General features: G+C 33.4%; 4 protein-coding genes and 2 non-coding genes across 15 annotated transcripts; 2 read left to right on the forward strand and 4 right to left on the reverse strand.

Moving 5' to 3' along the window:
* Window positions 1-12,725: 12,725 nt before the first annotated feature.
* TRNAC-GCA (transfer RNA cysteine (anticodon GCA)) lies at window positions 12,726-12,797 on the forward strand. Its single transcript has one exon. It is a non-coding gene; the product is annotated as a tRNA-Cys (tRNA).
* A 293-nt stretch (window positions 12,798-13,090) lies between these two features.
* Window positions 13,091-13,162, reverse strand: TRNAC-GCA (transfer RNA cysteine (anticodon GCA)). Its single transcript has one exon. It is a non-coding gene; the product is annotated as a tRNA-Cys (tRNA).
* A 1,469-nt stretch (window positions 13,163-14,631) lies between these two features.
* Window positions 14,632-19,958, reverse strand: LOC120091771 (Sucrose-6F-phosphate phosphohydrolase family protein). Of its 2 annotated transcripts, XM_039049893.2 has the most exons (10): window positions 19,684-19,958; window positions 19,475-19,530; window positions 17,827-17,919; window positions 17,442-17,741; window positions 17,220-17,321; window positions 16,863-17,057; window positions 16,494-16,778; window positions 15,570-15,756; window positions 14,973-15,019; window positions 14,632-14,893 (listed from the first exon to the last, which is right to left on the reverse strand). In XM_039049893.2, the coding sequence occupies exons 3-10, from the start codon at window positions 17,884-17,886 to the stop codon at window positions 14,798-14,800; spliced, it is 1,272 nt and encodes a 423-aa protein (XP_038905821.1). In that variant the 5' UTR covers window positions 17,887-17,919; window positions 19,475-19,530; window positions 19,684-19,958; the 3' UTR covers window positions 14,632-14,797. The 2 variants fall into 2 exon arrangements, with proteins under 2 accessions (XP_038905821.1, XP_038905822.1); XM_039049894.2 differs by lacking the exon at window positions 19,684-19,958 and having other exon boundaries at window positions 19,475-19,679.
* A 3,483-nt stretch (window positions 19,959-23,441) lies between these two features.
* Window positions 23,442-30,698, forward strand: CRTISO (carotenoid isomerase). 3 transcript variants are annotated; one of them, XR_016524647.1, is made up of 14 exons: window positions 23,503-24,689; window positions 25,595-25,801; window positions 25,890-25,989; window positions 26,132-26,214; window positions 26,349-26,405; window positions 26,479-26,631; window positions 26,805-26,883; window positions 28,276-28,424; window positions 28,529-28,663; window positions 29,027-29,140; window positions 29,242-29,346; window positions 29,786-29,896; window positions 29,979-30,087; window positions 30,376-30,698. XR_016524647.1 is itself a non-coding variant. In XM_039047826.2 (13 exons), exons 1-13 carry the CDS (start codon window positions 24,060-24,062, stop codon window positions 30,447-30,449), a joined length of 2,001 nt encoding a protein of 666 aa, XP_038903754.1. In that variant the 5' UTR covers window positions 23,442-24,059; the 3' UTR covers window positions 30,450-30,698. The 3 variants fall into 3 exon arrangements, 2 of the variants coding, with proteins under 2 accessions (XP_038903754.1, XP_038903753.1); XM_039047826.2 differs by lacking the exon at window positions 29,242-29,346 and having other exon boundaries at window positions 23,442-24,689; XM_039047825.2 differs by lacking the exon at window positions 29,242-29,346 and having other exon boundaries at window positions 30,367-30,698.
* On the reverse strand, window positions 30,584-38,437 carry ABCG22 (ABC-2 type transporter family protein). Of its 7 annotated transcripts, none has more exons than XM_090307322.1 (11): window positions 38,298-38,437; window positions 37,763-38,180; window positions 35,834-35,901; window positions 34,956-35,191; window positions 34,675-34,830; window positions 34,409-34,592; window positions 34,013-34,321; window positions 32,908-33,195; window positions 31,817-32,101; window positions 31,636-31,743; window positions 30,584-31,248 (listed from the first exon to the last, which is right to left on the reverse strand). In XM_090307322.1, the coding sequence occupies exons 2-11, from the start codon at window positions 38,151-38,153 to the stop codon at window positions 31,027-31,029; spliced, it is 2,247 nt and encodes a 748-aa protein (XP_090163448.1). In that variant the 5' UTR covers window positions 38,154-38,180; window positions 38,298-38,437; the 3' UTR covers window positions 30,584-31,026. The 7 variants fall into 7 exon arrangements, with proteins under 7 accessions (XP_090163448.1, XP_038903749.1, XP_090163447.1 ...); XM_039047821.2 differs by having other exon boundaries at window positions 35,834-35,904; XM_090307321.1 differs by having other exon boundaries at window positions 35,834-35,904; window positions 37,763-38,373.
* Window positions 38,438-56,853: 18,416 nt separating this feature from the next.
* Window positions 56,854-67,834, reverse strand: LOC120090388 (calcium-dependent protein kinase 20-like). The gene is made up of 7 exons (XM_039048015.2): window positions 66,905-67,834; window positions 65,893-66,036; window positions 65,615-65,767; window positions 58,488-58,603; window positions 58,101-58,268; window positions 57,233-57,457; window positions 56,854-57,121 (listed from the first exon to the last, which is right to left on the reverse strand). The coding sequence occupies exons 1-7, from the start codon at window positions 67,782-67,784 to the stop codon at window positions 57,056-57,058; spliced, it is 1,752 nt and encodes a 583-aa protein (XP_038903943.1). The 5' UTR covers window positions 67,785-67,834; the 3' UTR covers window positions 56,854-57,055.
* Window positions 67,835-71,919: the final 4,085 nt, after the last annotated feature.

The following is a 71,919-nucleotide window of genomic DNA, read 5'->3' on the forward strand; positions in this document are numbered from 1 at the left end:
AGAAATAGTCGTTCCAGTCCTCCCAGACCTGGAGGAGGAGACAAGAACACAGAGAGGAACCGTAAACCATCCCAACCGAGATCAGGAAACAACTGGCGGGGGCCGCCGCAACAGCATAACAATTACAATTGCCCCCTGTCTTATTTCATATGTAGAGGGCCACACAGGGCGGGCGAATGTCCAAATCGGACCGTGTTCAATGCTTTTCAAGCCACATTAGCCTCTAGCTCAGAAGACAAGGTTGAACTGAGGGAGACAGTAATCGAGCCAGCTACAGAAATTGAGAATCCCAGGATGGGGGCACTGAAATTCTTATCTGCGCTTCAGAAGAAAATGGGAAAGGCGACGGAGCCACTAGAGAGAGGACTCGTGTATGTGGACTCTTGGGTCAACCAAAGATCGGCCAAGAGCACTATGGTCGACTCTGGGGCCACCCATAACTTCATGACTAAAACAAAAGCCCGCCGCTTGAACTTGACATGGGAAAGAGATGCAGGGAAGGTGAAAGCTATGAATTCTGCAGCCCTACCGATTACGGGGATAGTGAAGAAAACTCTGGTAAAGTTAGGAGACTGGAAGGGCCTCGTTGACTTCGTGATTGTCAAAATGGATGATTTCGACGTGGTATTGGGGATCGAGTTCCTACTTAAACATAAAGTTATACCAATGGCCCTCACCAAATGTTTAGTCATTATCGGATCCACACCCACAGTAGTTCAAGCCAGTATCAAGCAGCCAAATGGGGTGAGAATGATCTCAGCCCTCCAATTGAAGAGAGGCCTGGCCCACGACGAACCCACGTTCATGGACATCCCGATAGAATCAGCTGAATCCAGAGAAAAAGAGATCCTCTAAGACGTTCTATTTATCTTGGAAGAGTATCGAGATGTTATGCCTAAAAGTTTGCCCAAGTCCTTATCCCCACGAAGGGGGATTGACCATGAGATCGAGTTGTTACTAGGGGCAAAGCTGGCCGCCAAGAATGCATATCAAATGGCCCCATCAGAATTGCCCGAACTCCGAAAACAGTTAGATGAACTGTTAGATGCGAGATTTATCAGACCGGAAAAGGCCCCTTACGGAGCCTCAGTACTGTTTTAGAAGAAGAAGGATGGGAGCCTCCAGTTATGCATCGACTATCGGGCCTTGAACAAGCTCACAGTCCGCAACAAATATCCCCTTCCTATCATTACTGACTTATTTGATCGGCTTCACGGTGCTAAGTATTTCTCGAAGCTGGACCTGCGGTCGGGATATTATCAGGTCCGAATTGCTGAAGGAGACGAACCTAAGACGACCTGTGTTACAAGATATGGAGCCTTTGAATTCCTCGTGATGCCCTTTGGCCTCACCAATGCTCCAGCAACTTTCTGTACCTTAATGAACCAAGTGTTTCACGAATACCTCGACAAATTCGTCGTAGTGTATCTCGATGACATTGTGGTCTATAGTGCCTCGCTGGAGGACCATAGACATCACCTCCAACTAGTCTTCGAAAAACTGAGGAAAAATCAGTTGTATGTAAAGAGAGAGAAGTGCTCATTTGCCCAAGAGCGCATAAATTTCCTCGACCACGTGATTGAGTGTGGTCGGATTGGTATGGAAAAGGACAAGGTGGCCGCGATCAGAGACTGGAGGGTACCATCATCCGTGACCGAACTACGATCCTTCCTTGGACTAACCAACTACTATAAGTGGTTCGTATAAGGATTCTTAAGAAGAACAAGGCCATTAACCGAACTGCTAAAGAAAGATAGCCAATGGAGCTAGACTGTTGAATGTCAAGTCGCCTTTGAGGGTTTGAAGAAAATGATGATTGAGGGGCCGGTCCTCGGAATTGCCGACGTGACCAAGCCATTTGAAGTTGAGACTGATGCTTCTGACTTTGCGTTGGGCGGTGTCCTCCTCCAAGACGGACACCCCATCGCGTATAAGAGTAGGAAACTAAATGATGCGGAATGGAGGTATGCTGCCTCCGAGAAAGAAATGTTAGCAGTAGTTCACTGCTTGATGGCCTAGAGACAGTATCTCTTGGGGGCCAAGTTTGTGGTCAAGACTAACAACAACTCCATTTGCCACTTCTTCAACCAACCGAAGTTGTCGTCGAAACAAGCACGGTGGCAGGAGTGTCTAGCGGAGTTTGACTTCCAATTCGAACATAGACTGGGGAAAAGTAACTGAGCGGCCGATGCTCTTAGCCGAAAGAGCGAACATGCGGCCCTGTGCATGTTCGCTCGTCTATAAGCAAGTACGTTAAGTGCAACAGTACGAGAAACTGTCAAAACTCACTTGACAAACAACACAGCAGCGCAGGCCATCATACAGTTGGCCAAAGAGGGGAAGACACGCCAGTTTTGGGTGGAAGACGATCTACTATACACCAAGGGCAATCGCCTCTACATCCTCAGAACCGGGGAGTTACAAAGGTTACTGATGAAGGAGTGTCACGACACATCGTGGGCAAGACATAATGGGTTGCAGAGGACTTATGCCCTCCCGAAACAAGGCTACTACTGGGCAAGCTTTCGAGATGATGTCATGCAATTTACCAAGACTTGCCTTGTCTGCCAACAAGACAAGGTCGAAAGGGTGAAATTAGCGGGTCTGCTGGAACCCCTACCTGTGCCCTCTAGACCATGGGAGAGCGTGTCTCTCGACTTCATCACCCATTTGCCCAAGGTGGGAGAGTTCGAATCGATCCTTGCTATCATCGATCGGTTCTCAAAATATGCCACTTTCATCCCAACGCCGAAGACGTGCACAGCCGTGATGACTGCCCAACTGTTCTTCAAACACATCGTGAAATTATGGGGCGTCCCCGCGAGCATTGTTAGCGATCGGGACGGAAGATTCACTGGGACATTTTGGACAGAATTGTTCAAAATATTGGAGTCAACACTGAACATCTCCTCTAGCTATCATCCCCAAACTGACGACCAGACGGAACACTTCAACAGTATGCTCGAGGAATATCTGCGTCACTTTATCGATGCTAGGCAGAAGAACTGGGTCCAGTTGTTAGATGTGGCTCAGTTCAGCTTCAATAGCCAGCAGAGTTCCGCGACCGAAAAAACGCCCTTCGAAGTGGTATGCGGTAGACAGCCACTCATGCCACACTTGGTGGACCACCCTTATGCAGGCAAACGTCCTCAGGCACATAACTTCACTAAAGAGTGGAGCAAAACCTCTGAGATAGCTCGCGCCTACCTGGAAAGAGCGTCAAGAAGGATAAAGAAGTGGGCTGATAAGAAGCGGAGGGCCCTCGAGTTTCAAGCTGGGGACAAGGTCCTGATCAAGCTACGACTGGAACAGTTTTGTTTCCGAGGCCAGAGAGACCAACGACTAGTAAGGAAATATGAAGGTCCAGTGGAGGTAATTGAGAAGGTCGAGAGAACCTCATATAAGGTTCAATTACCCTCATGGATGAAGATTCATCCTGTCATCCATGTGAGTATCCTGAAGCTCTATCATCCCGATCCCAAGGATGAACAACGAAATATGCTAAGGCCCCCACCGGTCACGATGAAGAATTTCGCTGAGAAAGAAGTTGCACAAATTCTGAATAAACATACGCGCCGTATTGGAAGACCCAGACGAGAACTGACAGAGTTCTTAGTGAAATGGAAGGATCTCCCCGACGAAGAGATTAGTTGGGAGCGGGCTGAAGATTTAAAGAATGCAGCTCCAGCCATCGCAAATTTTGAACAAGGTCGGTTGACGGGGACGTCAACCAATTAAGTGGGGGAGAATGTCACGGTCATGCTTGTCCAGGGCCTGTTGCGCATGGTCGTATGCTCGATCCAACCCCCTTCTAGCATACTTTCATATCATGTATTGTATTAGCTTAGTTAGATTGCTTTCTTTACATTTTCATTGTAAGTGACCACTCGCCTTTTTGCATATGCAAGGGTGCCAGTTGGCTTTTTGCTCATAATGCATTATATGGGGATAAGATTAATCATCACTTCCCCATACCCAGAGTAGTACTCTTTAAAGTTGTTGTTGTTGCTTATTGCTTTCTAGTCTACTACAATCTTTCTTTCTTTATTCACACTCACAAAACTGCTTACGAAAACCTTTTCTAAAACCGTTTTCCCTAAAACGGGGGTGGAGGTTGCGAGAGGCACTCGGTGTGCCACCGACAGTCCGTATTCGAATTGGCTGACTTGTTCATGAGCGGGAACAAGTGTCGCACAATCGCTAAGAGAAGCTCCCGAAAGAGCGATTGTGACACCTTGCGAACCAGCCGCTTCGCCCCACCGTCGAGAATCGCACGCCTTTTTCTCCTAGCCATTCGCAAGCGTCGCTGTCTGTCAGCCGTGCGCGACCCTTCGCCAGCACCTACGAGCTAGTCACCATCTATCTACGCTGCTTCTAGTCGAACCAGTGCTGCTGTCTGACACCGACGACCAAACGTCTATCGCATCGTGCCCTACCGAAGCCAATCGTTCGTCTCTTCGTCGTGCCCTTTCCGTCATCTAAGTGTTTTTGTTAAGATTTTCATGTTCTTGGTGAATTCCTTGGATTGATTTATTGCCCATTAATTTTTTGTTTCAGTTGGTCGTGTCTCTTTCGAGATTCACTAGAGATTGTGAGTACTCTTAACGACGGTAGGATGAGTTCAGATATTATTTATGCTCCATGAAAACTAGAGATTTATGTACGTTCACCAGAGGTCGGCATCTAGAAGACATATATGCCTAGCCTAACCCTGGTAGTCGGGTTACTTACTGAGTATTTCATAATCATCCTTTCCATATTTTATCTTTCAGGTAAGGGTAAAGATACGCCGACGAATGACAAGCAGAATCCAACTCGGTCCATTAGATTTTGGTGAATGTACATAGGATGTATGTATGATTATGTGTCATATGGTATGCCATATAGTTTAAATCCCACCTTAGGTTATGTATTGGTCATGCATCATCTCTATATTGTAAGCGTTATGATTAGAGTTTGCGTGATATAAATTACATAAGAGCATGCTCATGCATCATATAATATAAAAGTTATATTTATGCATGCATTTGTTAGGGTTTGTGGCCTAAAGTCTCGTGTCCTATAGTTTGTAAACAACTTTGTAAGAACACTTATGATGTATAATATATATGATATTTACTTCACCTTTTGACTTTGCACATTTAGATGTTCTTTATTTTACCATAAACCAATAACTTAATATCCCTAGTTGTCTTTATGTAACTTAAGCATGTATGTAGTGACATACAAGTGGATCATGTCTTAAATGACAACCAAAATAGTCTGTAGTATATGGATATAGGAGGAAAAACCTTATCTTGGTAACACTACGGACGCGGTCCGCTTTGTGGAATTGTTACAAATGTTGTGACTTGTCATAGATGGTCTAATCCTGATCATTCGTGTAGTGGACATGCGAGCGGGGGCGTCTTATACAAAGAGTTTGTATAAGACCTGACCTCGAAGTATTAATGTCTTGTCATATAACTCCATTCATGACTGTGACTTCACTTTACTAGGATGATCATAGGTAACATGACCTCAATACTGAGTGAGTTGGGAACTCCTGCCATTGTGGGTAGTTTTTTTATTTGCATGGGTGCGAGTGGCCAGAGTGCCGACTCAAACCTACCATTTTGGGGATTCGTCTAATTTGGGAGCTAGGAACTCAGCTTCACAAGATGGAGTTCACTTCTTCCCCAAAATAGGGGTAAGTAGGTAGATTACTCTCTTAAGGGCCGATCCCGAGACTTGAACGATGTGGCACTACGCACCTTCTTATGGCCTGAGAGGTGTTCACATATAGTAGGATTATGTTGTATTGTTCATTAGAAATCAGTGGTACTTAAGGAGGAAGATGTAATTACAAGGGCAAAATAGTAAATTGGCCTTCTGTAATTACGAGCATCTATGAAGGGTCATCGTACTGATGATTGGTTATATCCAATGGACATAGAAATATATCTATGACAAGAAGAGTTCAAATGTCGGTCTTTAGTGGAATGTCTGGTAATTAACAGATGGTGGTTATGGTGACTAAAGAGTTTAGTCAGTTATTCACGTATCGTTGGAGCTTCGAGCCTTAGGTCCATAAGATCCCCTTGGTAGCTTGGATACAAGTTGAGAGTCAAGTTTTGGGTTAGTTTGAAATGTTCAAATTGATAAGAGGGAGTTCGATTATATATGATATAATTGAACTAGTTAATTATATATGATATTATTATTTTTGTGTACGAGATACATTAATTTGGAGGAAATTGGATATAAATATGATTTATATCTAGTGGAGGAAAAATACTATAATTAATATATGATATTAATTTATGTGTTATGAATATGAGAAGATCACATTCTTTAGATGGTTAAAAGGGAAATGGGACGGCGTCTCTTTGTTTTAATGACGGATGAGTGTGTTGAAAGATCATTTTGAGATGCATAAATAGCTCACGGTGTGTTAAGCATGAGATGCGCGAATATTGTGTTAAAGAGTGTGTCATCGCTTAGAAAATCAGTGTTTACCTATACGATATTGCTAAACGATCGCTTATCGATTACACCTTCGCATGCTATTTACTAAATGATCGTTTACCTTTTCCTAAGAAACCGTTTAGCTCCCGATATTTACTAAATGATCGTATAGACGATCACTTAGTTTTTCCTACACGATCATTTAGACTATCGCTTACCCTTTTCCTACACGATCATTTGGACGATTGCTTACTTTTTCCTACACGATTGTATACTTCACCTAAACGATCAAGCATCTTGTCTATATGTATGGTCTCTCTTCCTTCTCCTCTCTACTAAATCCGAACAAAGCCCATACTTTGGATTCTCACTCCAAGAATACCGAGGGCTCTGAGTGGTGGTGTCATCTTTGTTTCCTTCTGTTCGAGTAGTGATTGTTCAAGGTAAACGGTTGGGTTTTAGACTCGCTGTGAAGAAGAAGTCTTCAATTGGTATGATCTCTTGATCTCTTTAGCATTATGAATGTATATGTGGTAATTCTGTCACAATGAATTGGAAAGATCCGCGGTACTCTCGAATAAGAGTTCCTTCAATTGGTATTAGAGCTTCATGGCCTCATTGTTGTCTATGCAATCGTTTAGCTTTTACGCTATCGTCTAGTGTGCGCTACACGATCATTTACCTGGAGGCGTTTACCAAATGATGGGAGCTTCGCCCGGTGTTTCAAGACCCGATTCACTTGTGAACCGGTTTGCTCAGCTGAATTATGTAAATAGATTGTTTTCTCATTCCGGTTTTGTTTTGGTTCATCAAGGTCCATTAATCCATGGTTTTATACATGTGGTGTATGTTTTTTTTTTTTTTTTTTTTTTATGTCATATGATATGCACATATAGATAAATACCACCTTAGGTCATACATATTCTCTTTATTATGAGTGTTATGATGTAGTGAAACATGATTTAATTTACATAAGTGCATGCTCATGCATCATATAATATAATGGTTATATTTATGTATGCATTATTTATTTAACGTAATATTTGTAAGCGTTATAAATACTTCATTATGTGGCATGTGTGTTTTAATTGTTTATTTTATAAATGGTTATAAAATGAAATTAGAACTAAAATAATTAGTAAAAGATTAATATGTAGCAAATCTATCTATAATAGACCTTTTGTCTAAGATGGGTTCTATCTAGGCTTGGCTATTTAAGGTGATGGCATCGGAACATCCCTATCTGGGAACTTACCTGGAAATATGATTTAGATAGATTTGTTGCATGCATGCAAGTTAAGTGCAGTCCATTAAAGAGTTTAATGTGACTACTTGGATTTTTTTTTTTTTTAATTTCAAAGAAATTTTCTACATTTCTTATCTCGAATATGCTCCTGCAGCAGCAATATCGAGAGAAAGGTTTTAAATAATATTCTGAACTAATTTCATGTCTTCTTGTGGCCGAAAAAAATAACGAGTTATTAACGAAAAATCATGAATCTCGACGAACTAGAACGATACCATTTCCTAAAGTGAATGCTGTGAATTTTAATAATAATCGTGGTCGATGTTGTGACCGTGGCAGAAGAAGAAATAATTATTATTGTCGTGGTGGTCGTTTTAATCATCAAAGTTTTTTTTTAAAAAAAAACACACACACAAAATGATGATCATAAAGGTAAATCTCTATAACAAGATAAGAGTTCAAAAAGTGTTGAAAATAAATACTTTAGATGCGGAATGATTGGGCATTGATCATGTACCTGTCGTACGTCAAAACACTTAGTTGATCTTTATCAGCATCCCTAAAGGAAGAAGAGAAAAATGTGGAAGCAAATTTTGCATACCAGGATAATGACATGTTTGATCCATCCCATATGAGAAATTTAGATGTGGCGTACTTTTTTGAATTTCCTGAAGAGAAAATCGACATAATTGATGGAACATCAAGTGTTTCCTTTGATTTTGAAAATATCTAGGTTCAATGTTGTTTTTTTTGTTCATCTCCATGTTTTTTTCCTCCTAGTAGATGTTAACCTTTGTATATTTCCAATGCCCTTTTTCTTATTGTAATTATTTTCTTTTAATGAAGAAACCTGTATCATTTTCATATGTTGGGTGATTAAAAAATGAGTAAAGAATATCTATGACTAGCAGACAGTGTAACTACATATACAATACTTACACGTAAAAAATATTTTATAAACTGACAATACTGGAAGCAGAAGTCAATACAATATCAGATTTTACAAATCTAATTGAAGGGTTTGGAAAAACAAGTATTCTTTTCCCTAGAGGAACAAAATTTACAATTGGCAATGTATTGTTCTCTAGTCAATCAAAGAGAGATCTACTTAGTTTTAAAGATATATGTTGCAATGGTTATCATATTGAGAATAATAGAAAGAATAATATGAAGTATGTTTATATCATATCTACTTTCTCATATGAAAAACGTATACTGGTAAAGTTGCCTGCTTTATCTTTTGGATTATATTATACTCATATACGAGAAATTGAAACATATGCAACAATGACCCAAAGTTCATGAATCTAGACATATTTATAATTTGGCATGCCAAGTTAGGTCATCCAAGATCTATAATGATGAGAAGAATTATTGAGAATTCAAATGAACGTGCATTGAAGAGTCAGAAAATTCTTCAATCTAATGAATTATCATGTGATACTTGCTCTCAAGGCAAATTAATCATTAAACCATCGCTAGTCAAAGTGGGGACTAAATCACTTGCATTTTTAGAACGAATTCATGGTGATATATATGGACCTGTTAATCCACAAAGTGGACCATTTAGATATTTTATGGTATCAATAGACATGTGCTTATTATCAATTTGAAATTTTGCATTTGCAAGATTTCAAATAATTAAGTTAAGAGCACAATTTCCTGATTATACAATTTAGATTATTCGTCTTCCTAATGTTGGTGAATTAACATCCTATGCTTTTGATAATTATTGTATGATGTTCATACACAAAATGGTTTAGCAGAATCATTCACAAAACTTTTGCAATTAATTGCTAGACCATTGCTTATGAGAGCTAAGCTTCTTACATTTGTATGGGACATGCTATTTTACTTGCAATGTTACTTGTACGCATCAGGCCGGTATATTATCATAAACACTCACCATTACAATTAGCTTAGGACCATAAGCCAATATTTTCCATTTGAGAATTTTTGGATGTGCAGTATACGTTCCAATTACTCCACCACAACGTACTAAGATGAATCTTCAAAGGAGGTTAAGAATATATATTGGATATGATTCCCCATCAATTAACAAATATCTTGAACCCTTGAAGGGTGATGTATTTACTGCACGATTTGCTGATTGTCATTTTAATTAGACAAATTCTCAATATTTGGAGGAGGAATTAAAAAGTTGTACAAAGAAATTATATGGAATGCATCGTTATTGTCTCATTTACCTTGTACAGATCAACATGAACTTGAAGCTTAGAAGATAATTCATTTGCAAAATATAGCAAATCAGTTACCAGATGCATTTATAGATGCAAAGAAAGTAACTAAGTCACATATACCTACTACAAATGTTTCATCAAAAATTGATATCCTAACACAGCAAATTGTCATTAATGAGTCTGGAACACATCAGAAGCATGACAGATTGTGGGTTCCAACGATAAAAATCCTCGAAAAAGAAAAATTATTAATAATCAAGAAGACTGGTTGAGGATGTACATACCCGTGAAGAAATTCATGACATAATAAATGAGGAAGGTGGAATACATAAAGATAATAATGAGATTCCAATAAACTATGTCATGACAAGAAAAGAATGGAATCGAACTCATGTAGTTATTGACAACATTTTTGCGTATAATGTTGCTCTTGATATTAAATCTGAAAATGAGGATTCTAAACCAAAATTTGTTGAAGAATATTGACATAGAAAGGTTTGGATTCAGTGGAAAGAAGCAATCGATGTAGAATTAAACTCACTTTCAAAACGTCGAGTTTTTGGACTAGTAGTCCGAACACCAGAAGTTTCGAACCTTTGGGATACAAATGAGTATTTGTGAGGAAAAGAAATGAAAATAATGAGGTCACGATATATAAAGCAAGACTAGTTGCACGAGATTTTTCATAAATACTTGGTATTGATTATGAGGAGATATATTTTCCCGTGGTGAATATAATTACACTAAGATATTTAATTGGTCTGACTGTGTATGAAAGTCTAGATATGCATCTTATGGATGTTGTCACAACATATGTATATGAATCTTTTGATAATGATATTTATATGAGAATCCCAAAAGGATTTAAGGTACCTGAAACATATAAATAAAGTTCTCAGGAATTGTGTACAATAAAGTCACAGAGATCGCTATATGGATTGAAACAATTAGGACGAATGTGTTACAATCGTCTGAGTGGATATTTGTTGAAAGAAAGATATCAAAGCAATCTAATATGTCCATGTGGTACAATTGCCTGAGTGAATATTTGTTGAAAGAAGGATATCAAAACAATCTAATATATCCATGTGTTTTTATAAAAAAAATTACAACCAGGATTTGTTATTATAATTGTATATGTTGATAACTTAAATATAATTGGGACTCCTGAAGAGCTTTCAAAGGCAATAGAATATCTTAAGAAAAAATTTGAGATGAAAGATCTCGAAAAAACAAAATTTTGTCTTAGCTTGCAAATTGAGCATTTAGCAAATGAGATATTTGTTCATCAGTCAACTTATATAGAAAAAGTTTTGAAAAGATTTTATATAGACAAAGCACATCCATTGAACATTCCAATGGAAGTTCGTTCACTAGATGTGAAGAAATATATATTTCGCCCTCTAGATGATAATGAAGAACTTCTTAGTCTTGAAGTACCATATCTTAGTGCAATTTGTGTATTTGCGTATCTTGCTAATAATATAAGACCAAATATTACATTTTCAATAAATTTATTAGCAAGATATAGTTTTTCTTCAACAAAAAAACATTGGAACAGAATTAAGCATATATTCTATTATTCCTGAGAAACGATCGACATGGGTTTTTTATATTCAAATAAATCAAATTTTTATTTAGTTGATTATGCAAATTTTGGAAATGTATCTGATCCACACAAAGCTAGATCTCAAATAGATTATCTATTCACATGTGGAGGAACTGCTATATCACGATGATGGGTGAAATAGACCATAATAGCCACTTCCTCAAATCATGCTAATACTCTTGCAATTCACGAGGCTAGTTGAGAATGTGTATAACTAAGATCAATAACTCAACACATTCGTGGAACATGTGGCTTGTCTTCTAGTAAAAATCTTCCAACGATATTATACGAAGACAACATAACATGCATATCCCAAGTCAAAGGATATTAAAGGAGATAGAACAACAAATATTTCACTGAAGCTTTTATACACTTATGATCTTGAAGAAAATGGTGACATCACTGTACAACAAATTTGTTCGAAAGATAATATGACAGACTTATTTACTAAGGCACTACCTACCACAACATTTGAAAAAATGGTGCACAACATTGAAATGCGGCAACTCAGAGATCTCAAGTGATATTTCCATGAGGGGGAGTAAATATACTTTTTAAGAGTATCATATTATATGAAATATGTATTTTTTTTTCACAAGGATTTTTTTTCTAGTGGGTTTTTTTCTAGTAAGATTTTAACGAGACATATTTCATATATAATAAGCATAAAGGGGAGGATTATAAATATGTTAAATAAGGGGCAATGTAGATGCCCATTATTAGTGTCCATTGGTCACGTGTCACTTATCCATTACCCATGTGTCTTAAGATTACACACTATTAGTGTTCATGTAATCCACCTCGTATTTGCCAAATTGCCTATAAATAGTGACATTTGGTGAGTTTTGAAAGATACATATTGATGACCAATCCAAAAAGATTGGAGAAAGTGGAGAAATCCATTTTTTGTTATTTATTTATTTTATATTATATTATATTATATATTATTATTATATTATATTTTCTTCATATCCGTGTTTTCGCTGTGCACGGTTGTGCTCTTGAAATTCACAACACAATCAAAATTTTATGAAGAGAATAAATGTGAAGAAACACATATAAAATATTTTTTTTAAAAAAAATAATTCAAACACCACGTGAAAAGGCAGGTTTTAAAAGACAGTGGATATAAAATGGAAGAATAAATTTGAGACCTATAATTGAATTTGAAATTGTTTTCATAAATAGAGGTTTTTATAGTTTATTTGGTGTATCCAACAAAGGGTCTATAGCTCAGTGGTAGAGCATTTGACTGCAGATCAAGAGGTCACCGGTTCGAACCCGGTTGGGCCCTCTTTTTTATTTTTATTTCTTCTTTCGTCAAGTTTTGTCTTTTTCTCACGTTTGAATAAAGGCACGGAATTTCAGATAAGATCCTCATCAATTGTCTGCTTCCATTATTAATTAATTTAATTCCATTTAATGGTTTTTTTTCCACTTATATTCTGTCTATCTCACAAATAAGTAATCTGAATTATTTAATATTATATTTCAAATAATATTTGAATTAATTGATCCAACATAAGGACAATAAGACAAAATTAGCAAAAAAAAAAAAAAAAAAAAAAGAAGAAGATAATTATAATAAGGGCTCAACCGGGTTCGAACCGATGACCTCTTGATCTGCAGTCAAATGCTCTACCACTGAGCTATGAACCCTTAGTTTGATTAAATTTATGTTAAATTCTTTACGTTTTATATTAATTAATTAGCTAACAATAGACATTTTGACCTTAACTTTCGAATTTGTGCCCGTTTGGCCAATAAACTACTAAAAGTGCTTAATAGATCTATTAACCTTTAATTTTGTGTCTTTGAATTATCAAATTTGTGTTCTACAAGTCCCTGAAAAAAATCAAATTTTAGAAATTAACTGATTTACTATGTATAAATTTAGATTTTATATCTAATGGAACCCTAAACTTGTAACTTTGTGTCTAACAAATCGATAAATTTTAAACAAATCAAAAACTTAAACTTCGTTTTGTAACCATTGACTTTTTATTTTTGTTTATGAAAAATAAGCTTATATAGACCCCTCTCATTTCCAAGTTTATTTGGTTATCTACTTTATATCAATATTTTCAAAACAAAGTAAAGTTTTGAAAACTATAAAAGTAATTTTTAAAGACGTATATTCCGCTTTTGAATTTTGGCTAAGAATTAAACTCTTTTCACTTAAATAAAAAAAATATATAATTTTCAAAAAGCCAATAGTTACTAAATGAGAAATTGGAGACTAAACTTTTAATTTAACCATTAAATTTAATTCCATGAGAATAGCTTTTTGTTTACGTGTACGTATTTGGGAAATAACTTGTTATATATAAGGTTGTTATCAAATATAGAAAAATGTGTCAGTTTATTTATAAATATAGTAAAATATCATTGTCTATAAGTGATAGACAATAACATTTTGTTATATTTGAAAATATTTTCAGTCATTTTACAATTTAAAACAATATATATATTTTGATTGTATAGTCCTTCTTAATAAATAAAATAAAAAGTAAAAAGAAAAGAATATTCGTTTTTTAAGAGGAAGAAAGAAGCACAAACACCATAACTTCCACTTAAGGAGGATTTTTTTTTTTTTTTTTGTCATTTTCTTGATATATTTGATGTGATGTACTGCTCTCTATTGTGTTCTATATTAAGAAATCGTTTTCAAGCAATTATCATTGTGAGTGAAAATATATTCCAATTATTTTAAAATCTTTTTTTTAATGTAATAATGTTTCTTTCATATTTCTTGCATCTTAACCAGTCAAACTAGACTCAAATTAGCATATTATAATTAGAACTTAATTAAGATACCTTTAATAAGGTTCAAAAATCATATTATTCGTCACCATTTCTTTATCTCGACATATTACTATAACCTAAGTAGTATTTGAATGATTAAAAATATTATTCGTCGCCATTTCTTTATCTGGACATATTTTTTTCATCTAGAAAAGATATTTTTTCCGATATCAGACACTCCGACATGTCGAATGTTGCCTAGAAATTTTAAACACAAAAGTGAAAGATGGAGCCTTGCTTTGCTAGTACCAACAGTTAGGTTGAATGGGAAGAAGATTGCTATAACTACAAAGTACAAGCATTCTCTGAAAGGCTAAAACACATCAAAGACAAAGTGATCATTATATTAAATTTATTTAATAAAGATGTCAAATCATCAAATTACATTTATTTTCATGAAAAACAGAGGTACTGCCTTAGTTCTGGAGTTATCTGTGACCAGATATTTGGGTTGAAAAAGAGAGAGAAGTTAGAGGGGGGAAAAAAAAACTAAAAGAGCCAGGTTGAACTAAGCTCTGATTTTGATCCCTCCAGCCAAGTCTGATGAACATGTAACCAAACAAACTCACTGGCAGCATTTGAATCCTGAATTCCAAAAGCTCAGAATCTCAGTGAAACACACAAGAAAAACAGCAAAATGCAATCTAATATTAATATTTCGTACCTTTGAACTTAGTATGGCAGTTGTCCTGCAGCATAATTGCTCCTCACCTGTAAAACATTGACAAGTCAGACAGCGGTGGCACGTAACCGAGAAAACATAAGGAACACAGGCACACAAGTCTATAACTGACACGATCATCGAACCATAAACTTGATGCTTTTACCATTAATGTCATGAATTCACTTAGAATATTTGATAGCAAAATACTCGGGTGCAGTCTTTTGTATAGACGACTCGAGTGTTCAATCACATGTTGCCGCAGGGCCAACTTTTCGTTTTTAAAAAAGATGTTTTTTTCAATATATATTTTTTTCTTTGTGATTGCATGGAGGCTGTATCCAAGAATTTTCTAGAGACTTTCAATAGCAAACATTGTTCAACATTAGGCTTTCAACATTATGAAGAAACAGAGTACACCACAGTTAAAATCCATGACAATGGCTGAGAATGTTGAGAATGATGCATCATCTCATTCATGTTAAAGTCAATGACCTGATTGATGCAATGATTTATTGAATATAAGAAAGATCTAAAGAAGTGAAAAAGAACAGCTAGTGGAGAGAAAGATCAGAGAGATTGGAAGAAAAGCAGTCGAACCAGATAATTCCCACTTGTCAAACTTCACGAGCCACGAATCCAAACTGATCTTTGTAGGCAATACTCGATCAACCCAAACTCGATACTGTTTTCCTTGGGAATCTCCATAGTGCTTTCTTATTGAACTCAAGCTGTCTGAAAGAGATTGCTCAAGACCAGACGGATGAACAAAAACACCAGATGGATTCTGACAGGAAAAAAAAAAAAAGAGGATAAAAGTAATCAGAAAAGAATTTAGATCTAGGTAGAACACTACACAATCCAGGTCAAGAAAATAATGGGCATAGTTATCATACAGTGAGAGTTCTATACATGCATATCAGATAATTAGAAACAGTAAGATCTTACAAAGCTCTGCTCTCCTAGCATATCCGAGGATGTAATGGCTGAGACAAAAGATCATGATATGAAAAAAAAATGTAACAAGTTTTACTCATGCAAAAAATTGAATAGTAATTATACTAATCACTGCCAAAATAATAAAAACTTTAAGTTGCTAGGATTTAATATAGTCTCAACATAGGCTCATTCAACACGTGGACGGCTCAAATGCTAATTTTAATCATGAAACCAAGAAATTAATGAGGCAGAACAATAGTGGGGGTTTGAACCCAAAAACTTGGAATAATACTTACTATGTTAAATTACTAAGTGGACTAAAAACCTTAAACCAACAGGATAAGTAAATTTAACCATTAAATATATTCTCGACCAACCATACCATATGATTCCATATGGTGGAAGAAACTTTTAGATAGATACTGGAAACATCAAAAGAAAGCTAGAAATGTTGATATTGAATTAAATGAGAATGTACAAAGTAACTGCAACGTTTTACCCCTAGACCAGAATGTATCACTTTAAATCTAGATATGCAAACGACTGTACTAAATGAGAAACTAAAGATCGAAGAGATAGACATACAAAGGAATTTTTCAACTGATCCAAGGAAGATTCCTCAACGTCTGCACGCCTCCATTTCTCGTAAAATAAGTAAAACTTCACAATTTCAAGGCCAATGCTTTTAGTTTCCAGATTAGAGTCCAAGAAGTCCTTGACATCTCTAAGAGAAATATTGGGACCAAGCTTAAAATGGCCAATAGCTTGTATAATGCCAGCTGCACACCTCTCTGAAGCATGAATAATCTTGCTGTTGTCCTTTGCATTTTCAGCATGCCATTGCAGCAGTTCCTCTTGAGCATTGCTAACCTAAATAATGCAAAATAATTCATCAATAGAACAAGGAAATGGAATTATCTTTGATAATAACAAATTGTAATGCTGATGAACTACCATGACACCATAAACATCAGGAATGCTAAATAGCTCAGCGTCGTTTCCTGAGTCACCACAAACAAGTGTACTGGTTGGTAGTTTCCCGATGCTCTTGAATTTTTTGTGCAAGTATGCAAGAGCTTGTCCTTTTCCAGCACCTTGCGGTAATATATCTAGATCTATCCCTCCACTGTAGATAATTTTTACATCCAACTGATAAAACGCATACAAAAAGGAGCTTCATGGTTAAAATTCATACTTGACCTCATGGTTGGTACATGATTTTAAAAAGAAGAAGATATGGGGGAAAGAAAAAGAAAGACACTAAATGATAGGCACAGTTACACGTGTCAAACATTGTGCATACAACCTTACCCCGCGTTTCTCCAGAGACTCAGAAAGGGCCTTGGTTACAGCCTGAGCCTTGTCTTTCTGAGTATAGAAGCTAACCTTGTGTGGCCGTTGTTCTGACTCTGCCTACAAGAACCCAAAATGTTCAATCCTTTACATGACCTACACCTTACAGCAATGAATAAAAGACAATCTTATCTGGCTAACAAAGTTAACATTCTTTGTTCAACCTCAAAAGTTTAATACCTGTGGAGTAAGTTCGGAAAACTTGCTCGCTTCCTCAATGACTATCTTCTTATCCCATTTCTGATTTAAAACGTCAACCCACCCCTCATCTGGCACCATCGAGTGCCCATACGTTATCTCGGTTCCTACAGACATTATGGTAATGTCAGGAGTTAACATAGGTTTCTCTTTCCTTAGCTCTTTGTACAGTGTAGGGGATCTGCCGGTTGAGAAAACAAGCAGCGAATCATGACGGTAATTGGCTTCCCATAATGCATTAAACCTCAACAGAGAAAAATTCTCAGAATCATGATGATCGACCTTCAATGAAAGCATTTAACAAATTAGATTGCTGCCAGAAGGAAATGGAGTTCCACAATAGTAAACAAATTATTAAAGATCTAACCATGGTATGATCAAGATCTGAAACTATCATGAGACGTGCTGAAGCGCTAAGCCTATCCATGATTGCAATGCTCAGCCTGATCTGTGTGTCAATCTGGGGTAACCCAAAAGGTCAATCACGTTTTAACTTTAAGAGCAGGAATCTCATTAATGAAGAAAAGTATGCCTATTATACGTATAAAATTTCAGATGAATAAACAACTTATAACTTCATGCTCAGAAGATATGAGGGAGGCATCGAAGGTCTATTCAGATGAAAAAACAACTTATAACTTCATGCTGAGCCTTTGCATGTGCAGTCAGAAGCAGTCAACTTCTTTCTGTTACACATATAAAATTTCTTAACATTTTCCATACCCACATAAGGTGTACATACATGCTTTCCTTTATTCTTTTTTCAAACAAAAAGGGGGAGGAAAACCAGATCCCAAGTGAAGGAGATTACATAAAAGTGTTCCGATTGGCCAAAAGAGTGCTCTGTACTATAATTATTAAACAGAGGAGAAAGTCTATACCATGACATAGCCAAAAAGGATAAAGATTCTAACAACCAATCAAAGGATTTTTCTTTCTCATTGAAGATACTATTGTTTATTTCAAATCTAAAAAAGTGAAGCTAAAAGATCTTCTCATCTTTTTGAAGTGATGCACCATCATTATTCACGGAAGAACGGGGTTTACATCCTTGGGAACAGTCAAATACCAATTAAATGTGTAAATCAACATCAGAAATTTCCAGCAAAGGAGCAGCGAAAAAATGATGGTACTGTGTTTCTTATTCTTCCTTACAGAGAGTACACCATCCGTCCAAATCACATGCAGGGAAGCGTTTTCAAATCTTGTCATGAGTGTTTAAACACTAGGTGCCTAAGCCCCCAAACATTTAGATACATGCTTAACAAATGATTTTTTTAAATAAAAGAAAATTCTAGACTTAGAAACATCCAAGCTTCCCATTTCTTTTCTTCCCTTATACACCACATTTGAATTGTGCATTGAGTCTTCAATTACTAGAAACTTCTCCCAGAAGTTATGCAGAATCCAAGCAGACTCTAAACTTTAGTCTTAAAGATTGAATCCCAAAACAGAAAAACTTCACATAACATTTACTTCATCAACCAATTCCTAATCTATCATCTAGTACCCTTCAAACGAAATAAAAGAAATAAGAACTGAAAGAAAGCTACATGATCGATTCTATATGACAAAGCTACATGATCGATTCTATATGACTCAACAAAAACAAATTAAAGCATTGGATCGATTGGGTAGACTTGCCAAACAGTGAAGTAACTAAAGCTCCAATGGCCAAAGGGACTATATGCATTTTAGATTTTGTTTAAACCTACAAAATTTTGTAGAACAATTAACTTTATGAAACAACAGGGACATTTGCATTCATTATCAATCTCCGTTCATCCCCCGGAATTAAGTATACGATCTCAAATTGAAAAATAGAAACTAGTTGCAAAAATCCAACCTACCCAGGTGAGCAATAGCATCAACTAAAACAATCAAAAGAATATTCGCAAAAATGAAATTCCTAATCCATTTTCTCTGATTCCGACACTTTCCCAGTAACCAAACATTCGATTCAGATCAACACCAACACCAATCGAGAGCAGAAAAACAAAATAACATACACTTACCTCAAGCAGTTCAATCACTCCACCTGAAAATGAGAGTAACCCACCAAGAATTGACGCTGAAACATCAAGAAAACGGCATGATCAAATAAAAAAATCACCGAATTCAAAGAAATTAGAAACTGGGTGTGATTTGTGATGATCGGGATGGATGAGGAAGTAGTGGGTCTGGATTAAAAGATCGTTGGGAAATGACAGAAACCAAAAAATACCTGTGAAATTAAGAGGTGACAGATTAGAGGAATAAGTGGAGAAGAGTGATGATAAGAATTGGATCCAAATTCTTTGGCGCTTCTTTTGTGATGGTGAAAGGAATATACTCAGAAATTTTTAAAAGAAATTTCGAATGTCGAAGTCGAAGCAAATTACCAAACTCGATCATGAAAATTAAGAAGAAAAATATTAAAACCGGTTTTTGGAAGTTGGAAACTTGTAATAAAATTGGGTAATGGATGCAAGATAGTGGGGTTCTTCTTTGCCATTGAATAAAATTCGGTAATTCTCGTAATTCCAATTATACCCTCGAAATTTTAATGGTAAAAATTGAACTTTTAAACCATAGGATTAAGACGTGTATATTGGTTGGGTTGGATTGGATTAGGGAGAATTTTTGGGCCAATTCGAAAATTTGAGTTGGTCGGATTGGCTACCCGAATGATCCAAATATGATCTCCAATTCAACCCAATTCTTAAAATTCGAGTTTTGTGTTGAGTTGTTGGTTTTTTTCCTTCTTTTTTTAGTATATATATATTTTTTATCAATTTAAAATATGTAATTTGTCTATCACATATATTAATAACTAAAATTTCATTCAAACCCAAATGTTAAATATTAAAATTCAATATATTTAGGTTAAATTATAAAAAAAAATGTCCATAAACTTTACCCTTTATGTTGAAAATACCCCTAAAGTTTCAAAAGTTTAAAAAATATTCTTAAACTTTTAAAAAGAGTTCAAAGAATATTGTTACCATTAATTTTTGGATGGAAATCATTAAATTTTATTTAAAAAATATTCTTGAACTTTCAAAACATTTCAAAAATACCCTTAACTTAATAAAAGTTAAAAAATACCTTCAATGTTAGTATTGAACAGAAATTGTTAATTTTTCGTGACAAAAATGACTCTACAAATAAAAAAAAAAAATTAAAAAATGCTCCTACTGATAAATTTATTTGGAGTTTTCGTAAGTTCGAAAAAAAAAATCAATTTTAAATTAAATTGTATAGATATCCTCACTTTTTTCATATAGGTACTCTCATATTTCTCTTAATTTTTCAATTTTTAGCTTACTCCAATGCTCTCAACAACCAAAATAAAAACAAAAATTTTAAGTTAAAACATACAATACCACAAAATTTCACAAAATTTCAAAATCAAAATCTACTCTTGAAACATACAAAAACGATAAATAGTCAAATAAACATTAAAGGGTTAAATTTCTCCAATTTGCAAGTTTAGGGACCAGTTTTAGTAATTGTATGAGTATGAACTTTCAATTTTTACCATTAAATGCTTGAGAGGCTAATTTTTCCAATATGTAAATTTAAGGGTTCAATTTTAATATTTATGCAAGCTTAATAATTGAATTTTTATTGTTGAAAGTTTGAGGGTGTAAATGCAACCACCACCATATTCAATAGGTGATTTTTGCAATTTGTCAAGTAAATTTTTTTGTACTATCAGAAGTAAAACAATAACATTTTAAGAAACAAAGCTTCTATATTGCTAGATTACCATTTAGAACGTGCAGCCAAACTGAACATAGTTCAATTGACATAAAATTTATATTATCGACATATCGTAAAGAAAAAAAAATCGAAGAATAATACTCTTTAGAGTGAGAAATTTAGAATTTGATTGAAAATATATTTTAATCATGAGTAGTTGAATTATGCTCGAACTAATTGCATTTATTATTTTTTTTTCCTCAAAGAAGTGGCTGCATTTATCATCTTTAATCAAAGCAACATAACAAACTCATTTTTTTTATATAGTTTGGGTTGTTCTTTTATCATCAATTTGTGACAACATAAATTAAAAGAAATTTGTCACAACATGCCAAATCAATAACGTTAGGTTAAAAGATAGATATAATATATCAACATAATCACAAATTTAAAGTTTGCTGTAGGAACCAAAGATTAATTACCTAACCGTCCTAATATTGTATTTTACACATAAGACGAAAGTCACCTAACATACAACATAGGAGTAAATTTCATATTCAATATTGTTATTTTTTTATTTTCAAGAAATTATTTTAAATGACAAAAATATTGAAAAATATTTACAAATAATATCAAAATATCATTGTAGACCACAATAGACATAGACACAGAAAGACACAGATAGAGTCTATCGCAAACTATCATAGATAATAAAATTTTGCTATATTTGTAAACTTTTGTTCAGTTTTCTTTATTTAAAAACAACCCTAATTAAAAGTCTATATCAATATGTATATATATATATATATATATTTTTTTTTTTTTCTTTTCGGTTATTATTAAATTACAAAATTTTATATAAATTTATTTTAGATCTTTCTCATTCCAAATGTTAAAAAATTTTAAAATCATTTACCAAATTTCAGATTTAAAAAATGATTTACTGAACTTATTTTAATATAATAGGGGATATGTAGATTCAAACTACGTACCTTTTAGTCTCTAACATATCTTTATGCCAATTGAATTATGCTTGATTTGGTGATTAATTTCCTTAATTGAAGGTAAGTACAAAATGGTCCCGAGTAGAACTTTGCATCACATTTTTCTATTTGCATAAGAAATAGAAAAAAAAAATATTAGATTGGTTTTGAGTATAATTTTTGTTTGGTTTATAGATTTAAAATCTTACACTGTAAGAGTTGAGTTTTGATTTGGTCTCTAAATTTCAAAATTTTACATTTTTTTTAGATCTGAATTTAGTTTCTATTTAGTCATAGGTTTCATGACTCTACAATTTCAATTGTGAGTTTACACCAATGCTTACTTTTGTTGTGCTCATTTTTTTTATTAATTAATTTAAAAGAAGTGAAATAATTTTATTTAAATTACTTTGCTCTAATTTTTCCTACTATCAATTTTTTTCCCGCTAATGAAAAGTGAGATGAAAATGTAAAATCTTGAAGACTAGAAATGATGTGAAATTCATCTCAAAACTTGAATATATGAAATTTTAAAAGATAGGGACACCAAATGAGAAAAAATATATAATAATTTGAATATGAAAGAAATTACAATCAAAATTTAAGAAACAAATATTATTTTTCCAAAAAGAATAAGGGCTAAGTTTCCTTCTATGTTATTAGCAAGGAAGCCAAGTTGTACCAAAATATTATATTCAAATTTCAACAAATCCCCAACTAGAAAGCAACACACAATACAGCAATAATTTCAACATGAAAGCTCAGGAGGTGAGCTACCCTTATTCTTTAGAGCAATTCCCCTTAGCTATCTTTTTCACAACAAAAGCACATGTACCAATCACCTTTTTTTGGTTGGTCAATACCCCATTCATCATGAATCCAAAACTTTTCTTTAGTCCCATTTTCTATCGGAGATTCCTGGGAGATAGGTTAATTGAGTTAACAATGGTTCATTAGACTTTATTAAGGTGAAGAATGTAATTGATGAGAATAGTTTGTTGGTGAGACATTGAGAATTGTCTCTTTCTATTTCTGTCACATGTTCGGAATCAGACTGCTCACTGTATAACGCATTATGCTGCTGGTTTTTCAAGTTCGGTCATTTTATCTCTTCCAATTTGGAAGACATGAGGAGATGTTGGGATTATAGTTTCTCCAATTGAGTTTTGGATATAATTAACATCTCTGTTATCCCTTTAATGGTTTTATTTATTTATTTATTTATTTAAAATCTAGTAAAGTAAGGCTTGAAACCTTAAACTCCTTGATCTAAAATGAGCTATGACATAAATCTACATCTAAAAATCCCATGGATAAGATAATTTGAATATAGTTCAAATCCAACTATTTATTACAATTTAAAAGGTCGATAGTTCAAATGAATGTCCCAAGTTCATTTCAATACTTTTTTTTTCACCTCCAAAAGCTAAAAAAGCATGCCAGAGAGCTAGAAGGCATGAGAGTAACAACAAACACTGATCTGTTTTGACATACCCATCAGCAATTTCAAGAACCCATCTCATCCTCCTCAGATTTTGGAGAATTTGGAAGAACGAGGAAATTCTGCCACAAATATCACACTAGAAGAAGCAAACAAATAGGAAATTCCTCAGCCATTAACAGAGGGTGAGGAAAATGGATTACAACGCCACCCACTAGCCAAGTAATTGCAGTTCCAGCTCTCCATTGCCCCACACAACAATCAATTTTCAATTCCATGCAAGTTACTCCAAGCTTAGAGCTAAAACCCCACTTCCATTTTTGGTTCTTCAATTAAAGAAGAGCAAATCGGACGCCCATTTTGTCTCATCTTCAAAAGGAATCATGGGTTGGAATCAAAACCCTCCCTCTGGTTTATCTCGCTTTGCAGTTCGAATCGAAAGTTAGCTCAACTACTGTACTCCTCTCCATCATCTGAAGCTGAAGGATCAAAATGGTTGTTATTCGCTCACTTTCCTTACCAGGGTTGGCGTTTAATTCTCCATCTGTTGTTTATAATTCCCATTTTCCCACTGGTTACAAGCTCAATGACTTAGATTTGGGGCGTAAAACTTCTGTGTTTTCTCGTCTGGGCAACTCCCAAATTCTATATAGAAACAAACCCCGATGCCAAAAGCCCAAATTAATCTCCGATAAGATTTATAGAAAGCTATGTGTAAGAGATTCCGAGTTCAATCGCAAGAATTTGGGGTTATTCAAGACCCTACAATCGGGGAATATGAAACCCAGAAGTTCACGAGCTAAATTTGTGGATACAGGCTTTTCTGGGGCGAATTTGGGGACCGGAAAGTTCATTGTGAATTCAAAATCGGCATTAGGTGTTGATGAAACTGTGGAGAGAGATGGAACAGCAGGAGGAGGTGAGGAGAATAGCCTATATGATGCTATTGTTATTGGGTCAGGTATTGGGGGTTTGGTTGCTTCTACTCAATTAGCAGTGAAAGGAGCTAAGGTTTTGGTTTTGGAGAAGTATGTGATTCCTGGTGGGAGCTCTGGGTATTACCAGAAGGATGGGTATACTTTTGATGTTGGATCTTCTGTAATGTTTGGTTTCAGTGATAAGGTCAGTTGTTGGGATGGAATTTAGAAGCTGCCCCTGCAACCCTTTTGTTAATCTTTATTAGTTCATTAACTATTGTTGTTAATTAGCATTCAGGGTGGTTCAAAAGATGATTTTATTGAGATGCCAGGCATGCTATGATTTCATTTTAGTTTGTTCACAAAGTGAGAGAGAGTTATGTTAGGGCTCTGATGTTAAAGTATCACCAGAAGGCAAACACATCTGAGAAAACTAGTCCCCTCAATTCTTTATCCCTGGATAGAATACCTTTCACGATATGATGCATATATTTTAATAAATGTTAAGGTGTACGTTGACGATATACTTTGCAAATCCAAGACAGGACTAGTGAATGTTAGAAGTAGATTTTAAGCTTACTTGCCTGGGTTGGAGCAGTGTACTTGTGTAAAAAGCCACGTAAATACACCAATTAATGTGTACTTCAGCGACTATGAAAGCATACAAATGAGCAAGGTTAAGTTCCTTAGCTCTAAGTGGAGAACAAGGCAAGTAGCACGGAAAACATATATGCAAATGTGGCTTAGGCGAAGAACTCTTTGGTGTGTATGCATCTCTCCAAAAAAATCAATGCACAGATCAGTAAAGTAAATTAGATATAGTGTTCTTCTACAAGATCTGAAGAGTGTTTTTCTGTGTTCTGACAATTGGGCTTTTTAAAAAATGATTATATCTTGTTCACTTCATTTCATTTGGTTGATAGGTTGCTCCATTTTGCACTTTCGATTTATATATTTGATATCAGAGCTGTATTCTGCTGTCTGTTAATGCAACTTCCATTTTTCATTCATGAGTTATTTCACAAGAAATATTGCTGTAATTTTGTCTTCTTTTTGAGTCATTTGGTTGGTAGTCTTCTTAGGTCTTTATTCAACGAATATGGTGGGCAGGGAAATCTAAATCTAATTACACAAGCTTTGTCAGCCGTTGGTTGTGAGATGCAAGTGATACCTGATCCAACCACTGTTCATTTCCATCTACCAACTAACCTTTCGGTACGGATTCACAGAGAATATGATGAATTTATTGCAGAACTTGTCAGCAATTTTCCCCATGAAAAAGAAGGAATCCTCAAATTCTATGGAGATTGTTGGAAGGTCAGTTTTTTTTATTGAGATGACTGCATCTTTCCCCAGATTTCTATCTTCACCACCATTGACTTACATGACATGCTTGCATGTGTAGATATTTAATGCTTTAAACTCATTGGAATTAAAATCACTGGAGGAGCCAATATACCTTTTCGGACAGTTCTTTCAGAAGCCTCTTGAATGCCTCACACTTGGTAATGATTTTTATTCTTTAAATTTGCAATTGGAGTAAGAGTTTTGAAGGTTGAAATAACGTTCACGATCACTTTTCATTCTTATCAACTATGTTCATTTATTAACTTACATGTAAAATATTTAAATATATTTACATTGCAGCATACTACTTGCCTCAAAATGCTGGAGACTTGGCTCGGAAGTACATTAAGGATCCCCGTCTGTTGTCCTTTATTGATGCAGAGGTGAGCTCAGAGAATTGTTTAAGTAAGAATATTTGTTGTAAGTTTATTATTGTTTATTTAGAAATTATATGGTTTTCTTTACCTACCACCCATATATTTCTCCTGACTAATTATATTTACGGTGGTTTTTGCAGTGTTTTATTGTTAGCACAGTGAATGCTTTGCAAACACCAATGATAAATGCAGCCATGGTAAGACGTAGTGAGTTTGTGGTGGACCTCTTTCTTCAATTTGTCTCGATTCTCTGAATGCTGTCTGCTTCAGGTTTTATGTGACAGGCATTTTGGTGGGATAAACTACCCTATCGGTGGTGTTGGTGGAATTGCGAAGTCCTTGGCAAAGGGTCTGGTCGATCATGGCAGCTCAATAATGTATAAAGCAAATGTGACAAAGATAATAACCAAAAATGGAAAAGCTGTGAGTATTTCTTTTTAGCATATTATAATTCAAACAAGGGATTGAGACTGAAATCTATGTCTTCAGAAAAGGTTATTATTGTCTTAACTAGTTGAGTCATGCTCGGCTTAGTTAGATGTTTAGGTTTGTGTTTATTCTGTTAACTTTTATTATATACTTGGTTTGTATTGTAGGTAGGTGTGAAGCTGTCTGATGGAAGGGAGTTCTTTGCTAAAACTATTGTATCGAATGCGACCAGATGGGATACCTTTGGTTAGTTCTTCTCAAGTTCTTTAGCTGATTTTTAGATGGCGTTTGGGGCAATGAGTTAGTTATTATAGTCCTAGGTTATTATAGTTGGGTTATGATAGTTTGTGTTTATGGTGTAGATTATTTTAGTTTGAGTTATAATAGTATGTGTTTGAGGTGTAAACTATTTTAGTTTGAAAAGGAAATAGTAAACACTGTAGCAAATAATAATAAAAATGATGAATGTAAAATAGTAAAAACTGTAGAAAATGAGGGTTTTGAAATAGTGTTGACGTTAGCTAATTGGAAGTTTTGAAATAGTTTTTATTATAGCAAGAGGTGGTTATTATATTTTGATGATAACCTTTGTCTCAAACACCCTCTTAGGGGTTGTTTGATAAATGGGTATAAGTTGTTGGGTTGGGTGGGTATTTATTACCAATGTTTGTTAAGCCCATAAAAAAAAATTGTGGGTTATTAAAACCACATTTTTTACCCACTCAAAACTAACCCTAAAAACCAGTGATATTTTCATTTTCTTCTCTTTTCCTTCATCTTCGCCATTTGGATTCTCCCCAGATCTGATTTTTTTTTTCGTCAAACCTTTGGAACGTCACTTTACCAAAATTTGATATGATGATTTGGTTCATTGTTTTTGTTGGATTTCTTCCAAGGACCGATCTTATCTTATGTTATGTTTTATCTGAGGCCCTCACTGTGTTATATTATAAGTATCCAAATATACTATCCATATTATATAAAAATAAATTGTATGATATGTGAAAAAATAATGTTAAGTTCGCAAGATTCAATATATATACATACAATATACAATATACCAATTAATTGAGCAGCAATATGAAATATATTTTGTTGGCATGTTTTACAGATTGAAGAGAACTAGAATTATTACGGTTTTTGAAAAGAATATATGAAAAATAATTTATTATGTTCTACAAATTGAGAAAACAAATTGAGATTGTCCAGTTTATGTTATTAATGATTTGAGAAAATATGTGTATATTTGAAAATTAATCAACAATAGCAGAGCATAAAACTAAAAAATAAAATAATGAAATAAAAAACAAACAGAAAAAAATAGAATTAATCTCATTCACAAAAAACTGATCAGATCCCCCAACTCAACTCAACTCAACCTTGCACAACAAACACAGACAATAATTACCAACTCAACTCAACTCTGCAAACAAACACAGACAATTTAACTCCCCAGATAATTTAACTCTCCAGATAATAATTACCAACTCAACTCAACTCAACTCTCTACTTTTATCACGCACCAAACACACCCTTAGTATTTTACTATATTGCTTGGTTGAATGTTTCATCTCTCTCCTATTTCCTTACTAGAATTTTAGTCATTACTGAATATGTATGAGCTTTCTTTTGTTTAAGGAAAGCTGTTAAAAGGAGTGGACCTCCCCAAGGAAGAGGAAAACTTTCAGAAACTTTATGTTAAGGCCCCATCTTTTCTTTCAATTCATATGGGAGTGAAAGCTGAGGTTTTACCGCCGGATACAGATTGTCACCATTTTGTGCTCGAGGTAGTTGATGCTTTTATTTGATGTCATTTTCAACAGTTTCATTTAACTTCTCATGGAATTGCTATGAAACTGATCGTTTCCTTCTTTATCATCGTTATTATTAGAATGATTGGAGAAGGTTAGAGGAACCATATGGAAGCATCTTTTTGAGCATCCCGACTGTTCTCGATGCATCATTAGCTCCAGATAGACATCATATTCTTCACATTTTTACTACTTCTTCCATAGAGGATTGGGAAGTGAGTATAATTTTTTTTTTAAATAATAGTCATTTTTTATTTTTTTTAGTAATGAAGTTTCAAGGGTCCCACTCTTATGATTTGTGCATAATGCATCCCCACTAAAATGGCGACTTTCCCCTCCCCTAATTTAGTTTGGGAAACAATAAAATTTTAAGTTATTAAAATTTTCAACCTGATTACCTGAGAGCTTGAATCTAGATCCTGGAGGAAACTCTTGTACATGACATTGGACATCAAATCATGGCAAATCTTAACCACCGGGGCATTCCTTGATTTTTAGTAATGGTCTTTGATTTCATTTCCCATCCCCCGGTTCTTCACCCTTCATTTGATTAGTTATTTCTTCCTCCTGTATACCAGGGGCTCTCCAGAAAAGAATACGAAGCAAAGAAGGAGCTGATAGCAGATGAAATTATTACTAGACTCGAGAAGAAACTATTTCCAGGGTTAAAATCATCTATTGATTTTATGGAGGTATATGTTTGGTTATAATTTTCTACAAAAAATCTTGCTGATTTTTAAAAGTGTCATGTATGGGAAACATTTACCACCTAAAACTGAACCGCTCCATACAGAATACCATGGTGCATTTGTAAAAACCCGAATCGAGATTGTACTTGTTAAAATGATCCGGAGAAGCATATACCTGATTGTTGCAGAAGTTTGTCTCAACATGAATGGTAAATAATTAAAGCAGTGAGTTCTATTATCAGTAGCCATATGAACTCTATTGGAGTATACCATTCCCTCTGATTATGTTGCATAAAAGGACCTGGACAATCATCTTTCCATATGCAGGACAGCAAATGTCATGAGTCTAATTTTCTATTTTGTTTTGTTTTTCTTGATCAACGAGGCTGCATTTTTATCTTTTAATTAGGCCTACTTTTGGTACTTCCATGTGATGTTTAAAGTTGTGGAATTGGAATGAACACTTTAAGTTGAATATAGTGAAAATATTACTTTTCTCTGGTTAGGAGCCTTACTCATAATTATCAGGTTAAAGTTGATTTTGACCTCTTGTAATGTTGCATATACACATTACTAGATTGCATTAGCTTGAGGCCGCAGAGTTACTCTAATGATATGTTGGTTGAAAAATTTCTGAAATGATGACAGGTCGGAACGCCGAAAACACACAGGCGATTCCTAGCCCGTAATGATGGTACCTATGGACCAATGCCACGCAGCACTCCTAAGGGATTACTTGGAATGCCATTTAATACAACTGTGAGTTTATGATTGAATGCTAAGCTCTTGTCTATGCTCGTTATTTATATCCAACTGAAGGGCCACCAATTATGATCTGCAGGGTATAGATGGGCTGTATTGTGTCGGTGATAGTTGCTTTCCTGGACAAGGAGTAATCGCCGTAGCCTTTTCTGGAGTGATGTGTGCGCACCGAGTAGCTGCAGATATTGGTAAGCTATAGGCCATTTTTGAAGTTCCAGATTCTTGGTGATTATTTATCAACGCGGGTAGTCTATAGAAACAAATTTAATATAGTGAGATAAAGTAACAATTGCAGTTAGGTCTGCCAACCTTTAAGATCTGAACTTCTTCGTTGATCATCATCTCTGAAATGAATGACCTGTTTAATGGACTACACAACTCATTGATTCGAGTGCTGATTATCTCTTCAACTTCATATAGTTTCTTCTTAGTTTGGCTAGACTTTCACTGCCCCCTGATTCTTTCAGCTTTGACAGGGCTCGAAAAGAAGTCCCCAATTTTGGATGCTGCCCTTCTTCGGCTACTCGGTTGGTTGAGGACCTTGGCCTGAATTTTGATGTGAGAATGTACCATATCCTTATGTGCCATAACAGTTTTCCGGGGTCAGTCATGTAACAACTGCTGCTGTTTAGAGATAGAGCACTAGTAGGCAGCCTCATATTCATACATTTACAATTCATGTGATAGTACCCAATTTATCAATGAATAAAAACGGGTGTACCAAAAAAGCACATTTGAACTGAGTGTTTCTCTTATGGAAAGAAAGAAAAAATAAAAGTTCTCCCAACATTCTATGTTATGGATTTGGAACTAAACTCTACTGTTTCAGGCTACTATATTTAGATGTTCAACTGTTCTAGCTAGATGCTGAAGTGAAAAGCACCTCGGCTCCATGAGCAAGCCATATCGATGATAACATGTTCGTTTTGCCTTCGATGTGATTCCCCATCTCAGAAGGTAAGTTTCCTTCTTCTTTTAGGAGTACACAATACCAAGAAAGTTCCCAAAATGGAGATTTTTACTATATGTTAGACCATGCAACTCAAATTCAAGCTCAAGTAAGCCAATGCTCTGATTGTTCTTGTAGCAAATCATCCTCTGAGAAAATCTTGTGCATTCTGTTTGTATTAACTTCCTGAGTGAAGCCTCATCCTCCTCAATGAAATGTAAGCCAAGAGACGATACCCGAAAACCATGGCGATTAGCGCAGTAACTTCAACTACCCCATTGTCCATTTTCATACCGTTCACAGCAGGTATGATGTTGTTGTACTGGACCTTTAGGAGGAGCTTGTACGTGTGGTAGTTGAAAGACAGATAGCGGATCCAAGCTACGAAGACTGGAACTTTCTGCAAAAATTTATTTGATGTGTGAATACTTGTGGAGGAAAATGATTTTTTTTTTTAAACAATGTTTTTAAGGTTAAAATAAGGTTGTTGCTTATTCCATTTTGGTTAGGTGTTTGGGAATGTTTAGTTTCTATATACCTTATGCAAATACGTTTTTAGTGTTGAATCTACTTCGATAGTAGGACTAAAAATGTAGTTTGCTCAAAGTATATGAATGGTCTAAAACCAAACTATCAAAATTATAGAGATCAAAACAAAATTACATACAGAGATCATAATAACATATAAAAACTCCGTTATAAATATATATCCTTACGTCAAAGTATATGAGCTAATAACCAAACTTTTGAGATCAAACTAGAATCTTGAAAGAAACATGTTAGTTACCTGTACGAAGAATCCACCAGCAAGCATGAAGGTCATGACGGTGACGGAGGCCAAAGTCGTGGCCTTCTTGACATCCATGAGTGTAGCTCCAATGGCCAACCCAAGCCCCTATATTGAAACAATCAATCCTTCAAATTACTCTTCCAAACAAAACCAAATGAGCAGAAGAAAGAAGCCAAACCTGAGCAGCTACAATAGAGAGGAAAACAGTGACCATGGTGAGGAAAAAAGGAGCAGCACTAAGCCTTAAGCCTGCCATGAAGTAAACAACAAGAAGGAAAAGGATAGGCAACAAGAGATCCAGAGGAAGATCACTAGTGGTTCTTGCCAAAAAGTAAGCACTCAATCTATACATATCAGCTGCTCTTTCTTTGCTTAACATTGCTCTCTCTTGTGGGAATGTGAATATTGCTGTGAACACTGGGAAGAACCCCCAAAATACTGCTATGAAGAACAATAACCCAGCCTACAAAAATTGCAAATCCAACCACTTTAATTAAACAAACAACAATGATAGTCATATGAAATTGTTAATATTCAAGGCCAAAAACTCTTTCAACTACGTATAGTTTAGCTGATATATAGTATGTGTTAGCGACAAGAATGAAAATATTCGTCTACATGTCGATATTTCCGTAAATCAAAGGGTTCGATATCGATTTTTAATATCTATGATATCTTCGGTATTTTTTTTAATAAATGTTTGTAAGACTTAAAAAATGTTATCTATGTAGTCTAATATGAATATTGATAACAATATCCATAACTTAGTTTGAGAGTAAAAACAATTTAACTATTGATCTAAATAAATTATATATATATATATTTTACTTATAGAAATATTTGTCGATATCAATATTTTATCTATATATTCATAGATATATCCGTAAAATTGAAATATCAATATCGACATCGATATTTTAATTATTGGTTAGCAATCAAGAGGAATGAAGTTCGAATAACCAATTTCGGGATCTAAATAACTAAATTTAAGATTTAATGAAAGCACATAGATTAAAATGAGAATTGAAAATAAAGGGACTAAAATTAAAGTTACTTAAAAAATAGTAGTTTGTATTTGATTAAGTTTTTAAAACAAAACTCGTAATTAAAAAAGAAAAAATATGTGATCAGATTTTTAGTTTTTCTGATGAGTTTCACCTCTCTGAGCATGCAAATAATTTAATAATAATAATCACATGCATGAAGAGAAAATCAAAGCTTGCTGCAAAAATCATTCAAATTTCTACAACAATGGAGGAGTTGAATTACCTGATCTTGCAAGCCTTTTGGACTGTTACTTTCCGATTGCCACCAGAGTAACCCTAGAATTATGGCGGTGGCGAGAACTTGAGTGATTCTCAGCCAGCTGAAGTATTCATGGCGTCTTTCTTTGATTCCTCTTCGGAACAGTATCGAGTATTGTTCCCACCAGCTCGCTCCCCATTGCCTTTTCGAACTCGATCCCTTCGATTTCAGCTCTTCGTCCATCGTCAAAGGTGTCAGCATTTTACTCTTTTCCTTCTCTGCAACTCTCGTCTCGTACGCCTCCACCAGATACTGCTTTACATTTTTGTATTCAAATCAAATCTTAGCCTCCTCTACTTCATTTGGATTTTGCATCTAATTTGACTTCTCTTTGCAAACTATGTTCTTACTTTGGGTGAATATTTTATTATTGTCAATGTGTTCAGTTTTATTGTGCTTTACTTCTGTTTATCTAACGAGTAGACTCTTCTCAAGTTGTTGTTTGGGGTTGGATCAGATCTAGGAATGGAACTTGAAAAGTAAGCTACGAGAGACCGAAGAAATTGTTTCGAAACGAATGGATTCCTAATTGTAATATGTGGAGTACAAAGTATGTGATGGTAGTATTGATTCTTGAGTGTTGGTTCTTTCAAACTCTAGGAAGTAACATAATTTTGTCTTTCTTTGCCTTGTTCTTAAGAAAATAAGAGGGATTGGTAAGTTGGCTTTCCATGAAGGTTTAACAAAGTTATGGCTGGGAATGGGATAGAATCAAATCATGTTTCAGATGAAGAATTCAAAGAGAAATTATAGTGTAGTATAGTGGTGCTCTGCCTTGAAAACTAATATATATGAAAACTGGAAAAGTGGTTAAGGGTTAAACTGGAAGTCTAGACTGGTTTGGAAAGGTTAACTTGATATGTCTTCTAGAAAATTATTATTTTTAAGTAGTTGATATAGTTCAGACAAATATTTTTTGAGACTTAGATGATTTTCAATTCTGCTATGGAAATTCTAGTTAACTGGACTCTAATACAATCAGGTTGTTTCAAATTGGATTCTAATCATATTAAAATCAAAGCTAGAGAAGTCAAGAATCAAGATTGTGGCTTGATTTCCTGAAACATACCTCCTGCACTAGAGTTGGAGAAGGTCTATCCTGTCTATTGTCAGCCTCAGAATTCTCTATTTGCACCTTATCCTCTAGCTCTGATGGAACAGACACATCATTCAGGTTACCATTTGCAAGGTCAAGCAAGAATTCCGCAGGATTCATTGCAATAAGTGGGGAACATCCTATAGATGAGAAATAACTCATTGCTTCTGCTGCTTTGCCATAATAGATCAAGCTTCCCTTCCCAAGAAGAATTAGCTTGTCAAATTTGTGAAATAGTCTGCTTGATGGTTGGTGAATCGTTGTCACCACGGTCTTCCCAGCCTGCCACGGAAGAACAACTTAATCATTATATGTTGGAGCTAATCTGCAAAATAGAAGAAGAATGGTGCGTTGAAGATATGTATATACTTCAGCTATCTCATGTAAAATCTGAACAATTCTCAATGCAGTTGTAGAGTCCAGGCCCGAAGTAGGTTCATCAAGAAACAACAGAGAGGGATTGACTAGAATCTCATTGCCTATAGAGACCCTACGTCTTTCTCCACCTGAAACCCCACGGACAAATGAGCCACCAATCATTGTATCCTGGCACCTGCAGAGGCTAAATTGATGAGCGTCTATTCCAGAAGAGTGTAATATCTTATGCTTCAGTAAGAGAGAGCTGACAAGCTTACCTTTCAAGGCCCAGCTCATAGATGACATCAATTGCACGCTTTTCCTTTTGCTCTTTCGTCAATGTACACGGCAATCGAAGCAAAGCTGCATATCTCAATGTTTCTTTCACTGTCAGGTGGGGAAATAGAACATCCTCCTGCATCACGAATCCTATCCTGTAGTAGCATTTTATTTTGTCAGGATCGAAACTAGTTTCTTAATTACCATTCTATTCTACATCAGTATTCTTTAATTGGATCAGTATCTGAAGTAGACCATGGACTTTGTCCAGAAATCTTGCCTGCTTTTCAGGAACTTGTTGTATGGTTGATCATTGTAAGTAATGGAACCACCAGCTGTAGACCGTATGAGCCGCCCTCCAAGCAGATTGAGTAATGTTGTCTTGCCACTTCCTGAAGGTCCCATTAAGGCCAGAACTTCGCCTGGGTTTACCCGACCTGTAATCCCATTCAGGATCTCCTTCTCCACATTTGTCCGCAATCCTTTTATGATTACTTTATAAGTAACATCCTTGAACTGCAAAGTATTTCATCCAGAGAACAGGATGAACTGAGTTCAGTAAAAAAATGCAGACAAGCCTAAGTCACCATATTTTAGGGAAAAGATTCAACTTGAGTTAGAGATGGCTATGTTTTCCAAAGGGTATGTAAGTAGATCCATATATTAACACTTCTTTCCCTCTACAAAGTGATGCGTTGATTAGCTTTTTTGAGCCCTGAAACAACCTGATTGTGGTCGTGCATGGACTTGAGTGTTTTAAAAAACCAGCTAGTCTAAGATTAGGACAGTTATTCTTTTCAAGGTTTTTTTATATTATCTTTTTGGCTCTTATTATTTTCTCTCAGTTAGGTGGAAAGATGGGATGAGTCTTGTACATGAATTGTCATATAAAATGAAACTTTTGTACAAGACTGAACCTGACCATGCTATAATTTGCATGCTAGCTTAGCCATGTTCTATGTGGGTTGTGCTTTTATCTCTACATCAATCTCCCTGTCTTTTGCCTGTCCAAATAGATAGACATAAATTCATTTGCTATCAGCAAAACAACACATACAATTCTGAACACACTCATTTTTTTTGGTTGTCAAAGATTTGGTGGACATGTATTAGGGGAGGAATCACTTTATTTCAATGATGAGAGTACACTTGATTTACCTTGAGGTGAATGGGCATGGTAGGTTCTGTTTGAAATCTGGCCTTGCATGTTCCTGCTTCTACATCCTCTGCTGTTATATTATATGCATATAGATGTTAAACGGTTATGTTGGGAATTTATCCCAAGATACTTGATTCTCGAGGAACTATTATTATTAATATTTTTTAATATGAGAAACCAACATCTATTTAGAATGATTAAAATGGGAAAGAAAAAACTATACAGAAAAGGAAATATATTGATAACTTGCAGAATAAGAAAATACAAAAGAACACACGAAGTAGTTTGAGGAATTTGGACCTCTCCCTTCTTAGTAATCTCAACCCTAAACAAATAAACCATTGATTGTATTTTTCCTTGCTGATTCACTCTATGTATAACAAACTCTTATGACCACTTCTTAACTAGTGACTAACATACACTCGGTGTCAATAATTTTTTGGTAGCTAAAAAAGATCATCTATGTAAGAGTCGGAAAGAGTAAAAAATGTCAATTAGATATACAGGGAAGGAGTCAAAGATAGGGAAGGAATTTTGAGCCTATAAATATGAAATTGAAGTCTTGAAGGACTTGACTTTTCCATTAAAAATATTTCTAAATTTGTGGGCCCTGGTCACTCTACTGGTTTGCTGATTTGATTATGAGTACCAACTCATAGCCTTTCCTTTTCAAGTTTGGTGTCAAATACCAGTCAAAAACACATTAAGTGTCCCAAATTAGGCCAAATCACTGGGGGGGGGGGGGCCCCCCCCCCCCCCCCCCCCCCCCCCCCCAAAAAAAAGAGAGAGAGAGAGAGAGAGAAAGAGAAAAGGAGAAAATGCAAGCCAAGACAAATTGCTGGTTGGCCAGTGACTGTTCAAGTATAGTGTTTAAAAAATTAAAAGAAGGTGAAAAACACACTAGACTTGTTTTGCTTCAGAATCTTTAGATACAGTGAGGGAAGGATGGAATGCTGTAAACTCCAAAATTGTACTTATAGTACTTGAATTCCGGGGGATTATTAATAATAGAGCCAAAAGTACAGAAAAAGATTTTTTTTTTTAGTTTTTAATTCTTTTTTTTTTAAGTTTTAAGTATTATGATTATTAAATTGGTATGAGAGTATCGGTATCTTTTTTTAACCCTTACTTTCCCATGCTTCAGAAGTATAACATATATAATTTATAATTAGAGAGATAGGCAGAAGGTCAGACATACACAACCACAAGATTTGAGTACTTTTGTTGCCACATTTATTTCTAGTTTTCCCATTGTAAGGGAAACCCTGACACTTTCTCTTTATCAAACAAAAGGGGGACCAGAAAGATGGATATGAGTTTCTAGCAAACTCTTTTGAAGGTTTTATTTAAACAGAAGTGTCTCTGAAAATCTTGTGGGAGGACTGGGTCCCACATCCCAACGGTCTCTCATCTTCCTTTTTTGTTCACTTTCCTCAAAACTCTTTCCGGTTTAACACATTGTGTGGCCCATATCAACAAAAAAGTAGGAAGAAAAACATGAACAAGAAATGAAAGTAGATGATGAAGATGACCACGACAAATCGTATAGTTAAAGCATTTTCTAATCTCATAAATATTCATTTGTGTTCTTGTTTAAGTGAATTTCATTCTTAAAATTTAACTCTGTTTGTTTATATAAGAGCTATACCACTTGAAAATTCATTGTGGTGGACCATATCAAAAAAGTAGGAAGAAAAACATGAACAGGAAATGAAAGTAGATAATGAAAATTCGTTGACGATATATATTATAATTAAAGAATTTCTAATTTCATGAATATTCATTTGTGTTCTTGTTTGAGTGAATTTCATTCTAAAATTTTATCTCAGTTTCTTTCTATTGTAAAGAGCTTTTACTATTATATACAATACACTTGAGAAAAAAGGAAAAAAGAAAATCAATTTTCAGGTTGATTGAGAATTACTTACGTATATCTTCATCACTGAATGGCTTGAAATCTCCAATTTCATCAGGTGGCAAGGTGAAGCCAGTAAAGGAGAATGACAAGCCCAAGCTCGCACTTGAAGCTCTACTCAGAGCTGCACCACTCCCCAAATCATCCAAATCCAGCTTCAGCTGTGCACTCCTAGACTTCCTGATGTGCGTGTTTCGACCACCACCGCTTCCACTGCCACGCCCCGGTGAAGGAGCTGTCAACGTTTGTTTACTCGACTTCCTCGAGAGAGTTGTGCTGCCACTCTCCCCCACCACCCCATTTGCCTCGGTGCTCGACGTCGGTGACTTGAATGCCGCTGCCACCTTCTCCAACAGTTGATCGGATTTCGTCCTCGCTAGACCTAATGAACTTGTCTTTTCCATGTTGCCTCTCCCAACTTTCCTAGCTAGCTATGATATTTATATATATATATACACATAATATGAAGAGTGTTGACATAAAGTAATGGTTTGACATTCATCATTGTGAAAGAAGAAAGATTTATTTAGTTCATATATTGACCATACCTTTTTTGTGATGTTGAATTAGGAGAGTGGAAATTCAGAAGTGAAGAAGTTGAGAGGTGGCTCAATCTATTGCACCTTCAATGGTGCACATTCACTTCTTATATAAAGAGCAATAAGAGGGAGAAACAGTTTGTTTTTTTAGTACCAATAATACCCTTATATTATATGGCATAATACAATTTTGCCTATATCCCATATTTGTGCCCATGATATCAATTTGACTTTTGAAATGGTAAGTTTCTTTCTTTCTTTCTTTCTTTCTTTCTTTTTTTTTTCTTTTTTTCTTTTTTAAATAATAATTATTATTATATATATATATATATATATATATATATATTTAAGGAGAGACATTTTGTACCATCTCACCCAGCATCAATCATTCTCAAACAACGCTACCATCTTAGCCGTACACGTGTTCAGAAATTTCGTATTTTTTGTACCCAAGAGATCTATTTCATTTTCAAGCAATTTTCATTGAACAAAGGTAGTACATTGCCTTTAGTACAATATCATACACAACAATTTCGATATAAATATGTAGGGATAACTATAGGTTTTAATATCTAATGCTTTAGCGGTTAATTTCCTTCATTGATACGAGTTAGAGAGACTAAATTAAAACTTTTTAAACAATAAGGATTAAACTAAAAAAAATATCCAAACATTCCGGATTAAAATAATACGTGTGTGTATATATATATATTTCGACGCGATCACGATGACACGAGTTATTTATGGGCATCATTTTGCTTTCTAAGTTAGGGTTTTCGAGTCTAATTAAGAGAAAGCTTTAAACATTAATGAAGACTTTGTAAGAGTCTTTGAGAGCTTCTCATGCATTGCCTGATGAATTTAAGGCCAAAAGAATCAAATTTTTGGTTTGAGTTTGAGGTCCTTTTTGGTGGCCAAATGTGAGGCCATGCTTTCTTCTTACATTACCTCTTCACAAAGGAATTGAACAAAAACTTTTGGAACTTTGTTTTCATCCACTTGATGTTTACATTTTTTTTTTTTTTTTTGAATTATGAAACATTATCTTGTGTATGTATGCAAACACAACCAAAATACTGTTTCATGTTCAACATCTTTAGATAACCATGTTTGTTTTGTAGGAATATGAATACAAATGTTTTAAAATATTTAGTTTTATAGGATTTCAATATGGGAATGTCTTAAAGTAATGTATTATTTTAATAATATTCTACTATTTAAGGGTTGTTTTGAAATAAAGGAAAATGAATTAACTTATTTACAAATATAATAAAATTTCACTATTTATATGTGGTAGACCGCGATAGGCTGCGATAGACATCTATTTATCCCTATCATTGATAGACGATGATCTTTTGTAATACTTGAAAATATTTTCAACAGTTTTATAATTTAAAACGGTTTACCCTTGATTTTAATATAATTTGAATTGATAATAATATAATATTTTACTGTTATGAAATCTGTTTGTATTAATTTTACATATTGTTTTTTAAACAAGTTAATTTACGTTGTTTTGAACTTTTAATAAAGTATATGATAAAAATTATTATAATTTCGATTTTCACTTGAAATACTTGAATTTATTTTAAAAGAAGACAATTATATAGTTTCCAATATTTTTAAGTAGATTATATTTATACATTATCAAAATAGAGAAAACAAAATGGTAAGAAATGATATCAATTTGTGATAGTCTTTTCTTTCCATCTAAAATTTGGATGATCACTCTTGTTAAATTAAAATAAATAAATAAATTTCACTTTAAATTTCAATTAAAAATAAATTAAACTATATATCATACAATTTAAATAGATATGTAAATGAACCATATGAGCATAGTGAATTGTATAGAGTTGTTATTACTCCATGGATATATGATTTATTTTAATTATAAAATGAATAAATAAAAGTGGTGAAAGAAATGACCAAAAAATAAAAGATAAATAAAAAGAAAGATGCCCATGAAAAATCATGTTCTAAAAGGGATCAAGAACTCTTGAGATGCTTCCTGTATAGGCATACAAAGATATTTAGACGTTTAGGGATGTCGGGACATCCGATATTTCAACAAAATAAATAGCATAATTGAGATGTCCATCTCATAAAACTCTTGAATTCTTCACTAAACCAACATTCCCTAAATATTTTTCAATAAAATAATTTTTAATAGTTTTTTTTTTCAAAATCCAACATTCACAATGAAACCATTTTCCAAAAAAGAAAAAAAAGGTAAGAAATCATGAAAACTTTTTACTTTTGAACTATCAATAGTAATGACTTTTGAATAATGAAACTTCAATAAGAATCTATTAAAGAATTTAAATATATTTTCGATCTATTTAAATATAGTTAAGTAGATAAGATATTAATTACCGTCTTAAAAATTATCAATAAATTGAGATGTTCACAATATTAAAATAAATATATTTTTTTGAATTCCAAAATATTATTCCTTTAGACATGCACCAAATGATTAAGCAACTAAAAATGGCCTTAATAATTTGGTTCAATATTTGTGCCATCAAGAAAGGAATGAGTTGTGCCATTAAGATCTTATCCACTCAATTATTAAACACACACCTCTCCTTCTTTAATGCTCCATATTATTTCTGTGTCTAGAACTTTTCTCCACCTAAATTCTCATCCAAATTGATGGATTATATTATATTTTAATCACTAACTTGGTATAATTAAAGGTCAAATGTATTTAAATCTAAAGAGTGAGATGAATATACACGAAATTCTCAGAGGTATAAGTTTTCAAAAGTGATGTTTATTAAACACAAAAACGAGCATAACTCAATTGATATACAGATGTGTTAAGATTTAACTAATATAAATAGAGTTATAAACTCATTTTATATGAGATATTTTTAAAGATAACTACAACAAATAGCATTTTTAGGATTAATAATTAAGTATATAGCAGCATCTTTAAAGAATTACAAATATAGCAAAATCTATTAGTGATAAGCTCTATCGCTGATACTCTTATTAGCTATGTAGTCTATCATTGATAAACTCCTCTTAGTTATATAGTCTATCACCGATAGACTAAGAGTTGGATCTAAATTTTGTAATATTTGCAAGTTTTTTTGTATTGTACTATATTTATTAATATTTTGGTCTGATTATTATATTTGTAACTGCCCATTTTTAGTACAATAAAAATATTGAATTTGAACTACAAACTTTTTATATGCTAACATACGTGTATGTCAGTCGAACTAGTTAATATTTCAATAATCAAATGATATATAATATAGAAGAAAAAACTCAGTAGCACTCACAAAAATTTGACACAAATAATTTTTCTTTTGACCCTTTTCATAATTAATGTATTTGTTTATCCATAAAGCTTAATGAATGCTTACTGGGTTTTAATGGAGACATAGTTTTGACCTTTTTTTATTTTTTCTTATTTTCTTATTATATTTTGGGATAGTTTTGACCCTTCTCATAATTAATGTAATAAGTTTTCATTCAAACTTAAATATAATCTTTGCATAGCTAAATTGTTATTGATTTGTATCACCTCTTACCATAAAGTTAAATACAATGTTTTCTTCCTCTCTTTATAATTTTGTTTAAATTAGAAGTCTAATCAATATATTTTTCGATTCGTGTCTTTAATTATGTCAAATAAATTCTTAAATTTTCAATCTTATGTTGTCTTGGACTTTAAATATTTTCCCATAATTCCTTATACTTTTCATATATAGTATCCAAAATGTCCTAAAATTCTCAATTTTATGTCTAATAAATTTTTGGTATATTCAATATTTTTTTAAAAAAATTACTAAACACAAATTTAAAAATTTAGAATTCCATTAGATATGTAATTTAAATTTATATCTAATATCATAGGATATTTAAATATTTTAAATATGCCATTCATCTATTGACATCAAATTGAAAGTTTAAGGACTTAATTAGACATTTTTTAAGTTTATAATCCTCTTAAACCCATACTTAAAAGTTTAAGAGATCTATTAGGTTAAAAATCACTTTTAGTCCCTAAAATTTTATAGAAGTAACAATTTAGTCTTTGAAATGATTTAGTCCCCGTACTTTCAATCTGGTAACAATTTAGTTATTATATTTTAAAATCTGCAATGAATTAGTCTTAATGTAGAAATTATGGTTAAGATTTAATGTGATTTCATGCCTAAATAAACCAATAAACTAATTAGAGACTCATTTTTTTTTAATAAAATATAAAATCTACATCATATAGTAATAAAAAGTAATATCTAATTTTGATAAATATTTTTACGTTAGGAACTAAATTGTCACAAATTTGAAAGTACAAGTACTAAATTGTTACATACTAAAGTCTATGGATTTAATTGAAAGTACAAGAACTAAATCGTTAAAAACCAAAATTTAGGGACTAAATTGTTATTTTAATGAAAGTTTGGAAACCAAAATGTATTTTTACCGATTTATTAAATATTTTTAAAATTTTATGGAATAAATAGATACAAATTTAAAATTAGTTAGGGACTAAACTTATAATTTAAGATGTAATTTAAACTTTTCATATTAAAAAAAAAAAAAAAAGGAGAAATAACAATTTATACCCTTGAACTTTGGGTGATATCAATTTAAACTCTAACTAATAATTGTATTAATTTAAACCATGAATTTTGAGATTGTATCATTTTAAACCTCAAACTAATAATTGTATCAATTAAACTTTGAACTTTTATAAGTGTATCAATTTAAACCCAGAAGTTTCATAATTGTATCAACTTAAGTTCCCCATTATGTTTTATTTAGATACATTTATGAATGTTCAAGGTTTAAATTGACATATAAATAAAAGTTTAAGATTTAAATTGATACATTTATGAAAGTTCTAGCTTTAAATTGATAGAATTACTAATTTGGGGTTTAAATTGATATAACTACTAGTTTGAGGTTTAAATTGATACACATCCCAAAGTTCAGAATTTAAATTGATACAATTTTTAAAGTTTAAGGTTTAAATTAATATAATTGTTAGTTTATGGTTTAAATGGATTAAATGATGGGTGAGGAGCGATGTGCAAAAAAGGACAATTTTGGCAGCTAATGGTAAGCACTAGGATATGTCTTTTGGTTGGGTGATTGCTCAGCATCCACCCACCACAATCTGCCACGTGTTTCACCATTTAATTAATAATTAATTTTTTATCCCTTTATTTATTTATTATTTTTAGAAAATATCAATTTATGTTCATAATCTTTAGTAATTGTATGAATTTAAATTCATAACTAATTATTTGTATTGATTTAAACCTGAAATTTTGTAAATGTATCAATTTACATTCCAATTGAAATTTCATTCGACTAATTCGAATATATTAAAAATATAAAAATATTCATTTTAAAATTAATACGTTTCGAATCACATCATCTAAAAATAGTATTTTTTTTTAAAAAAAAAAAAAAAAAACAGAATTTGATCAAGGTACTCTAGAAAATGTGTTAAGAAATTTATCAAAATAGTTACAAAAATAAATAAATAAAGTAAATTTATAGTAATAAGCTTGTAGTACAACTTCACATCGTTCTTTAAATTATCCCTATATGTCAATGCACAAAAAGGGAGTAGAAAATATATATAGGATAAGTTGAAAATAGTAAAAAAAAAAAAAAAAAAAAAAAAAAAGGAGAGAGAAAGAAAGAAAGAAAAAAGGAAAAAAGTACTATTATATTATTTTTACATGTTTTATTCCTGTGTTTTTGTTTAATATTAATTTTTTTAGAAAATTATTAAATATTATTTTTACCTTTAATATAGTCAATTTGATCATTAAAAGTTTTAATTTGGTTTCTTTAATTTAAAATATTAAATTATTAAATCGAGTATAACTCAAATTAATATATAAAGTGTGTTAATAACTACGAAATTTGTGAAAAATTAATTAATATCTTATAAATATGTCATCATAAATTATTATTGGGATGATTATATTAAATATTTCAACTTTATTTTATTCCACGAATGTTTCTAATTTGACTTAATGTCACTAACAATATTGAGGTTGAGGGAGTAAAAATATGAGGAAACGGTAAATTTTTGAATAAGCAAGGAAGTTAATGTCATTTTGGTTCATATTGAAACTTATAAAAATTAGAAAAATCATATGAAAAATAAGCCTGAATTAAACAGTTCAAAAAAAAAAAAAAAAAGTTTGTTAGGTAGGCAATTTATAGTTTATTTGACCGGGAGTCTGTCTGTTCTTGAAAATTGTTACTGAATTATGTGATTCAAACAATGAAATTTTGAATAAAAAACAATCTTTTTATGTTATAGTGTATTCAGATTTTGAATTTAAATTTTAAAATGTGAAGTTACATTAAAAAAAAAAAAGATAAAATGATTAGCAAATATAATATTTCATGTTATTATCTTAATTGTTTGTATTGTTAAATTAAAATATGTATTATATAGTATATTATAAATTGAATATATATCAACATAATAAGTATACCTAAATCAAGTTGATAAATTAATTAATGACAATTCATATTCAACCTAATCTTTAGTGAGCAATTATAATTAATTTTATGGTTTATAAATATATAATCAAATACATTTTATACAATTGTTTAAATTTAAATTTAGTTTTTGAAATTTACCACTAAACACAAATATGTGTTTTCATTGTTTTTAAATTTTTGTTTCTAGATTTCATAATACTAAATTAATTCTAATTTTTGAAACAGTAGAATCAAATCGAAAGTAACTTGTCAAAATAATCATAACACAATTAATATGAAATTGTACTATCAACTTCACTGTCTAAGATACGATTTCATATTTTACATAGAAATTAACTTAAAACCACTTTATTTAAATTCATAATTTAACCTTTTTTTCCATTTCATTTATTTTTCAAATATGTACACTTGAATAATGACGAGCAATTGAGTATAATGAAATGAATATAGATTGCTGACGTCCAGTATTAAATTTTACTAAAAAAAAAAAAAAGAAAGAAAAATAGAAAGAAAGGTCTAACCATATTAATTAGAGATGATTCTATCAACAAGAGCGTAACTCAACTGATATAGTGTTCATACTATCAACTTCGTGGTTTGAGGTTCGATTTCCCTCGTGGTTTGAGGTTTGATTTCCTTACCCAAAACTTTAATTACAATATCTTAAAAAAAAAAAAAAAGAGAAAACAAAATATTGACGTTGACTAAAATATTTAAACTAATTTTTAAAATTGAGAAACTAAAATAAAATTTGATAAATAGACCCTTTGGTTCTTGAATTTGTAAAAGTATCACACAGATCCTAAAAGTTTTAATTTGATGTTTAATAAATTTCAACTTTGCATGTGATTAGTTCTAGACATATTCAATTTTTTTTAAAAAAAAAGAATTAACAAATATTTTATAATTTGCGTCAAAGAGATTCTTGATTATTTATTTTTTTTAAAAGCAATATTAAATAAAAAATTGAAAATTTAAGCCTTGTTTGGTAATTGTCTTTAGTTTAATTAGTTTTGAAAACTTGTCTTGATTTCTGAGAACACTCTTAAAAAATAGGTAACAAAATAAAGAAATTAATAAATGAAAATAGTGTTTATAAGATTAATTTTAAAAAATCAAATGGTTGCCAAAACTTAAATGATTACCACACATAATTTTTGAGATTAATTAGACACTTTTTAAAGTCTATGAACCTATAGTCAATAAAAAGTTAAAACGGAAAGAAGGGGGATTTTCAAAAATAGAAAAATGAGGGAAACTATTTACACAAAATAGCAAAATTTTAATCTTCTTTGATAGAGGTTGATAGAAGTCTATCAATGTCTATTAGTGATAGAAACGGATAGAAATATATCACACAGATAAAAGTTAGTGTCTGTTAATATTTTTTTTATTGTTTTTATAAATAATTTGACATTGTTCCTATAAGTGAAAATTTTTCCAAAAAGAATCATTAAAATTTATTTTCATGGATCATATTCGTAATTAAATAAAAAGATGTATGTGGATAAAGAAGAATTGAGAGAGAGATGAAAAGTACTAAGTAGCAAAGGAAAAAGGCAAAGAGTTGTCGTTTTGATTAGTAATGCCAAAACAAAAGCATTTAAAACTCACCCTTAAGTCTTTTCGAAATAAACAAATAAATATATTTTACAAAATAAAAACAGAAATAGAAATAAATAATCCTTTTTTTTTTTTTTCCCTCATTTCTTTTTCTGTTTGTTTTTGTTCGAAAAATCTAAACAGAAGAGGGGGCGGTGCCCGGCTCTTCAGGTAATACCACGTGACAACGACGTGACCTTCTTTTCTGTCATTGGCCCCTCCATTTTTTTCCATTTTCTTATTTCATCCCACTTTTTCTTCTTAATTACTCATTTTTTTCCTGTAGAAAAATTAATTTGATTTATTTTATTTGTCTCTAAATTTTAAAATATTATATTTTTCTCTTTGAATTTAGTAATCATTTGGTCAATATTCTAAACTTTTACTCTGGAGTTTCCGCTAATGTTCACTTTGGCCTTTGACATTAAGTTAATTAATTTAAATTAATTATGAAGGTAAATTTCATAATTAATTTTAATAGTGATTGAAAATTAGTGAAAACTAACCAATTATAATTCTTTTGATTCATGATAATTAATTAATAATCATTAACAGTAGGATTTCAAATGTGTATATTTAGTGAAAAAATCAAATTCAAAAATATAAATTTTGACACTCCAAATGAAAACAAAACTCAAAACTCAAAACTCAAAAGTGAAAATATAATAAAACCTAATTATAAAAATGGAAATTAAACTCAAACTCAGAAGTCAAAGAATAACATTTTAAAATATAGGAACCAAATAAAAATTAGACCCAAATTCTAGGGATAAAAAACGTATTTTTCTATTTTCTTAAAGGAAATTATATAATTTGTTCCTATATTATGAATTTTTTAATCTTATGAATCTTTTACCATCAATTCATGTTATCATATCGTTTAGGGATATATATCTCGATTCAAACTTTAACTTATTGACCAAGATTTCGTATACTTTATATCATTTAAGCTATATTTATATCGGTCATCATCGAGCATTAATATTAATAAATAAGGAGATATTTAACTAGTGTAGCAAAGTTGAAAACCCTACATTTGTGTACTTTGTACTTCAATTATAAAGAAGAATATAAGTTATGAAAAATGGATTTATGTTGCTTTTTTTTCACAAGTTCGTAGTATGAAAGGTGTAAGTTATTGTAGATGTCTCGAATTAAGTGTAGTCCGTATGGTTAGTAATTTGTACTAAGTACTATTTTGGCTCCTGTCATTGTTCTAATACTTATACATGTCGGTTCATTGAACCTCACTCAATTTAAATTTTGATCAAATATACATATAAGTCGATAACAAGTTGACGTTGGAGAAAACCTTCCACTATAATTTCATTAATAAGTAGAAAAAAATAATTGTGAAATAAAAAAATAAAACTAAAAAACACAAGAATTTACATGAAAAATTTCAAAGCTTGAGAGAAAAACCATGACTCACCAAAAAAATCACTACGTAACAATTGTTCCAATCACAAAATAATTATCTATTTGATCCCAATTACAAGAGCACTCTTTCAAAATTTTTGTACTATTTACGCCTTTTAATCTCATTCTCAAATTAGAAAATACAAAAAGGAATTTAGCTGTAGTTAGCACACTTAAACTTAAAGTGTTTCTAATTGAGACAAATTGAAACCAAAGTTCATAGGCTCATTTTTATAGTGTTCGTATTCATTTTTTTCAATGTAAGACAACTACTCTTCTAATATTTTTGCAAAAATCCAGATGTATTAAAAGTTCTGTTCTTCCAACAAACTAATGGTGGGAATCAAAATAGCCATCTTCCTCACCATATTATAAGTTTGGTCTATATTTTGTAACATATACATTAAGCTCTACTATTTATGCAATTTCGTATCTAATAGGTCACTATGTTAATTTCATTACTTTAGCAATAATGTTATTGTAATGCTGACATACAACATTAAAAGTATATAGACTCGCTAGATATTTTTCTTATAGATGGTAGATAGTTATACAAACAACCCTCATTATAAGTTTGTACGTATTTTCTAAAATACAAGAGCTAATTAAACACGATTTTGAATTTTAACCATTTAAACAAGGCTCAAATTGTAATTTAATTTTTAAAAGCTTATATACCAAAAGATGGAAAATAAAAAATTAAACCAATTTTTTTCTTTCTAAATAAAACTATATTCCAAAAAATTTCCAAAACTCCAACTTTAAATATATTTGTTATTGATGTGGTATTTTAAGAAAAATATCAATTTATATCTCTAAATTTTAGGAATTTATCAATAAATTTTTTGAATTAATAATTATATGAATTTAAACTTTGAATGTTCGTAAGTGTGTTAATATACATTCTTTCTCAAATTTCGTTACAAAATATCCATGAAATTTATAATTTGTTTCAATTAAACTTCTAAATTGTTATAAGTGAACTAATATAGATTCTTTATTAAAGTTACCTTTAATAATCGTCAATGCATATCTTACAGTAACACACGTGTAGACTTCTTCAAATTTCAAATTAATAAAATGGATAATTAGAATTGATGTATGAAAAATATCCTAATTAAGAATTCAAATTGATTGGCTAATAAAAATTAAGATATTTAATTGATAAAACTATAATGATATATCCAAATAAAATATAATGAATAGAATGAATAGTACAAATTTAAAAGTATAAATTAATATTTATAATTTCAAAATTTAAACACAAAAATAAAAGAAGAAAGAAAAAAGAAAAAGAAAAGGAAAATGGAAGCCAGCTTGCCAGTCATTCTCTTGCCACGTTTCAGGATTAGAAGGAACAAGTTATTAGTTGACAGCTAAAATGGGGTGAGATTGGCTGCGAATCTTTACCGCAAAATCAACGACACGTGGCGAAAGGATTACGCGTTTGGCACGTGGTCCTTCCACGTGGACTAATAGATCACGCATTTTGGATGGGACGTTTAATCGTATCTTTTTTCTTTTTTTTTTTTTGAAAAAGATATATGTTTTTTTTTTTTTCCTTCTTTTTAGCCAAACGATATCTTTTTGGCTTTCATTTTCAAGATTTGACTACTTTTGCAACAACTGTATATTTTTATTTATTTAATTTTTAAATATTTAAAAAGCACTAAATTGTTTTTAGTGCGATTGGAATTTTAAGATATTGTCTCCAATTTTAGTGGAATCAATCAATTCATAGGTTGCCCAATTGTCAAATTTGATATTTAGGTTTAAATTTGTACAAATTTTATCACGTCAACATAACTTTTTCAATAAATTATAAATCTTAATTAAGTTTAAAAAATAAAATGGATTTTCAAAATTTATAAGATTGCTTGTTTGACAGAAAATTGCTTAATTTTTAAGAGCTCAATGCTTGAAAAGTATTTGTTGTACTTGGACTAATTTTCCTTTATTTGGTTTTCCTAGTAATTACTTTATTATTATTATTAGAATTGATGTTGTTTTCAATTTCGAAATTATGGACTTTTGAACAATACTTTCAAGTGTGCCAAAATTTAAATGATTGAAAAGTATTTGTTGGAGTTATATTTCCTTCATTTGGTTTTCCTAATAATTCCTTCTTTTTTTTTCCTTTTTTTTTTTTCCAGAATTGATGTTATATATTTCAAATTTATGGACTTGTGAACAATAATTTCAAGTGTGCAATAATTGAAAGATAAATGCTTGAAAAGTATTTGCTGGAGTCATCTTTTTTATTTGGTTTTCCTAATAATTTTTCTTTGTAGAATTATTATTTTTTTTCCTATTTCAAAACTATGGACTTTTGAACCGTCATGGGTTGACCTAGTGGTAGTGGGAACATGAAAAAAGGTCAAAGGACTAGGAGTCATGAGTTCAATCTATGATGACAAAAAGGCCTAAGATGTTGATTGAGATTTCCTGGATAAGTTTATGATGAAGAAGGAATTTGGGTTTAGATGGAGAATGTGGATGTGGGGATGCATTAGGAATGTGCAGTATTCCATTTTAGTCAATGGTACTCCAAAAGGATCGATCCAAGCTTCTCAAGGTTTAAGGCAAGGGGATCTTTTGTCCCCTTTTCCTATTCTTATTGGTCGTGGATGTTTTAAGTCGGCTCATTTCCAAGGGAGTGGAAGGAAATATCATTGAGCCTTTAAGGTTGGTTCGGACGAAGTAGCCCTATTGCATCTCCAGTTTATGGATGATACGATCTTGTTTTGTTTCAGAAACAAGGATTCTTTTTTCATTCTTAATCACATGATGAACTTTTTCAATGCTATGTCTGGCCTTGAAATTAATAGAAGTGCCAAATTTTGGGAATTAACAATGGCCCGGCTAAGATTGAGAGTTGGGCGGAGGAGTTTGGGGGGGTTGGTAACGTAAGGATTCGCAGCCATCCCTTTGAATGGGTGGCGAAAATGGTTAAAGGCACACATCGGAACTCATGGAAAGACACTTCGTTTGAGTTCCCTTCTTTTTATAACTTTGTTCGGTGTGTTGTGGGAGATGGCATAGGTACGTATTTTTGGGAGGATCGGTGAGTGAGGGATAGTGCTCTTTCTTCTATCTTTCCGCATATTTATCACTTATCTTCCTTAAAGTATCACCCGATCTCTGATTTTCTAATCTAGACCGAGAGCTCCATGTTTTTCATTTGGGTTCTATTGTTATTTGACCAATAGGGAAATGACGGAGGTTGCCTCTTTTCTTTCTTTATTGGAGGCAAGTATAGGGAGAGGAGAAGGGATATTCGCATTTGGAATCCGAATCCTAGTGAAGGGTTTTCTTGTAAATCCTTCTTCACTTGGAGTGTCTGTGTTCGATGTGATTTAGAGGATTAAGATTCCCGAAAGTCAGATTTTTTATCTAGCAAGTCTTACTTGGTCGTGTGAACACTTTTGATAGACTTGTTAGGAGAAGAACTTCGCTTGTGGGGCCTTTTTGTTGTATCCTTTGTTAGATGGTGGAGGAAGACCTAGATCATCTCCATTGGAACTGCCAGTATGCAAGGACTTTGTGGAGTCTTTTCTTGCAGGAGTTCAATGTTTGCTTTGTTGGGTGGAGAGACTTCCATGCAACGATCGAGAAGTTTCTTCTCTATCTGCCTTTCAAAGAGAAAGGCCGTTTTTTTATGGCTGGTTGGGGTGTGTGCTATTGTTTGGGATATTTGGGGGGGAGAGGAATGATAGAGTGTTTAGAGGTAGGGAAAGGGACTTTGGTGAAGTGTGGTCTTTGGTAAGATTTCATGTGTCCCTCTAGGCTTCAGTTTTGAAGCTTTTTTGTAACTATTCTATAAGCAACATTTTATTTAGCTGGATTCCTTTCCTTTAGTGGTGGGTGTTTTTAGTAGGCAATATTTTTATGCCCATGTATTCTTTCAGTTTTTCTCAATGAAAGTAGTTGTTCAAATTAAAAAAAAAATCCATGATAACTATCTACTTAAGATTTAATATACTAAGAACTTCCTTGACACCCACATGTTATAGGGCGACGATTGTCCCATGAGATTAGTCGAGGTGCGCGTAAGCTGGCTTAGACACTCACGTATATATAAAAAAAATTATGGGCTTTTGAACAATAATTTCAAGGGTGCAATAATTTGAAGATACTCTTACCAACTATCCAAAAAGATTTGAAGCATACACGCATCTTATATAATCTCCTCTTAACTAGAAACATATACCATACAATAATATTAAACAAAAAGTGTGAAAGTATAAAGATTGAAACCACTAACTTCATGAAAAAAGAATATATGTTAATTATATGCTGAATAATGTTCATGTTCAAACATATACCAAATAGTATTCATTCAACCAAAGAACTTTAAACTTCTAAACACTTTGAAAATTTAATGTGAATACTATATTTAGGCTATTATAGATGGCAGATTTAAATTTTAATTTGGTTTCTGAATTTTTAAATTTATTCCATTTTAATCACAGAACTCTCAAAAATAATATTGATCTTCGTTTTATTATTTTTTTATCTTATTTTCTTTTGGGATTAATTGCTCAAAAGACCTATTTTAAAGGCCCAAAATAGTAAATGATCTCATTTTTGAAAAAAAATGTCAAATGCCCATTTGCTGATGTTATGACCACGTGAAGTTACATTATTGCCTTTCTTTTTTCTTTTTCCACTTCTTCTTTGGTGTGAAAATCTTCCTCTGTACGTCGTCTTCTTCTTCTCCGACACGACAAGTTCATATGAGCAACTCCGATGCGACCAACTCTGATGAGCAAGAGACGAGAGAGAGGAGTGATTTTGTGAGTGATTAAACGAAAAGAGAGCGAGACAAGCTAGAATGAGAGATATAGTGATTTGTGAGTGAAAAATAGAAGAGAGAGTGAGACGAGGTAGAGCGAGAGATATAGTGATTTGTGAGTAAAAAAAGAAGAGAGCGAGACGAGCGAGAGCAAAATTAATTTTTCGCGTTCGCACGAGTATATTTTGGTAATTTCACTCAAATTTGACGTTAGCAAAGGATCATTCGACATTTTTTTTCCCAAAAACTAGGTCATTTCACATTTTTCGTCTAATTTTTGGATCATCCATATGGTGGATCCTTTTCTTTTGTCTACCACCTTTCTCGAATAACTTGAAATCATGTTCAAAGCTACATCATTAATTTGCTAAACTAAAATAAAATTAAGGACCACAACAATTATTTTTCAAAAAAGTTCAAAGAATTAAAATAAATACTTTAAAAATTAAAGTACAAAAGTTAAAAGAACCATGGATGCCATATAGCTCAATGATAATGACAAAAAAAGGAAAAAAAAAGTTGTAAACTAATCAACAACCAAACCTACTCCAGACGATCCAACCGATAACTTTAACCCCAAGGCAAAATTCAATCAAATTTGAACTTTGTTTCTCTTTCTCATATCTCCTCTCTTGATAAGTAGGTTTGACTACTAGTTCTAAATTGCAAACCTAATTATGAAGGTTGACAATCAAGTGCCAACGGCTGATATAAATATTAAAAATATATAAATAACAATAATAATAATAATAATATAAATTTCTTATGTTTTGGATTTAGTTTCTATTTGCTCCCTAGGTTTCAAAATGTAACACTTTTTAGTCCTTAAATTTTGAGTTTGGTTTCAATTTAGTCCATAAGTTTCAAAATGTTATAATTTTACCTTTGAAATTTGAGTATCTTTTCAATTTTGTCCCTAAGTTTCAAGATCTACACATTTAAATTCAACTTTTCACTAAATACTCACTCTCTGTTTTTAGTATTAATGTCTATAAATTAATTTAAAAAACTTAATTAATTAATTACGTCTCATTATTTTTCATCATTTTTAAAATTAAATTTAAAATTGTAAAATTTGAAACTTAAGGACCAAATTGAAACAAAATTCAAATTTCAAGATAAATTTGTAACATTTTGAAGTCTATAGGATAATTTGAAATCAAATTCAAAACTTAAAAACTTAAAGACTAAAAGTGTAACATTTTGAAATCTAGGGACCAAATAGAAACTAGATAAAAAACGAGGACCAAAAAAATATTTTTTCCCCATAATTATAATAATAATAAGGTAGAAAAGATAATTATTAATACGTTCAGCAATATCTAGCCATTAATTGTACGAGAAAAGGAAAAGAATTAGAAAGTTAATAGATCTACTTTTAGGTGACTTACTTGACTTATCATATGCAAAGCCAAAGGGGATAAAGGCCAAGAGGCATCATCATCCACATGCCATGTGTGAACTTGGAAGCACCAACCAAGGAAGAGATAATAGCTTAGAATTCCCTGCCAACAAGATCATTAGAGAAGGTTGTTCTAGAAGCAACAACTTAAAACTATTCTAAATCAAACAGTAATTAGTAGGAAACCTAAGATATGAAATCAAGGCCACCGATCTAGAATAGCGTTGTTTCAATCTTTTAATGCTTATTCTCATTGTTTTGTGGTTGTGTCTTTGTTGATTTTTTAGTTCAACGACATGTTGAAGTGGGAGATTCAAATCTCTAATTGTTGGGTTGAAGGTATATGTTTAAACAAGTTGGTTAGGGTTGTGTATTGGTTGTTCTATTCTAGCTAAAAGTGTTATCTCCACTGAAAATATTTTTAAATATTCACTAATATTCAAAGTTTTTTTTAATGAAGAGAAAAAAATTATCGATTAGAAAAATGGAGAAGGGTTTTTAACATCCCTCGGAGCATGGACCCTTCTGCATTTGTCAAAAGTGTGTAGGTCACAGCACTGTTTTTCTCCTTCTGTTTGCATTAATTGTGGAAAGTTTTTAATGATATGGAGGCAAGAAACAGCAACAAAATGGTTCATATGGTGCAAGAGTTGAAATTGACAAACAGAAAGGTAACTGGTTAGAAGGTGACAGTGGTTGGTGAGGATTGGACAACTTTTCATTACCTTCTCCTACTTTCATCAGCTGGAAAGAGAGGCTTGAAAATGAAGGGAAAACCTAACTGTAATGAGGTTATTGTAAAGAAAAAAAAGTGTCAGTTATGTGAAAAGGGAGAGAAAAAAAGTGTTAGGTCAGAGGTCATGTGCTATTTAGTACAACAACAAAAAAAAATCATGTGCTTTCAGCCAGCCATGACTGAAAGAGAGGTGCCCTTGGTTATTAAGGTAAATAAGGGATTAAAACTAAAAAGTTCCCATTAATATTCAGATCCAGATAAGAGCTTCAGATTATTCAATACTTTCAATAGTTACCCTTTTTCGTCTTTGAATACATATTCTGATGTTTACCTTTTTTCCTGAAACAAAATAAATGAGATGCATAATCCACACCATAAGCCAGCTCAATAATACAACTTCTACAAATTTTGAGAATATCTGAAGATTAAATCGATCATTTTTAAAGGAGAACTCATAACAAAATGATCCAAAAATTTTTAAACTTCAACTAAATTTCATTTTATTAGAAGGGTAGCATTATACATTTTAGGTCCTTAGCAAATCTGGCTTATGGTACCTTTGTGAACTGTTGCAAGTAAATGATATAATTCCCCTGAAGTGACGATTAGGAAAACCTTCCACATAGGCAAGAAAATAGTTTGAATCATCCTCCACCAGCTTTTGTCAACTATCTACAATCAGAAGAACTTATCAAACATAAAATCGACCACAGTGAAGTATGAATATTTATTGGCACATGGTTATTGCCGGAGGCCTAGAGTTAATGAAATAATATATGTAAGTGGTTGTAATACGACAAATAACTTAGAAAGTAAACTCATATGCGTGTTATGCAACTTTATGGATAGCTTGTAGTACATTATTTGAGTCAATACAGAGGCAATATGAATGATATGTCTTGATATGGAGAAAAAACAGACAGACAAACAAACAAATACAGGTTTTTACACGTTCTTCTCTTGTTAATATGTCGCCCCTTGTTATCTTATCAAGGGCACTGATAATTGAATAAAAGGGTTATATATGAATTCTGCCATATCAATACATGTTCACAATTAAAAAGCATACGTGTAGCATTTATAAGAGTAGATGGCATCAGTAAATAAAACAAAAAAGAAAAACATGGATGACTGTTTTCAAATAGAAAAAACTGTAGATGCTGTTAATATCCAAATAAATAAATAAATAGAGGAAGCGATGAGTGGAGCCAGGTTTCACATAAAGGAAGCCACAGCTCGCAGGTAATCTATTAAGAGAAGATGAGAATCATTACAAACATATAACCTGATAAGAATTTGATAGCCTTTCCTTTCCAAAATCACTGAAATATTATTGTTGCTCCATATCCTGTCCTTCCTTCAATGGTCATTCACATAAAAAGTTGGAAAGAAAAAATGGCTTCTGCCGGTAATCGAACATGAGTATTCATTATATCTTGGACTCTCAATCACATCCATCCAGATGTTCAATAAACAAGGAAAATCATGTTCATTATCTCAGAAGATGTCTTATTATTATTATTATTTAAAAAGGAAACCAAACCTTTCATTATGATTCTTCAAAAAAAGAAAAAAAAAACCATTCATCAATGCAAAGAGTCTAATGCTCAAAATACAAGAAAAGATGAGAAATCAAATTACAACATGATGTAACCAAAATCAGAATCAAACCTAAAGCCAAAGTACATAAGACTTAATCATGAAAAATAAAGGCATTCCAATTTAAACATAAGTTTTGAATAGAAAAGCTAGCAAAAGATCAGAAGATATCCTGTTATTAAAGAGAAGAACTTACGTGAAGATCCTCCATGAGGCAGCGTTGTAGTAATTCTCAAGTCAAATGTTCAAGGCACCATTATCAGTATCGTGTCCTCAGCAAAGATATACAACAGTAACTGAGCAGAGTAGTCCTTGTACAATAATAGAGAATAGAACCCCCAAAATCATAGTAAACAAAGAACAAGGATTAAATAATGATCAGCATTTTTCAATTAACAGACTTGAAATCTATTCCAACTTAATTCCTCAATATAAATCAAATCAATATGGACAAAAAAAAAAAAAAAAAAAAAAAAAAAAAAAAAAAAGAAAGAAAGAGAGAAAAAACAATAGCAGAAACAAGAAACTAACTCTCTCTGAAGCTTGTCATCTTTACAAACAGCATTAATTTCACCTTCTAGCTATAAAAAAGAACATGTATTGGGCCTACTGGCCAGAAAATAAATAAAATTGGCTTCTTGGTCAGGAACCAGAGTGAGGCATGTTAATAGTTAAGCCTAAAGGCTTTCCTTAATTCCAATCGTCATGCAGCTTTACAATCACCTCTGACCAAAACCAGTGTCTTGCATCATAGCCACAAACTCACTGTAATCTATTCGACCATCCTGAAAAGAAATCAAAGGCATGATTATTAGAATGGAAGACAACCCTTTTATATTTCAGGCATTCAAGCAAGGGAGGCAATAAGAATAGATCATCAATAGAAGAACAAGTACATTATCCTGGTCAACTTCGCGCATTATATCTTCTAGGCGAAAGTCTGACAAACCAAACTTTTCGCAAGCTTGTTGGAGCTCGTCCTGTGTGATGTATCCACTCCCATCTTTGTCGAAGTATGAGAAGGCAGCAAAGAGATGGTCCTCCTTCTGAATCTTGTTTAAATGAAGCATTGCTGCTACAAACTCGCCATATTCTATGGTACCACTATTATCAACATCTGCCTGAAATATTGAATTGAAATAATAATATTTAAAAATCATAAGAATGTGAGCATTCAGTTCACTTATAATAATTGACTTTCACGATGTTGGAATGTCCCATGGATTGTTTATCTCACTAGAAATCGTAGAAGAAATGTGTTGTAATTCTGTAACGAAAATATTTTTCTCATTTTTTGAGGATACTAAATATGAAGTTTGATATTAGCAATGAATCAATAATTGTTCAAACTATATCTTTAACATGTCTACAATATAGAAAACCGCATAGCCTGCTCACTAATGTACATGCAATTAAAATATAATATTTGTTCATCTCTAACACTTCTATATTTTCAAGCTTTTAATTTCTCATTTGTAACACCGACAATGCTATTAACGAGCTTATTTAAAACCCATCTTCACATTCGCAATTTTTAGATTGCCCCTTCAAGCCAGTTTGGTCTAGCTGTAAATCATATAGAAGAGAAAATGAAAAGGTTTCCCAATTTCCCAAATCTATACGCAGACTTGAGCTGTTAACAATAAATAAAACGTAAATTCTGGAATCGCATGTGGAGACGGAAAAAAATAAACTGTTATTGGTCGCCAGATGAAGTCTAGAAAGAGGGGTTAATTTCTCCTGAGAGAAGATAGCATCACTTACAGCTTGCATTAACCCGCTAATCTCAGAATCCTGAAGATTAGCACCCACTCTTTCCAAACCACGCTTCAATTCCTCGAGAGTTATTTGACCACTATTGTCCGTGTCTATCATCTTAAACATCTCTTTGAGGCCAGCAATTTCCTCTTCGGAAAGGCTTTCTGCGATAACCTACGAAGGGACAATAGGTTGAGCAAACTTAATAACAATTTGAGGAAAAAGACCTCAAGCAACCAAATCGTGAACTATACATCAAGGAAACATTTTCATAATATGCATTTTATGTTCGTATAAAATGACTTTGATAGCTGCACATTCAACACTGCAAGCCTTGCTACTTGATAGTTTGTTGGATATCATGAATCATAAAGTTAGATGATGAGCACTCACTCTAATTGCTATTTTCTTTAGCCTGTTCATGGCAGAGAATTGATTCAAACGACTTAGAACAGCTGAATCAAGAGGTTTGTCAGGAGCAACTCCATCAGCTTTCACCCATGGGTGGCCTGCAAAATCACAAAGGCCCTATTAGAAAGCTAATTAAGCATACTGATATTGGGATATCTTAAGATAAGAAAACTTCTATTGAAGGCAACAACAGCAGCGTTAACAACTTAACAGTCATATTTCACGAGCAAAAACTTAAGAAGTGCAAATCTCAATCTTACTTCTTAATCGTTCGAACCACAGAGAAATGTTGTAAGCATAACGAAGTTTGAAGAGTCTCTTTGCCCCATATCCACTGGGACTGTCAATGAAAACCATTTTACATACCAATGAACTGAGGGGATGACAAAGTCACATAATCTTCCAGTTAAAGTTCCCATAGACGTCTTATTTTTGAAGCATTGGATAATGTACATTAGTCATGGAATGAACATGGTCCTTCACTTGATATTTCAGATTCATTTGAACGAATTTAACCTATACGTTCATTTTATATAATTCAAAATTTCTAGAATTGATTCCATTTTCAACCCCGGCATGTTAATCTATTGTGAGGCCAAACATGGTCACTGCCTCAGACATTGAGTAGAACATACATTCACCACCAGAGGATGGGCCCTTTTTCTTTAAATTCACAAGTATATCAATTATGTATATTGATATTTAAAAATATCATAAGCAATCCCATGGCAATTGTTATTTCAGTTATAAATATATACACAAAATATAATCACTAGTCCACCAATTTAAATTTTGTAGGTCAAAATAATGGAAGGAAACAGCCAAGAAATCACAATAGAAAATGAGTTTCAGATAATGCTTTCGTTGTTCATATCTACTTATCAAACCAAACGTATATACAGATTGGACTGAAATATGAGAAAAAGATTAGGAAAAGAGTTTCGAGACTACACGCAATAAAGTCTCGACTTATTTACACTCTCAAGGCTTTAAATCTGTCATGTAGAAGTTAATCTACCATAAAGCAAGCAATCCCAGTTTATCATATGAATTATCTATCAGGTGAACTGAAAAATTTTCCTCAAAGCAAAAACTCGGAATTCTAAACTGCATCCATGCTAGTGTGGAAGACATATGACATGCACGTATTACCAAGCATATCTAATACATCTTCTTGACACCCTATATAAATGCAACTGATCTAAATATTTGGATATTGCCGAGTACCCAGCAGCTAATTCTCTTCTTGTCTTCAAAGAACATACAGTCTACAAAAACTTTACATTAGGATATCACAATAATTGAAGGCCCAAGGCTGGTATACCTTATATCAAAACAGATTTTCTTCTAGAGTCAGCTTATGAAATAAAATATTCCTAACATTGGCAACACAAATAAAAAGCAGTAAGAATAATTGTTACAGCTAACAAATAATACTGAAAACTGTTGAAATATATTGCATTAGCCCTAAGGGCATATTTGTAGTTTACTCTATATTTACTAAGGTTTCCCCTCATTCTATTTATATCTAAGGTTGGGGTTTCTTGTAAATATGACATTAAACAAGAAAACTTTTCTATCGTGGTTTTTTCTCTTTGGATTAGGGTTTTGCACGTAAACCTTATGTTAGTCTCTTTTCTTTCTATCTTTCAATATGGTATTAGAGCAAGGTGATGAAACCCTAGTCCCAATAGAAGAAATTCAGTCAGTCCCAATAGAAGAAATTCAGTCATCAAACTTGATAGGTGAGGAAACATTGGCAGACACGACTAATATGGCTGTGATTTAAGCTGCCGTTGATCGATATCTCCGAACCATCTTAAATCCAGTGCAACCCAAACAATCTGGAGCCCTACTGCTAGACTTCAACAGCCCAGTTGGCGCGCATCTCGGACAGCTTCAATCGCTGAGCATCACCAACCCAGTCGGCCTACATCTCGGACCGCAGCCTTGACTTGGATCACGATTGACATAGGGATCTGGTGGGTTCGCTCCAGCCGGTGCGCCGAACGTTTTCCAGCTCCAGCGTACCAGTCCATTCCAGCCGAACATCGCCGATGGGGGTGCTTCGACTTCGCACACGATCAGGTTCGCTCCAGACGGCAGTGGATTCGCTCCAGCTGCCGGGTCGGGTCAGATTAGCGCGTTTGCTTCAACCTCGAAGCCAATCGCCGAGCCCTCTGTCCGTTACCCATCTTCGCAGCCGTCTGGGAGCAACGCCGATCACAGGCCGCCCTATTTTGCCACCGGTAGAATTACGACAGTAGCCTCCTCCTTACAGTACCATGGTGGACAGCCTCTCCCTCATGTGTACCCAGTTCAACCTCAGTTTCGAATGGGCGATTCCGTTGAAGAAAATTCCATTACCTATGGATAGAAACATCCCAGATCTGAATCCTATGGGGAACTCCAACAACAGCCGCTCTCAGAGCCAAATTGAATGGCCATGATTCTTCCTCGATCTATTCAGAAAATCCGGTAACAATGTTTCTTACTCTTCCTACTGCTAATATTTTATCTGGGACTATAGGAAATTCGGCAGAAATGATCATGGGAGAGAAGCAATTGTTTGGGTACTTGACTGAAGAGATACCACGACCAAGTCCTGGGGATCCTCAAGAGCGTGTCTGGATAGGAGAGGATTCATTGCTAGATATTTGGGATGCAGTCTGACGACTATATTCGAGATGTTAGAATGCATCCCGCCTGTATACTCTACGTAAACATGTTCATGAATGCAAACAAGAGAGTATGGATGTAACATCATACTTCAAGATGTCTTTGTTATGGCAAGAAATGGATCTATGTCGGGAGATCATCTGGAACTACCCGCATGATGGAATTCAGTACTCGAAGATAGAGGAGGTTGAGCGTGTGTATGATTTTCTTGCGGGGTTGCACCCCAAATTTGATACGGTTCGAAGTCGAATACTAGGGCAGAAACCGATACCATCTATTCAAAGGTTAGATTGGAAGTGAATCAAGTGCAATGAATGGGTTTGGTGTTACCACGGTAGAATCAGCTGCCTTTGGGGTGAAATCCGTTGGATCTGATGGTGACAAGCGGAATAGCAAAACACCCCCAATATGTGAGCATTGCAAAAAACAGTGACACACGAAGGATCAGTGCTGGAAACTGCATGGTCGACCTCCAAATGGTAAACGCCGCCCTCCAAATGACAAGTCAATCTGGTCGTGCTCTAGTGAGTGAATCGGTTAAAGGGGGTACACAACCTTAGACACAACCTTCGATGACTAACCCAGGTGATTCAGGTACCATAGGGATTGGAACAGTTGCTCAATTAGGTAACCTTCAATATTTTAGTTTCCTTGTTGAAGGGAATGAGTTATGGATTCTAGATTCAGAAGCAACTGATCACTTGACTGGCTCATCTGATCGATTTCTCTCGTACTATCCGAATGCTGGAAATGAGAGGATTCGAATTGCGGATGGGTCTTTCGCTCTTGTTGCTGGAAAAGGCAGACTGTCACCATTTCAGGGATTAATTCTACAAAATTTCCTACATGTGCCAAAAATTTCTTACAACTTGTTATCAATAAGTAAAATAACAAAAGATTTGAACTGTCACCAGATGCTGCTTTGTTTTAGGACTTGAGCACGGGGAAGACGATTGACACTGCCCAATATGACAAGGGTCTGTATTTCCTTTCTGAAGATGCTTCTTCCAGGAACTTGTTTAAGACTAGCCTTTTATCTTCATTTACTATGTCTAAAAAGATTATTTATTGTGGCATTTTCGTCTTGGACATCCAAGTTTTCAATATATGAGATATTTGTTTCCCCACTTATTCCATAATGTGAATGTTTCTTCGTTATCTTGTGATGTTTGTATACGTGCTAAACAACCTTGTGTGTCTTTTGTTTCTTAGCCCTATAAACCTATCCAGCCTTTCCACTTGATCTACAGTAATGTTTAGGGTCTTCCAACATCTCTACCTTGTTTGGTAAATGGTGGTTTGTAACATTCATCGATGATCATACCTGACTTACATGGGTATATCTTGCTGATAAGTCTGAGGTTCTGTCTAACTTCAAACAATTTTATACCACTATCTTAACACAGTTCAACATAAAGATTACCATTCTTCGGAGTGACAATGGTCGTGAGTTTGTCAATCACACCCTCTAGGAATTCCTCGCGTCAAAAGAGATCATCCATCAAAACTCTTGTGTGTATACTCTGCAACAAAACGAGGTGGTTGAACGGAAAAATCATCATCTCATTGAAGTTGCTCGCTTCTTGATGATTCCAACGTCTCTCCCTTCATACCTGTGGGGAGATGCAGTCCTTACCGCAGCCTATCTCATTAATAGGATGCCTTTCATAGGTTCTAAAGTTTCAAACACCCCTTGAGTGCTTCATAGAGTCCTGTCAGTCTACCCATCTTATTCCTGAGATTCCTCTTTGTGTGTTTGGGTGTACAGCCTTTGTTCACACTCATGGTCCACACCGGACTAAATTTGCCCCACGAGCTCAAAAGTGTGTACTTTTCGGGTATCCCCTTCATCAGCAAGGCTATAAATGCTTTCACCCATCTTCCAAAAAATACTTTGTCACTATGGATGTCACGTTCCTTGAAGATAAACCGTTCTTTCCAGTTAGTCATCTTCAGGGGAAGACCACGAGTGAAGAGAATAACAGTTCCACATACTCCATACCTATTAGCTTCAATCTTGAGCCTAGTCTTAATATTCTTGAACCCAGTCTACCTAGTCTCGAGCCTAATTCTGTTTCTGCTATTCTAGTGTATGTCCTTCCTACTAGACAAGTGCCTTGGATAACATACTTTTGGAAGAATCTCATAAAGGAAACTCAGGAAATCCCTGGTGTTCCATCGGAAAGTGTCCAAGCATCGGAACCAGCTCAGGTTTCAAGATCTTGTTGTTTCAGAGGACATTCTTGAAGAGAAGTTTGAGAACATAGAAAATGATGAGACGAGCTCAGAGAAGGGTGAAATTTCAAGAGGTAATGAGGTGCTGGAAGATCCTCAGGAAGATGCAGAATTGTCTCAGAGTCTGATACTGGAGAGAGACCGACGAAAACTGGAAATTATGATACCACTGTGGATATGCCAATTGCTCTGAGGAAGGGAATCAGGTTATGTACAAAGTACCCCCCGCACAGTTTTCTGACCTATAGTAACTTATCTCCTGGGTTTAAGGCTTTCACTATCCAATTGGATGCTTTAGCAATACCTACCAATGTACATGCGGCCATGGAAGTTCTCGAGTGGAAAGTGGCAGTAATGGAAGAAATAAGAGCTCTCGAGGCGAATAAGACTTGAGAGTTAGTAGCTCTCCTTAGAGGTCACAAGACAGTTGGTTGCAAATGGGTGTTCACAATGAAGTATAGGTCTGACGGAACGCTCGAGAGATATAATGCCAAGTTAGTTGCTAAAGGGTTCACTCAAACGTATGGAATTGATTATTCAGAAACGTTTTCTCCACTGGCTAAGCTAAACACGATTCGAGTTCTTATGTCTGTTGCCGTGAATAAAGGTTGGCCCCTACATCAACTGGATGTAAAAAATGCCTTCCTGAATGGTGAATTAGAAGAGGAGGTTTACATGAGTCCGCCTCCAGGTTTCGAAGCTAAGTTTGGGAATCGTGTTTGCAAACTCAGGAAGTCCTTATATGGGTTGAAACAGTCTCCTAGGGCATGGTTCGGCAGGTTCACAGTGTTTGTTAAGTCCCAAGGGTTTGTTCAAGGGCATTCTGATCATACATTGTTTACCAAAAAATAACCTTTAGGGAAGATTGCTGTGTTGGTGGTGTATGTTGATGACATCATTTTATAAAGAGATGACACGACATAAATTGTTAAGATGAAACAAAGGATGGTAGGCAAATTTGAAATCAAGTATCTTGGTAGTCTGAGGTATTTTCTCGAGATGGAAATGGCTAGATCAAAAGCAGGAATATCTGTATCTCAACGGAAATACACTCTGGACTTGTTAAAGGAAACAGGAATGACTGGATGCAAACCCATTGACACACCAATTGAGGTCAATGGCAAACTGAAAAGCATTTCGAAAGGAGTTCCTGTAAATAAGGAGAGGTATCAACGCCTAATAGGAAAACTGATTTGCTCATCTTATAGTAGGCCCTTCCGTCTCTTATGCTGTGAGTGTGGTAAGTCAGTTCATGCAGAATTCGTATGAAGAGCACATGGAAGTAGTGACTCGAATTCTGAGATACCCGAAGTCCACCCCTGGGAAGGGCTTAGTGTTCAGAAAATATGACACGCGGAGCATCGAAGCATATACTGACTCAGATTGGGCAGGATCAGTGACTGATGGAAAATCAACCTCAGGATACTGTACCTTTGTGTGGGGAAATTTGGTGACTTGGTGGAGTAAAAAACAGGGTGTAGTGGCCAGAAGCAGTGCTGAGGCAAAGTATAGAGCTATGAATCTGGGAGTGTGTGAAGAAATCTGGTTGCAGAAAGTTGTCTGATCTCCACCAGGATAGTCCGGATCCCATGAAGCTGTATTGTGATAATAAGGTTGCCACCAGTATTGTTAATAATCCAGTACAACATGATAGAACCAAGTGCGTGGAAATTGACAGATACTTTATTAAAGAGAAGTTAGACCACGGGGTTATCTGTATTCCCTATGTACCTTCAGTCCAACAGGTTGCAGATGTTCTTACCAAAGGGTTATCAAGACAGACGTTTGAAGCTTGTGTTAGCAAGTTGGGTCTTGCCGATATCTATGCCTCAACTTGAGGGGGAGTGTTGAAATATGTTGCATTAGCATTAAGGGCATATCTGTAGTTTACTCTATATTTACTAAATTAGGGTTTCCCCTCATTCTATTTATATCTGAGGTTGAGGTCTCTTGTAAGTATGACATTAAACAATAAAACTTTTCTATCGTGGTTTTTCTCCTTGGATTAAGGTTTTCCACTTAAACCTTGTCTGGTCTCTTTTCTTTCTATCTTTCAATAAAAACCATATCATTTAAGCTACAAAGCGGAAATCAAATTAAAAACAATATTAAACTCGAGTTTTCAGAAAATTAGTGTTTAACTTTTCCATGCTGTGGTGAGACCATGAATGCATGCACCAAAGAAAAAATCTTACAAAGAACTTCGTGGGCTGTTAATCTTTTTTTGGGATCTCGTACAAGCATTCTCCGCACTAAGTCTTTTGCTTCCCCTGATATACTAGGCCAGGGTTCTGATATAAAGTCAAGCTCACCTTTCAAAACCTGCTCAAATATTCCTTGCTCCGTCTCTGGTCACCAAACACAATAAGAATTTTATTACATAATCTATGTATCTAAAGTTGGTTACCCATGAAAACACTATGTAATGGCTGAAAAGTCCAAAAAGCTATGATTTCTGAATCCAGAAACTCACCATCCCAGAACGGAGGCACGCCACTTAGTAAAATATATATGATAACCCCAGCACTCCATACATCACATTCTGGCCCATAAAGCTTCCGCAATACTTCTGGGGCTACATAATAAGGGCTGCCAACCACATCTGTGAAAGTTTCACCTGAGAAGAAACTATTTCCAGTCAGACTAAAACGAAAGTGAATGCAGATTGGAGACAAATGACATGATGTTAACGGATAGAGCTCTCACCGCAACTAAATTTTTGCTTAAACATCACTATTCATGAAGAATAATTTAAACTAACACAATCTTTCCGTCACAGCTTGACTATACATCTAACCATTGAAGTTCATTTGATCGTCAGAAGCGATACCTAATGCCTCTTCAAGCAGTCTAACAGAAGGATGATGCAAGATTCTCTATACATATAGTAATTCCAATTTTACGAAAAATCATGATGCAGAAGAAAAGATTCCACTAATTAAACGCATATTATACTGAACAGCTCGTTGCCTGCCGGCCGTTGATTTCTATATCAAAAGATTGGCTGCGTCAAGTCAGCTGGACAATTCCATCACGCGCAAAGTTAAGAAATTACTATCAGATCTTCTATGCCCAAAGAAAGAAGAAGGGACTAATACATAGTTTTCTTAATTAAAAACAATTATATAAAAAATTAAGATACATAAAGTTTTCTAGTTTTCTCTCTAATGGCCAACAACATGAGCATGGTTCAGAATCAAGATTTCTTTCCCTTTCGAAGTCTGAGGTTTAAATTGTCATTTATACATTTGAAAAATGTCTGCCTAATTTCTCCAGAGACTTTAGAATTTTAAAGAATGTATGAAAAGGTAATTGGTAAATTTGTTGCCTCATGGAAAATTCTAGCTCCACCCCAGGAACCCAGTTGCTTTTAGTGGTGGAGTTCAAACAAAACCGACTCAAGCAAGATCCAAAATAACAACCTTATGAAGGACGATTTCGAGAAAGTAAAACTATAAGAATCAGTTGAAAAAATAAAATGCTACCTGGCCTAAAGAACATGGAGAGCCCAAAATCTATGGTCTTAAGTGCTGACTCCTCTTGTTGACTGATGAAAAGAAAATTCTCTGGTTTTAAATCCCGATGCATGACACCCAAAGAATGACATGCTTCGACAACACCGACTATGATTCTAGCTAATTGAGCCGCTTTTTTCTCTGTATAGTGGCCTCTCTGTATAATCCTATCAAACAATTCCCCACCCGCACAAAGTTCCATTACAACATGAACTGCCACGGCGTCCTCAAAAGCTCCCACAATCTGTATCACATTAGGATGACCTGCTAAATGGTGCATTATCTGTATCTCTCTTCTAACATCCTCCACATCCTCTTTCGTGGTCAATTTCCTTTTCGCTATAGATTTGCAGGCAAACTCTTTCCCGGATGCCTTTTCAACACAAAGAAACGTTGTCCCGAACTGCCCTTGCCCGAGCTTCCGTCCCAATGTGTAATGATCCTTAATATTATCCGTTTTTCTCCCTAGAACCGAATCAATTTGAAGTCCAGCGCTGGATAATCTCTTCATATGAGTGGCCTTTTTCGATTTTGCACCCTCTGGTGCCTTAGTTTCATCTTTAATCACTCTAGACGACATCTCGCGTTCCACTATTTTCTGTGGATCATTATTACCAATTTTCACCGTTTCAGGCGGCGTACTTTGAACACCATTTTGGGGATCTGAATCTTTTGAAGCATCGGCATTTTTGGGTGAATCAGGACTCGCATTTTCTTTACTTTTGCTGTCAGTTCCATCCTTGGGTGGAGGAAGTCTCTCCTCCGGTGGCCGGCTTGGCCATACTGCGGCCGTAACAGATTTCAAGAATCCATTATTGGCGAGATTTGGTCCTACACATGTGTTCCCCATCAATTTACAAACCTCTAAGTCCTTGACATAATCTCCCTCCCCTGATTCCCAACATACGAATTGATCCCCAACGATTCCATGAAGAACTAGAGCATTCAATCCTAACCTCCCGAATTAGATCAAATCACCCCGAAGAAACAACCAATGTCATCAACTCAAGGATCACAAAAACTCGATTGATTTTCCGAACAATAGAAATAGCCTCCAACATGAATGCAATCATTCAACACGCAAAACGTCTGTCCTCTGAAATCTCAAATTCTATCAAAATATATATGTATATATACACAAACAGCTACAAATTAACAAAGCGTATCATGAATCAGATTGGAATTCCAGGAAAAAAACACGAACGAGGAGGAAAATACATAGAGAGGAGAAATTTGAGGGAAAGAAAATGGAAGAAAACAAAGGAAAGTGAAAGGAAAAGGTTGAATTAGGGAGAAAGATCAAAACCAAGTGGAGAAGGCGAAATTGAAGAAATTCTATGAAATTAATCATCATCGTCAATCATTCAGCGATGGAAACTCCTCAATTGATCAACGTCCGAGCTGCGTGCTAACAGAGAGAGAAACATGGAAGGAGAGATTACCGCTCAGAATAATCCTTCATCGACGATTTGTGCATGCATGGCTTTGGTTCTAGCTCCTCGTCCCCATTATGTCACTTATTTTTTTATTATTATTTTCTTTCACATTTATAAATATATGATTGGATTTTATATATAATTTTGGTAATAAGCTTGAGCAATTTTTTCCCCCTTTTAAACTTGTGTATTTTCATAGCTTTTTTTTTACAACAACAATGGCAGGAGTGGGGATTTGAAGGAAAAAAATGCAATATTTAGAACCAAAGACTTAAAAAGGCCCTGTTTACTTCGACTAAAATGCAATCCATCAAGTGGATCTCAATTGATTATTTTTGTTGTTATTTACGTGTAATAAATTGTGGGCCCGCTTCTAAAAAACGATCTAATTTTGTTTGTGACTCATACCTATTATGGTTTATTTATCAATGAAATCTCATTCCGATTAAACAAATTTTCATTACGAATTGGTAAACTTGACTTAAATTGAAACAAACATTGAACTTCAGAACCCAAGATAAATTTTAAGTCATAAATTTTATTTTCCTCTTTTCATTTTGGTATTTAACGTTTTTAAAATCTACATTATAGTCTTAAAATCTTTATTCAAATTTGCTGAGAGATATATTATGCGACGACAACAACAACATAGTGTATACCTCTAATTGCTAAGACATTCGTATGTTAGTCTAGTTATGCTCGTTTTAACAATATAATAATGTTGCATAAAAGAGAAATAACAAATAATCATCGGTACATTAAATATTATTCTTTCCTTTATAGGTAAAGGTGTCAAGTCAATAAATCATCACAACAAATGAGAGAGAAACTATATCTTAGATATAATTATTAAACTCGAGACTATTGAAGATCTCACATTTTATAAAAAAAAAAAAAAAAAAGATGAAGAAACCTCACAAATTTTATAAGATATATGGATGAAGATTACAAAAGTCTCAAATGCTTAAGACAAGTTTTATAATTTTTGTTAAAGTTATTATTTTGTTAATAAATGACTTTCTATTAATGAGTTATTCAAATTTTTTTTTTGTCGATGGTTTTTTTTCCGAACAATCTCCCATTCGATAAACAAACCATGACCAAACGTTTTAAGAAACTATAAAGTGATCCAAGCTTTCTTATTGTGTCATGAAAAGTCAAGTATGTTGAAGTTAAGTCTTGACATGATAGACATTTAATTTTGATGAGATTTTTCATTTTTAGGATTAAATTATTACAAAATTTAAAATGGATGAAATTATTAAAAATTTAAAGTATAGTCTAATTTTTTTTTTTTTTGTAAATCGAAGTCATGGACTATAATTTAACACAAATATGATATTTTAACTTTTTTATACAAATCTAGAAACCACAAATGAATGATAATTTAATTATTAGAATTTTTGGGGTAAAAAAATCCAACGTGCTTGGTCTAATATAAAAAATTGGGAAATTGCAATGGATAGTACTTTTAAGATTAATAATTAAAGTGTATAAAAATCCACAACGCATGTGGTCTAAAATAAGAAATTGGATAATTGCAATGAGTAGTACCTTTAGAGTTAGTAATTAAGTGTATAAAAATCCAATGTATTGGTCTAAAATAAGAAATTGGGTAATTGGAATGGAAATACTTTTAAGGCTAACAATTAAGCGTATGACAACTTTTTCAAATAATTACAAATTTAATAAAATCTATCAGTGATAGGATCATTGTAGACTCCTATTAGCGATATTGTATATCACTGGTAAACTCCTACTAGTGATATGGTCTATCATTGATTAACTTTGAGAGTTAATTTTCAATTTTACTATATTGATAAATTTTTTTTTGCTTTATACTATATTTGCTAATACTTTTAGTATGATTACTATATTTGCTAATACTTTTAGTATGATTACTATATTTGCAACTCTCTTAAGACATTTTTAATGGCCAATTCCTATTTTAATATTTTTTTCGTGCATCTCTATTTTCTTATATAATCTTTTTTTCTATCTATATTGACTAGGGGTTTTCAAATAACCCAACAACCCAAACAACCCGGACTATCCAACCCAAAATGTAATGATTGGGTTGAGTTAGTTTTATTTTTGGATTGGATTGGGTTGAATTTTTCTATTTTCATTGGATTGGGTTGGGTTGTGGGTTGGTTAAAAAAAAAATTGGGTTGACCCAACCTAACCCGAATTATATATATATAATTCTATTTGTTTAAAGTTTGATTTCTTTGTATTGATTAATTTTTGAATTTTTAATATTTTTTCTTTTAAAATTGTTATGATATTTGTCTTTATTTAAAGTTTACAATAAATATCATAAATATTTGGTATTTAGCATCTTAATTTCATGAGATTTTAGTTATTAGTCACAGTGTTGTATATAAATTTACATATTTTTCATTAAAAATAAAAAAAAGTTATAACTCGATAACCCAACTGGGTTGGGTTGGAAACTTTATTTGGGTCATTTGAGTTGTCAATCAGACCAACCCGGGTTGGCCCAAAAAATACACTTAACCCAACCCAACCCATGTACATCCCTACTATTGTCAATATATTTATGGCCTTTCATGTCTGAGTTGGTTTAAATAACTAAAAATTTTATGGACTTGATTATTTCATGGATTCACCTAAAATAATTCCAGCTAATCGATCTTATTATAAAGTTTGAAAAATATGCTTTCTTACATATGATACAATTATATATATTTATATTTATATTTATATTTATTTTATTTTAGTTGATGATTTTTTGGAAATTTTATTCATCAACAACTCCTAAAAATATTTTTTTAGCACTTTAAAAATTATTTTTTCATAATATAAATTGAAATTGAGTTGTTATTTTTAATTCAATATAAGAAATAATTAAATAAAATTTTTACATATTGACATTTTACTTATTTTTAGGATAAAAATTTAAATAAAGACTAAAATAACCCGAATCAACCTCAACCCAAATATTTTAGGGTTAGGTTGGATTATTTCATAAGAGTTATTTAAGTCTTATAACCCGGACAATTAGGTTCGATTAGGTTGGGTCTAAAATTGTTCTAACCCAACCCACAAATACCCTTGATACCCTACTTGGGAAAAAACAAAATAATAATAATAATGATATTGATTAATTAATTAATTAAAAAAACTACGACTAATTGTCTAAATTTGGTTAAAATATCATTTTGATTAATGTAATATAGCTTTGTTCAACCGTAATCTATTTACTTCAAAATGTCTATTTTAGTCCTTGTATTATCAATAAATCTCAAATTTAATCCCAACGACTGGTTTGTTGTTGATTTACTTTAAAAAATATTATTTATTAGTATTTTCATTCTAAATTCTAAAAACATATGCACATATTATATTACCTTGCATAAAAAATATTATTGTTATTTAGTCAATTTCGATAACAATAATTTGGAACTAAATTTAAAATTTACTAAAAATACATGGACCATAATTGGTCAATTAAATGTACATTAAGCAAAATAATATCTATCATCTTAAATTTCTAATATATATTTTTTAAAAAATTATTAAAAT

The sequence above is a fragment of the Benincasa hispida genome, chromosome 11, assembly GCF_027475165.1.
Source record: "Benincasa hispida cultivar pf3 chromosome 11, pf3_genome.v1.1, whole genome shotgun sequence".
Taxonomy (NCBI): Eukaryota; Viridiplantae; Streptophyta; class Magnoliopsida; order Cucurbitales; family Cucurbitaceae; genus Benincasa; species Benincasa hispida.

What these genes read in the sequence shown, in the direction of transcription:
- LOC120091771 (XM_039049893.2), bottom strand. Translation starts at nt 17,886, where the DNA reads ATGGATAGGCTTAGCGCTTCAGCACGTCTCATGATAGTTTCAGATCTT. An exon ending in AGTCTCTGGAGAAACGCGGG is followed by an intron (nt 17,058 to 17,219) that starts GTAAGGTTGTAT and finishes GCGTTTTATCAG; the next exon opens with TTGGATGTAAAAATTATCTA. An exon ending in TGACAAGTGGGAATTATCTG is followed by an intron (nt 15,020 to 15,569) that starts GTTCGACTGCTT and finishes AATGTTTTACAG; the next exon opens with GTGAGGAGCAATTATGCTGC.
- CRTISO (XM_039047825.2), top strand. Translation starts at nt 24,060, where the DNA reads ATGGTTGTTATTCGCTCACTTTCCTTACCAGGGTTGGCGTTTAATTCT. An exon ending in TGTCCTTTATTGATGCAGAG is followed by an intron (nt 26,215 to 26,348) that starts GTGAGCTCAGAG and finishes TGGTTTTTGCAG; the next exon opens with TGTTTTATTGTTAGCACAGT. An exon ending in CCGAGTAGCTGCAGATATTG is followed by an intron (nt 30,088 to 30,366) that starts GTAAGCTATAGG and finishes TGATTCTTTCAG; the next exon opens with CTTTGACAGGGCTCGAAAAG.
- ABCG22 (XM_039047821.2), bottom strand. Translation starts at nt 38,153, where the DNA reads ATGGAAAAGACAAGTTCATTAGGTCTAGCGAGGACGAAATCCGATCAA. An exon ending in TATGAGCTGGGCCTTGAAAG is followed by an intron (nt 34,593 to 34,674) that starts GTAAGCTTGTCA and finishes TAGCCTCTGCAG; the next exon opens with GTGCCAGGATACAATGATTG. An exon ending in CTGGTGGATTCTTCGTACAG is followed by an intron (nt 31,249 to 31,635) that starts GTAACTAACATG and finishes AAATTTTTGCAG; the next exon opens with AAAGTTCCAGTCTTCGTAGC.
- LOC120090388 (XM_039048015.2), bottom strand. Translation starts at nt 67,784, where the DNA reads ATGGGGAACACATGTGTAGGACCAAATCTCGCCAATAATGGATTCTTG. An exon ending in CTCCATGTTCTTTAGGCCAG is followed by an intron (nt 66,037 to 66,904) that starts GTAGCATTTTAT and finishes GTTTCTTCTCAG; the next exon opens with GTGAAACTTTCACAGATGTG. An exon ending in TAAAGAAAATAGCAATTAGA is followed by an intron (nt 58,269 to 58,487) that starts GTGAGTGCTCAT and finishes GTCCCTTCGTAG; the next exon opens with GTTATCGCAGAAAGCCTTTC.